Source organism: Lynx canadensis, chromosome C2 (genome assembly GCF_007474595.2).
Source record: "Lynx canadensis isolate LIC74 chromosome C2, mLynCan4.pri.v2, whole genome shotgun sequence".
Taxonomy (NCBI): domain Eukaryota; kingdom Metazoa; phylum Chordata; class Mammalia; order Carnivora; family Felidae; genus Lynx; species Lynx canadensis.
In genome coordinates, this window is record NC_044311.2 from 82,119,053 (window position 1) to 82,191,141 (window position 72,089).

Genomic DNA, 72,089 nt, shown 5'->3' on the forward strand with positions numbered 1-72,089 from the left:
TTCAAACATACAAGTATGATATTAGTACCAGTTTAGAATAGAGTTAAATCATATCTATTCTTTTGTATTTGAAGTGTTCTTGCTATTAAGTGATCAAATTGAGAGTTAATCTGAAACATATATTTGAATTACATGTAAGAAATTTAAAATTTTGCTTCAGGGTGTGGTAATAGTGTATACTCAATAAACTCAGTTCTAATGAGGAATATTGCTCCTTCAAATTACACCTCTAGAGTCTATAGGTTAAGGAATGGGATAATTATTTGTTTCTAAGTTACCTTTTTAGAAATTAAATAATTTTAACAATAATTTATGATTATTTTAATGCCCATAGAAGCTATCAAATTGATATGTCTTCCCAAAAGCATCAGGTACAGTTTGTGTCTTCTCTTTATTTTGATACTGGCCTTCAGCCCTCTTACAGAATTTTTCTAAGGAAACTCTCCAATAGATATGAATAGAAGTCTCGTTGTAAGTGAATTGCACTGTGATGTCACTCAATATGGCATTTAAAGTTGACATTTGTTTCTCTCCTTTTTTCCTCAGAGTTTTGAACTGATTCTTATATAATGAATCATGGGCAGTAGAGCAGCAGATCTGTTTATAGACCAGATTTGGGGGCCTCGAGATTATAATTTTAACTTCTTGTTCAAATACTTTCAATGATTTGAACCTTTGCTTAATAATATTAGATTAATTGAACTTGTCCCAAAGAAAAAGAACTCAAAGTAAGCAGTCCCAAAATATTGCCCCAACTCTGTCACTGTATAGCTTGTAACTTCAGACAAGCCTGGAGCACAGAGTAGGACTCCATTATATTCTGTTATTATGGAAAGAGACAAAAGGGCTGCAAGTGCCAGGGAGACTGAGTGGGAGAATGATCGAGGGAAGCTCCCACATCAGCCAGTTTTTCCTATAGTCAGGAATGAAGACTTGGGGTTAATCTTTACATGTCACCTCATTTAACCTTCTTGCTGATATTTCATCTACTGAGATCGCTACCTACAGGACACCTTTTGCTTAGTTACTATGGTGCCATCAGAGGAATAGGAGCTTTGGGGTCAGGAGACCAGACTTCTAATCCCAGTCCTGACTTCAGCATCTTTCACTCAGCCTTCCTGGGGCTTCATTCTTTCCTCAGTAAAACTAGAGTTTGGGAGGTTATAAAGATCGGGAGGTTATAAAAGATCCCAAGTTCCCTCCTAGCCCTGGATACCTCTCTATACAGGTCAACTCCCCTGTGTCTGAGATCTCTCTGATTAGAGCCTCTTGTAACTGAGCCCTCTCTCTTCTTTCTCCACATTGTTCTCAGGATACCTTTGTGGAGCAGTGGTTAGCATTACCTGCCAATAATTGCCTGGTGCCTTGGTTGGCTTGAACTGGTTATTGTCCAGCCTTTCCCTTACCAATGTTCCATGACATCAGGCCTCCGCATGAGGCTGCTTCCACAGGAACAGCTCCTCTGCCATGCCTTACCCTGAGCCCTCCTCTTCTTTGTCCATCTTAAATCTCTCCTTCATCTCCTCTCCCTTGGCCAAGTTCATTGTCTCTGAGCCTCACTCTCTCCATCTCTTGAGAGCATTAAATCCAACAGTTTCCAATGAGCATCCCCTCCCTTTCTAAAATTCTGTGTTCCTAATGATACATAAGGCTGTAACCATGTGAAAAATGCACTTTTAAAATGTCATCCAGGCCACCACTGGCAACTTGGGCACTGACCCACCAAGTCAGAGCTGTGGTTCCCGTGGGACAATTTTGGTGGTTGCATTTCCCTGCAAGCTCTGACTTGTCTGTCCATGCCAGGGCTGGTAGAGGCTTCTCCTCTTCCTGTACCTCCTTTGCAGTCCATTTCTTCTCAGTTGTTCCCATGCTTGTGGAAGGTCTAGTTCCAGTAACAAGATCCTTCATTCCCATCATGCCCGCAGTGTTTCTGCTTTTATGACATAGTCTGACTATGCTATACTGTCAGTATCACCAAAACCCTGTAAAAAATCATGATCCTAACAAGATAATTACAGATTTTTAAAAAGTCAATAAAGATATCTTATGAACTGTAAAACAAAAAGATGTATCATATAAAATTATATTAAAATTAAATTTAAAATTCACTTTTGTTAATATAATTAGAAATTGAATAATTATTTTTTGAGTATAATTTGGATTAATTCCCTTTCTTTTCTTCCCATTATAGGAAGAATATTCTGTTGTATGCTAATATTTTCATGGAAATATTTCATAGAAATATTGTTGCTGAAACTAATGGTAATGCATAATATGCTGTAACATCAAATGTTAGAGTGCTTGCCACGTCTAACTCTCTTCAGTAAAATTCCTTCCCTCACTCAATATTACCTTATTATAATTTATCTTCTACAACTTTGCCATAATTCTAGATTTCAGGTAACTTTGTCCCTTAAAATGAACAAGGGTAAAAAAGTATTTTTCATAACATAAAAAAGTACTAGGGCATATTTTGTGAAGTTGCCAGATTTAGAAGGCAATACAGGATAATGACAGCTATTACTTGCATAATTAACTTGCGCTAGTCACTTTTATTATTTGTAATCCTTATAATAAACCTATAAAGTAAATCTTTGCCCCACATTCCTGATGAAAATACAGAAACAGAGAGGCTAAGAAGCCAGCCCAGTCAGGAGTCACAACCACGTTGGTGTAACTTAAGGGCCAACCTCTTTCTATTGGTCGACTTCATTGTATTAGAAAGTATATGCACAGTCCCAGGCGTTAGGGCACCAGGATTCTAAAGTAACTCTGCTTGTCTCAGTACATCTATTTAAGAAAGCAAAATTATAATATTTTTCCTGTATCTAACGTGACTGATGTGATAATGAAAGGAAGTAAATTAATTTCAAAATAATAAAGTACAATGCAAATGTTTAAAAAATGGTTATTTGCAACCATTGCACTTGAAAGAAACGGAAGCATTAAGAGTCTAGTGTTGCAGGAGGAAGTCCCTGGGCAGGGCAAGTGGTTGAGGGGGGTCTCCAGGTTGACCAGGCTGTGAGCGACTGGAGGACAGGGAGAGTGTCTTACTCACATTTATATCTCCAGTGCTTGACATGTAATGTTTACCTAATAAATGCATCCTGTTGCATATTATAAAATTTATATTTTGGGCCTTTCATGTACATTTTAGACCGTATTTTTTCATTGATTATATTGGGTAGTTTAATGTAATTAAAATGTAAATTAATATTTTTATTAAATATATGTAAGTACAAAATGGGCTAAAGGTAAAAGTGGTGGTAATAGCCTACAATATCCTGAGGCTTATATGTATCATCTATAACTGCATTTATCCAACTTTATCTTTTGAAAGCCTTTTTACACCAGGTAAAAATTCCCCATGTATTAGATGAACAAGCAGCATGTTTATGTGCAACTCTGCCAGCTTTTTCCTATCCATAGTGTTAAAGATTCTTGTTTTTCTCATTATAAAGCATTGGAATTAAACAACAAATCCCCTTAGCAGAATTGTCTACAGTCATACCCTAAAGTTTTTTTCTATTTCTGGGTGACATCATTTTATATCAAGAAACTTGCATTAATTCAGGGATCCAAGCACAAATTAAGATTTGATAAGGAGAAATCTTAAACTCTGCTGGAATAATTATTAGATAATATTGATTCATGTTGCTTTCATTAGAATGAGAATCTGACTTGTGAAACGTTAATGGACTAACTGGGACTCTGGCATAAACTTCTTCATATTTACTGTGGTTGTACAACTTAGGCAAATTTCTACCCTTCTCTAAGCTTCAGTTTCCTGTCAATAAAGCCAGGATGTTAATATCTGCTCTGCATTCCTATTTACCTACCACATAAGACTGTTTCATTCATTTCATTCAGCACACCATGTTGACTCTACATACTTTGTTACAGATACATACCCCTGCTTTTAAATAATGCAATCTTCCTTTAAAGTATCTTTGTAGGTTTCCATAAATTTTTGCAACAGACTAGTAGTATGATTGGCAATTCCAAATAAGCAAAAAGAGAGAGATTTAACAACAAAATTTGAGATTTTCTAAAGTAGTAGTGTCTAAAAAAGAATGAAAATGGTGCCAAATAGAATAAAACCAATTAACACATGTATAGTGGGAAGTTATCATTCTTCCTGATTCATAGTATTCAGGAAAAGTCCTTTTAAAATTCAGGTGTCTGCCACATTAAGAACACCTCAGCTGTAAGCATTTTACTTTATAAGCAATTTGTTTGGGAGATGGGAAAATGTTTTATACTTTTACAAATAGGTTATACTTGAAGGAGCATGAAACTGAGAGTCTGAAAATGTAAGTTGTTTTTCTGGATCTTCTTCTAACTGGCTCTGTGATTTTAGAAAATGTACTTCTGCCGACTGAAGAGCAATGAGAAATGAGAGAGAACGTGTTTCTGATATTTTAATTAAAACAAAAAAAAAGGGGGAAATGTTAAAGCAGCCTCGATTTGCACCTTTCTGGCAGGATAATACTCAAAACATAGACCAAAATACTCATCACACAATTTACCGAAAATTACAACTTTCGCAGAGAATCTCAAGTAAAGTAACATGACTATGTTTCTTAGATGTATTTTTGTGACGACGATATAGATGATATATGTATTAGCTGACAGAAGCTATGATTTGTAATTCAGTTGCTTTTGGGGTGAAAATCCTCAGTGATTTTTAAGTCTCTTATTTATGAGGATGTGAAAGCAATTCTCTACTTCTAAAGTTCTAAATGCCCAGTCACACTCAGCATTCTTGTTTGTGGGGCCAAATTCATCAGAGGCAGTGGAATTGAAGCTCCAATAAGGAAGAGACTTGCAACTCACCTGATCTGAGTCTCTGCCTTGCAACAGGCAAGTGTCTCAAGCACATGATTATTTCACCCTTCAAAGAAAACTACTAGCAAACTTCTTTAACACTGTTCAAATATTGTCACTCACTGAAATATCAAGATTGTGTGCATGATGTCCAAGTGAAATAAATCCTCTTGATCATTTAAAATAAGTGTTGCAGGGGCGCCTGGGTGGCTCAGTCAGTTAAGCGGCTGACTTCAGCTCAGGTCATGATCTTGCAGTCTGTGAGTTCGAGCCCTGTGTCAGGCTCTGTGCTGACAGCTCAGACCCTGGAGCCTGCTTCGGATTCTGTGTCTCCCCTCTCTCTCTGCCCCTCCCCCCACTTGTGCTCTGTCTCTCAGAAATCAATAAAGATTAATTTTTTTTTCTTAAATAAAATAAAATAAGTGTTGCAGATTGCCTTTATGAATGGTCCCAAATTTTCAGTTCCTTGTCTGGTTGCTGAGTATAAACCTTATGTCCCCTGGAAGGATTTTGGCTTCAGCAAAATTATAATCCCTTTGATACCGTGTAGTTAATCTTTCCACATTATTTTGCAGTTCACGAAATGTTTTCATGTGCAGTTTAGAGTTCCCACTGAAAAGTTTTTAGCTATCATAAAATAAGAATAAAAATGATATGGTGTTTTTTCATAAATAATTACATATATTTATATATTTTTAGTAAATAACATTAAATGTAATATTAAACACACTTATTGCTCTTAATGGAAGCCCTAAACCAAATCCATAATGATTTATGCTATTTGTAAATTAATTTTAAAAATTTTAGTTAACTAAAATTAAAATTCTGTGAATTCATACAGTGAATTTCATTAGACAATTTTGACAATTTAGACATGTTATTCAAGGTCACCAGACCAAGAAATAGCACAGTAAGGATGCTTCTCCTATCCTTCAAATCTAATTCTGGGTTGTTTCTTCGCCATCACAGAAATATTTTTCTGATGTTGTTGAATACCTATTTATTGACTGAAAGTTATATTTTTTAAAATATTGAGCATACTGGCTTAAACATGATGAAAAAAAGAAAAAAAAACCCAAGTAAACACTTGAAAATACATAGATGTACCATATTTCATCCATTCTGATGCACTTTTAACATCTCTGCAATTAGAGTGAGTCTTACACTTGATAGCATGTCATAATTTAATTGGTAGCAATTTTCTTTCAAAATACATGTATAAAATGGGATCTCTTACCATAAATGACATCTTAAAATGAAAGATTTGGAAACCCTGTCTTTTCAGCTAGAAATACTTTAAATTCAATAGGAGTATGTTTATGTCAAAAGCTACATGCAATCTAGTGCATAGACTGGCTGACTTGAGGGACAGCAGAAAGGTTTTTCTAGCTAAACATGCACCACCTATTATCATTACCTACAATGTCTGCACTTGTACCAGAAAAGAGCCAGATTCACCAGCAGACTTTTAAAAAGCGGGAAGCAACATTAGAGGCCATTTAGACCAAACCCGTTTCACTCGGCCTAGAACGGAAAGGGTTTGCGCAAGCTATCTGGTCAAGCCAAGGCAGGGTCTGAGTGTCACAAGTCTCTTCATTACAGTGCGCCACACAGACTGTGTTAAGCATTGTCCCTGTTAGGCCCTCTTTTAAAATAAAAAATGATAGTCACTCTGTTATCTATTATTCCTGAAGCTTTTCTTTGTTATCAAAAGGGCTCAGTAGGTTAAGCATCGCACTCTTAGTCTCAGTGCAGGTCTTGTCAGGGTCATGAGTCAGTGCAGGTCTTGATCTCAGGGTCATGAGTTCAAGACCTGTTGTTGGGCTCTGTGCTGGGCATGGAGCTGACTTAAAAAAGAAAAAAAAGGATGTGGGTGACTATAACTTGTGGAGTAGGGTATAGGGTACACTTGATCTTACTCTGTTTAGGTTCACTTAGGGCCAAGCTGACTCACCAATTACCTGGAAGACCACCATTATTTTCCAAGAAGACTGTGGGTGATGCTGTAAGCAGGCACATGTGGCCATTTCATGGTGTCAGAACTAGGGACCCTTTTCAACAAGCCCTATTAAATCTTACTTAAATGCCTGTGTTAGGCCAGAGTGGGAAGACAGGGTAAAAGAGATAGTTTGTAAGTCCTTTATCCCTTATCTCTAAGCCCTTTATTTTTAGTGTTTGTTGAAGATAGCGGTGGGGTAAAGTCTATTTTTAATATTTCCAATCAAGTAAATTAGGGTAAATAAAAATTTCCAAAGTTATCAAGGCTCACCCCCAAACTCAGTACTCTTGAGACTTTCTAATAGATCTACTATCCATAAGTCAGACATTAATGACCAAGTCTCAGGTTGAAGAGAAATGTTCTTAATCACCTGAGTAGTCTGCTTCTTGTTGTTTCCAACACCAGCCCAGTTTAAAAGCTTTACCACAAAGCGCATTCCATCAGATATTGGCTCACGTAGTTTCTTCTTTCAGCTTAACCCTCTCATCCTAACACCTCCCCTCACTCTCATTTGCTTTCATTTTTTAGATCTATGCTTCTCAATCTTTCTTTGCTCCAGCCCACTTGAGAGACTTTTTTATCATAAAAGTTATTCATTATAGCATCAGTTCTCAGTAATGCAAACATCTGTCTTCATTTTAACAGAATTCTCATTTAATTCTAGCTTAAATACAATTACATAATTTCTTTGCTACTGCATTTTCAGAGTTTTTATTATGTCAGTATGCACTCCCAATGTTCCTGTAGGGAATATACAATATGTGTTGCTTCTCAAACTTACATGTGACAAAACTTCACACCTTGCCCTCTCCACTGCCACTCCAGATACTGTTTCGAGGATCCCTTTGGGATATATAAGAAATTCTTATGTGTTGGAAAGTCTTTGAAACATAGATTAAGATGTTACATGATGTAATGCTTGTTTATTCAGCAGTATTATTTAAAATGTGAGAATGCTGGACCCCTGGGTGGCTCAGTCAGTGAAGCATCTGACTCTTGATTTCAGCTCAGGTCATGATCTCATGGTAGTGAGATTGACCAGCATCAGGCTCTGCCCTAAGCATGAAGTCTACTTAAGATTCTCGTTCTCTTGGGGTATCTGGGTGGTTCTGTCGGTTAAGTGTCCAGCTCTTGATTTCGGCTCAGGTCATGATCTCACAGTTTGTGGGCTCTGCACTGACAGCATGGAGCCTGCTAGGGTTTCTCTCTCTCTCTCTCTCTCTCTCTCTCTCTCTGCTCCTCCTCTACTCTCTCTCTCTCTCTCTCAAAATAAAGAAACTTAAAAAAATTCATGTTAAAAGTTCTCTCTCAAAAAAAAATAGTTAAAATGTGAAAATGCACAAACATAGCAGACCAATTGGCTAAAAATGAATGAAGTACACACCTAATTTTATAAGGCAGATTCCATGCTCACTCTTTTGAAGCTCCTCCCTAGCCAGAGGAATATCATTCAAAAATTACTCAATAAAAATTACTGAAAAATTTGCAAACATCTCCACTCTGGTGTATTCATACAATGAACATCCTTGAGTGCTCTTTCTGTGATTTGGAGTGTATATGGGGCCAACTAGATGTTTAAATCATAGGCTATATTTATCCACTATCAACAAAATAGGGAAATGGAACTGAACCTACTCTTTTTCTTCCCTCCCTATAATTTCCTCTATTTCTAATTTTGTGGCAATCAAGTTTCAACTAGTTAATCAAATGTCTTCTGTGTGGCAGGTGCCAGGGTGTTTATTTTCATTAGTGTCCCAACTGCCATATTTAGGAACTTGGCCTTTTGGTTAACTGGCTACAAACATGGCTTTGAACCATTAAATGTGTGTATTTAAACTCAGCATTTATTTTTACATCTCCCTATCCAAATAATCAGGATGTGGTTATCTGTAAGATGATACAGTATGACTTTTTTCCTATATACACTCAAGCACAAAAATATATGCCTCACACATAGTCATCAATATTGTAAATGTCCATCATCCTGTGCCATTTATAATATTGCAGAGATGAAGAGAAACCTGGTTAGTAAAACATACATAAAAATAGTTAAAGGAAATCCACATGGAAAGGCTTATAAAATTGGGCAATTTCCCACTTTGTAACCTGTTTTTAACATGATAAAAAATGAGAAAGTAAAACATCACAATTGTAGTTTATCTTTGATTAAGAGAGCTATTTTTAAAAAATAAAGATATGCCAGAAATGTGAGGTCATTTTTAGAATACAGTTAAGGTTTTGATATGTCTTCCTCTATGTTGAGGAAGGTTAAAGAGACAACAGCATACTGACAAGTAAAAAAATATGATTTGGTGGCAAATTTTCTAAAGAATAGGGGATGCATTTTTTGTTGGTATTTTTATAACTGTTGCATTCTTTGTTATTTTTCTACTGTCTCAATTTAGAGACATAGACATGATTTATTGTTTTTTGATACTTATAAAAATACTCCGCTCAGATATCAATTTGTCAGAAAGAGAACACAGAATTTACTGCCCCCTTTCAGAAAGGATGGAATATAGAGAAGTAACTAGAGATTGACATTATAAGAGTCCAAAGTATTTATTGGTAACCTCCAGAAGAACTAGTTTAGACTACATAACATGAAAATTAAAATCATATTTGATAAAAGTTATCAACAACACTAAAATACTTTTATGCCCATATTAAATATTAATAGACATGGTTGATACACATGCTACTCTGTCTATATAAAACATTTATTTGTCTTTATTCTAGCAGATAATCTTCATTGCTAAAATCCACACTGAGGTTTCACAGTAATAGTACTATAAGGAAGTACTCTAAAAAACCTCCAGTCACTCTAAAGTGAATGTAGTTACTAAAGAAATACTTAGTGTTACCTCATAAGTGTTCTTTCTTACAAATTATAAATACTATATGGGACAAAGAAATTATACACGAATCAGTTCAATCCTCTCAAAGCTCTTTTGAAATGAGAATTACTCCTTGCTTCACAAATATGAAAACTAAAGTGCAAATAGATTAAATGATGCACATCCAAGGTCACTAATACTAAAGCCACAAGAAGACTCAAATCCAGTTCTTCAGATCCATCTAACCATCCTTTCTTTTTTGCTCCCAACAGCTTTCCAAATGATGTTTTCAGGGAAATAAGAGCTTTCTGAGAGTTCTCATTAAGGGTTGAATAGGATGAGGGTAGGGGGAATCTTTCCTGATGCCATGTACTAAGTGGTGAAATCATGCCCATTCTATTGTAGCCCACAGCCTGTGATCTTACCTAAATCAGACAACGCTTTCCCTTTACCAGAGGTCAAATTGGCAGCCAGCAGACCTGATATAGACCACAGATTAGCTTTAATTGCCTGTATAGGGTTTTTAATATAAAAAATTATAAATGCATGAATGACACATCTTTGTGCTTACTATACAGAATTAACAAATGTACTTTTTAGACATACTTGCTTTAAAAAAATATGTAGATTAAAACTAAGTCCCTATGTTTCTTCCATAATCCTATTTACTTCCCTCTCTCCACAGAGGCAATCATAGTTATGAATCAAGTTCCATTGGTTTATACTTTAATTATATATATAGATTCCAAAATACACAAAATTGCTTTGTGCATCCCCAATTTAGGTAAATGGTAGCATGCCATATATATTGTTCTAAAACTTCCCATATCCCCCCAAAAGGGCTTCTTTGCAATCCTTGCATATATATACACGTAAGATTTAAGTCATTTGTTTTAACAGTAGACACACATGTATTTAAGTCATTTGTTTTAAGTCCACAGTATGAATATACCTCAACTTATACACCCATTTCCTCTTGAGTAGAGCCCTTGGGTTGATTCTGGTTTTCTACCACTATAAACAGTGAGGCTATGAACTTTCAGATACAGGTCTCCATATAAACATGTAAGAGCTCCTTTGGACTATATACTAAGAAGTGAAATAAATGGGTTGTAGGTAGTACATGATCATTTTTAACTTTTCTAGATATATTTCAATTTTCTCCAAATGATTGGATTAATTTTCAACCGCACTAGCATCACTTATGTTTCTCTGTTTCCAAGCACCATTCTAATATGTGCAATGTTCACTTTGAATTTTTGCCAACTTGCTGTATGCCAAAGGGTATACCATTTCTCTCCCATTTTTTTGCATTAAAGAAGTTGCATGTATTTTTGGATGGTGTACTTTTGGATGTTTATTTTCCATTAGGCTATTTCCTTTTCTACAAAATGTCCATTCATAACTTTGGCCCATTTTTACTTAATTGTTAATTAAGTTTATTGTTATTTTTAAATTTTTATTTATCAGATTTGAATGGATAAAGAAGATGTGGTATATGTATACACTGAAATATTACTTGGCAATCAAAAAGAATCTTGCCATTTGCAACAGCGTGGATGGGACTAGAATGTATTATGCTAAGTGAAATAAATTAGAGAAAGATATATGATTTCACTCATATGTGGAATTTAAGATAACAAAACAGATGAACATAGGGGAAGGAAAAAAAAGAGGAAAGCAAACCATAAGAGAATCTTAAATACAGAGAACACACTAAGGGTTGCTGGAGGGGTGTTGGGTGGGGGGATGGGCTAGATGGGTGATGGACATTAAGGAGGGCACTTGGGATGAGCACTAGGTGTTATATGTAAGTGATGAATCACTAGAGTCTACTGAAACCATTTTCACACTATATGTTAACTAACTTGAATTATTTTTTTAAATAAGATTATAAAAAAATCATTTTTTAAATATTTCAAATGCCAGTTTTAATTTTTATATTATGTTGAAAATATACTCCACTTGGTACTTTGTCATTTTTTTTGGTTTATTGTATCTTACAATACGGAGTTTTTCAATTTTAATAGAATGAAATATGACAAGCATTTCTTTCCTATAAGATGTGCACCTTTTGAATATTACTTAAGAAATCCTTACACAGCACAATGACATAAATATATTCGCCTATTAGATATGTGGCATTTTTGAAATTATGAATTTAAATGCTTTCAGACACAGCACATTTTCTCAGGTGCACCACAGACCTCACTAGATCTTATTTTCTAAAACCTGACCAATTTCACACATTTCCCCTTAGGTATGCAAGGTTGTAATCCTTGGATTAGATACTCAAAGAATAAGATTACAAAAAACTAGATTTCTCAGACTTTAGTTAGTCTGAATTATGATTATAGCTATATAATCCCAGTCTAGGTTTCCATGGAAATGATGCCTTGATAGAATTCATTCCAGGAGACTGATAGCTTCTTTTAAGTATGATTCAAGTTTTGCAGAGATGCACTCCAGCACAGAGAAGCTGAATAATTCGGTTTATCACCTGCATCTAACAAGCTTTACAGGAGATTTTGTTTTCTATCGTTATATGCTAAACTAATAAATATTGACCATGTGTATGTGACCCTCAGATGCTGGACGGGAGACTGGCAAATGCACATTTTATTCTGGCTGTGACGTTGATGCTATGGAGTTCAGGAAAAGTACGCTCAGTGGATGTAGCAACAGAGGTAATGGAAACTAGCTTAAGGGACCATATATTTTTTATGATCATAAGCCATTTCTACTAATGTCAGAAGCAGATACTGCTGACAAATAGATGCCTTAATAACACAAAACTGATGAAAAAGATATTTTTTTCTACTGTCTTGACCTCACTGTAAATTCAGAGAAATCCAACTGAATGTCAAAAAAAAAAAAAAAAAAAACCTGGAAGTAATAAGTATTAGTATTCTTTGAAGAGAAAAAGCATAAAAGAAAATTCATAATCATTTCAGTCATATTTTTAACTAAACCAATTACATCAAGATGAAGTGCTTTTGTGTGAAATTTGAAGGTGTTACGTGTGAAAATCTGAGTAGCTTTGGCCAAACTTTGTATTACGGTACAAATGTTTTCTTGTTGCCATGACTAAAGCACAAATAAAAAGAAATGTGAGGACATCTCCACACAGAGAAACATTAATTTGGCTTATTTGATCTTATTAGAAAATAGTCCCTGTACTTCTTAAATAACAAATGAGAGCCTGAAATGCATTTTACCAAAGAACAAGTTTTATATGAGTTCTATGATTTTTTTTTTCCTGAGGATTAAGAACATCTTAAATTTTTTAATGTTTATTTTCGAGAGAGATAGAGAGACAGAGCATGAGCCAGGGAGGGCAGAGAGAGAGGGAGACACAGAATCTGAAGCAGGCTCCAGGTTTTGAGCTGTCAGCACAGAGCCTGACATGGGGCTCAAACTCACGAACAATGAGATTATGACCTGAGCTGAAGTCAGAGATGCTTGCTTAACTGGCTGAGCCATCCAGGCACCCCATGAATATCTTTAAAAAGGAAGAAAACTCTGTTTTGTATGGGTGTCAGTTGAAAGAATGATAACATTTTTTTTGGAGGATGCTTTGAGAGATAATAAAAGATTTCCTATCTTTGTCCTTTGAAAGTTTTGTCTCCTGCTCTTTAGAATTTCTTTCTCATAATAGCATCCTTCCCTTCCCCAGTGTCTATGTTGTCAAGCTTTTGTAGGGAAGTGGTAGATGTTGAGATTTTAAGAGGAGTTTAGAACACATTGTGGAGTTTGCAATGCAAATAACAAGAGGTATGAGATATTTCTTATTTTATTTCTACAAGATGGGAGTGTGTTTTGGAATAATTAACTTCATGGCAGTATTCAGATAGAATAGAAAAGGGAGAGTTAGAAAATAGAGAAGCAGGTTATAAGATGATTAACAATGTACACTAAGCAGTGAAGAGGAGCTGATATAAATCACTACTGATGAGAATACAACAGAGCAAGAGAGGGGTGCCTGGGTGGCTCAGTCCGTTAAGCGTCCAACTGTTGATTTAGGCTCACGTCATGACCTCACTGTCACTGCCATGACGTCACTGAGCCATTGTTGGGCTCTGCACTGGGCATGGAGGCCGCTTAAGATTCTCTCTCTCTGGGAGGGAGGAGGGAAGGAAGGTAGAAAGGGAAGGAAGGAGGGAGGGAGGGAGAGGTTTTTCAGGAAGAACTGTCCAGACTTAGTATAGATTTGGTTGGTTTAAGAAAGAAGAGGTTCAATAGATTGAGTGTCAGACTATATGTATTTCACAAGAAAGTTGCTGGGGCCAATGATGAAAAGGCTGGAAAATGCTACTCTTTCATTTTACTGGGGAAAATGAAGAACATAGAGAATGGAGGAAACAATCTAAGAAGAAAGGCAGAAAGTGAAGAAAAAGAATCTTGCCAAGAGAAAGAGTCTGGCACAAGGAGGAATGTGATTAACAGGGGGGCAGGGAGGAGGTCCTGGAGCTGATTTCTTCCCACAGGGGAATATTCTCACTTTCTTAGAAAAGAAGTAATATCCCCTGGACTCCACAATGACTAGAGACTATTAATAGGAACATTTTTTTAAATGCTGTGATTGGGCTTAGGAAAGGAAAAGACAGGCTTCATAAATGACACCCGCACTTCTATGACTTGAATGAAGTGTCAAGTGCCAATACGTGAAACAAACAAATAAGAAATTTCACATGAAAGGATAAAGTCATTGGGATATTTCTGACTCACTGTAGACGCTCATTAACAATGTGGTATTATTGCTTGTGAGAATGCAAAATGGTACAGCCACTTTGGAAGATAATTTAGTGGCTTCTTACAAAACTAAACATAGTCTTATCATATGATCCAGCAATTGTGCTCCTTGGTATTTACCTAAGGAGATAAAAACTTTCGTCCACACAAAAACTTGCACACAGATATTTATAGCAACTTATTCATAATTGCCAAAAGTTGGAAACAAACAAGATATTCTTCAGGAAGTGAATGGATAAATAAACTAAGATGCATCCAGACAATGGAATACTGTTCAGTGCTAAAAAAATAAAATAAAATGAGCTATTTAAAAAAAAACCCAATGTGGTAATAAATCACATGGAAAGCGATAGTAAGCTTCCTGAGAGCAGAGACTGGATTTTGTTCATTTTTGTGTCCCCCAGGTCTGATGCAGAAGCTGGTACATAGCAGATGCTTAATAGCTTGAATCAATAAGGTATGAATGAAAGGTAAAAAGAAAACAATGTGAGGTTTGTTTGTTTTTTTCAAATTTCATTCCATAAACATACAGAAATCTACTGAGTACAAACTATGAGCAAAACACTGACCTAAGCATTGAAGAGAGCAAATAAAAAACTAGTTTAGACACAGTTATTGCCCTCAGGTTATTCACAAGTTAATAAGCAATACAAATATATTGTAATCAATCTAACACAGGGAAAATGTCATGCGTACAATGATGAAAGAAGTATAGATAAAGCACTATGGGAATGATAAGGACGCAGTTGTTACTGGGAAAGAGTCTAAAAGAATGCTCAGTTAATATACTAAATTTTAGAGACAGACCTATAAATTTTTATTTATTTCCTGTGTGGGTGTGTGTTGTTGTTGTTGTTTTAATTGCTTTTGGACATACCTCATCTCTATGCATTTTTGTTCCCAAACGTCTTTCTCTCGGGAGCATAAATCCACAAGAAATCAAGTTTCATGGCAGGCATGTCAGCTAAAGGTAGCAAAAGCCAAAGGCAGATGGTTATACATATTTGAGGTTTCTTTTTCTGAATGAGTGGAATCACCCCCTCCTGCCCTACAGGCTTTTGATTCTGGAGTCATAGATGTGCAGTCACCGCCCACAGTCAGGGAAGAGAAATCAGCCACTAACCTGGCAGCAAAACTCTTGCTTCTTGATGAACTTGTGTCTCTGGAGAATGATGTAATTGAAACAAAGAAGAAAAGGAGCTTCTCTGGTTTTGGGTCTCCCCTGGACAGACTCTCGGCTGGCTCTGTCGATCATAAAGGTAAACAGAGGTAAGTGAACTCTTGAAGAAGGAACATTTTTATTTATTAATCCTGCCACTCTAACTCCAGAAACAGAATTCCACATAAGAAAAGATGATGAAAACCTTGTAGGTAAACATATTTGTAAACATTAAATGTTTACATTCAGTGTTTTAGCTAAACATTAGGTAAACATTAAATGTTTTAGCTAACTTGTTAGTTTAATAGCATAATTTGGGAAATAACTGTTGAGGAAGTAAAATGACTGCTACAGTATGTATGAATGTTTTTGTCATACTTTCCTAAGGAAGATTTCATTGCATGCACGTGTAAAGTAGTTATTATAAGACATTACAGGTTTAGGAGGTGAGGGGGGATCTCTGCTACCAGGGGCATCATTTAACACAAAAGTGTTTTGGTGAAATGTTCCCATTGCTTAAAAGATTAAAGAAAACTCCTCAGCAAACCCTGAAAAGAATTTCATCATCTGGCACCCCACTTTTTCATGCACTCATTTCCATGTCCTTTGCTCCTGTCTTACGTGCTTACTTGGAGTTTTAGGATTTGTCACATTTGTCCATGATTCCACGACTTTGCTGTGCTCCATGACTCAGCATACAGGATGCAATTTGCTGGACTTATGTTCTGAGAGTCTCAGAACTACATGAAGAAATAAAACCACCACTTAGGGGCTATAATTTATCCTACTGTACTTAGAAAATAATCCCTCACCTAGGTTTTGAAATCCAGACCCTATTTTAAATAAACAAATATAAATTAATTCAACTTATGTCCTAAGCATTGTGTTGGGTTCTGGTGGAAAAGAGGAGGGAAGTATAGTCTTTTCCCTCAGAGAAATCATATACTAATAAGAAATATGAAAATACTTACAATGAATTACAATGCAAAACAAGAAGAGATATGTTTAGAGACCAATGTATGAAGAAGGCCATGGAAATCCAAGGAATAAGTGAAATTTTAGAGGAGAATATTTTGTGCCTCTTAATAAATGTTATTTTTTTGATTTCTGGATCTTGCAACATAGTCTAGTAAATAATTGAAAAATCAATATATAGATGTTATATGTAAATATTTAAATATAAATTTATAATAGCATAAACACCATATATACTAAACACATATTGCATCAACACCATAAATACATATAATCCATTTTGAGGCTTCATCCTAACAATATCTTTAGGAAGTATTATAAGAGGAGACTATATTGGGAGATATAATCTATCTAACACAGCTCAGCTTGCAAGAAATAAAGGGAGATTGGCAAGTATTTAATACCCATTTGAACAGATTTTCACATATAAAGGCTACAAATAAACTATTATAAACGTTTAAAAAATTAGGGAATATTGTTTCCATGAGCACTTCTTGGAGAAGGATACTAAGTGAGTTTCTTTGGACATCTGGAATGACTGGAGAGATATCATGATAAGAATTGGTGGGACCATAACTGTATAATTTAAGAGAAATGAGGGTTGCAAGGAAAAGAGTGCCATGTGCTATGATTATAGTATGACAATATAGATTCATCAAATATCTAACAATTCAGGAACAGTAGTGAGAGCATATTCAATTCAGAATGAATTTTGATTATTTCATGGCTATTAATTGAGAATCAAAGTGATCACTACAAATAGTTACTTGGAAACATGGAGAAGAAGGGGAAAAAAAGATTACAAACTAAGTTTAATGAATATTTTACTGAAGAATAAAAGAAAACAACTGAAGAGAGCAAGGACCAAGATTTTCATATTAAAAAATAAGAAAGATGGGGCGCCTGGGTGGCGCAGTCGGTTAAGCATCCGACTTCAGCCAGGTCACGATCTCGCGGTCCGTGAGTTCGAGCCCGGCGTCAGGCTCTGGGCTGATGGCTCAGAGCCTGGAGCCTGTTTCCGATTCTGTGTCTCCCTCTCTCTGCCCCTCCCCCGTTCATGCTCTGTCTCTCTCTGTCCCAAAAATAAATAAACGTTGAAAAAAAAATTTATAAAAAAAAATAAATAAAAAAAGAAAGAAATTAAAACTTTCTTATAAAAAAAAGAGAGCATAAAAAATAAGGAGTATTGAAAAACTCTATGTAAAATATTGGCATATATAAATACAACATTTAAATATGATAGATTCAAAAAATACTGATTATGTCAATAAATGTCAATAGATGTAACTTTTCTATTAAAATGTGAATGTTTTGGGGGTGCCTGAGCGGCTCAGTCAGTTAAGTGTCCAACTCTTGATTTTGGCTCAGGTCATGATCTCACAGTTCATGAGATCCAGCCCCACCTGGTACTCTGTGCTTGCAGTGTGGAGCCTGCTTGAGATTCTCTCTCTCCCTCTCTCTATGCCCCTCCCATACTCCCACTTGCTAGCATGCACACACTCTCTCTCTCAAAATAAATAAATAAGCATTAAAAATAATTAAACAAATAAGTAAAATGCAAGTATTTTCAGATTGGCTGATAAAGGGAAATCCAACCCTTTTCTGTATTTAAGATACACAACTAAAAATAAAGATATTTAGAAAGGTTGGCAATAAGAGAATGGAGAAGTTATACCAGGAAAAATTACATTAAAATAAACTAAAATAAAAGAAATAAAAACATAAATAAAGAAATAGATAAAAATTTAAAAAGAGTGTACCAATGTTTATCAAAGATAAACCACAGGGAATGCCAGGAAATAGAAAGAAACATATTAAGAATAGGAGACTTTAATTCATTTCTTAAAATCCAAGGCCGATTATATATTTAAAATTTATAGACGACATATACAATATAATCCATAAAATGGAATTTGTAGATCTATTTGGAACTCTGAACTTCAATAGAAAATATAGCATCTTCTGAAGTGCATATGGAGTATTCAAAAAATTTACCGTATCTGAGGTGACAAACAAACCCTCTAGGAATTCTAAAAAACAGTATATTAAAAAAAATTCACTGACTGAAACACAATGTGACTAGAACTTAATAACAAAACTAGAAAACAAGAAGTCATTTTTACCTAAAAGTATAAACCATGTCATTAAATAACTATTGGGCCAAAGAGGAATACAAAATAAAATTATACGCTTTGTTCAAGATAATAATAATGAAAATGCAATATTAGGGGCACATAAAGCAAATATCAGATAAAAATCATCATTATACCAATAAAAATTAAAAGTAGAAGTAAAGCAAAATGACACACAAAAACATCTAGAAAGAACAGCAAAGTAAGTCAAGAAAAGCCATGAGAAAAAAAAGCAGAAGGTAAGAATAACAACAAAAGCTGAAATCAATGTTTGTAAAGCAAACCATAGTGTATAAAAAATAAATGTAAAACTGTGTTTCTTGAGAAAAATACAAGCCACTAGTTAGCCTAAGCTAATTAAGAAAAAAGTAGAAAGTAAATTCACAAAATTAGAAGTGACAAGATGGAAACACCAAAACAGAGAATCTTTAAAAAGAGAACTACTTTGCTCAACTGAATACAAATAAACTGAAGACCTGGAAAATGGATAAAATTTTGGAAAAATATGATTTACAAACATTGACCCCAAAAGACACAAGTAATTCAATTACCATGGAGTTTTTTTTTTTTAATTTTAAAAGAGCTTGCCAAGAGAAAGTAGATCTAGATATTTTCATATGAGAATTTTACCAAATCCTAAGGTATCAGATAATCCCAAGGTTATCTTACCTTTTCAGATCATAATAAAGTAAACTTTCTAAGTTCATTTCCTGATACAAATATAATATTGATCCTCAAATAATAAACATTACATTCTTAAAAGGAAATTTTAGATTCATGTCATCTATAAATATCAGTACAAAAACCAGAGATATGAAGTTAATAAGTAGAATCCAAAACTTTAAAAATATAATACATCTAAACCAATTGGGCTTATTCCGGGAAAGTGTCACTCAATATTAGGAATTCTTTTAATGTAATCCATCATATAAATAGAGCAATGGAGAAAAAGCATATGATTATATCCTTAGATGGCAGAAAAGGCATTTGACAAAATCTAGCATTTACTATATTTTTTAAAGTACAACAAAATGAGAACTGACAGATATTTCCTTAACATGGTGTGTGCATATGTGTGTGTGTATATGTGAGTATTTATGTATACACCTCAGCCCAAAGCCTCTATCTTACCTAATGGTGACATATATGGGAAGTTTTACTAAAGCGAGGAATAGGAAAACCACACCCATCATTTCTACTATAATTTAGAAATGCCTTTAGACAAGAGAAAACATTTAGAGACATAAGAATTGGAAAGAAAAAAGTAAAATTATTTTTATTTACAAATGAGAAACTGGAAAACAAAGATAATCAATGGAAAAACTACTACAACAAAACCCTTTTGATTAAAATGCAAAGTGCATAAATACAGAAAGCTAATAGTACTTCTATATTACCAGCAGAGGTCAGATAGAAGATAGACCTCATTTATAATTGCATTAAAATAGGAATGTACTTAGGCATACAGTTAGCAAAGAAAGCTCCTTCCTCAGCCATAAAAAAAGAATGAAATCTTGCCATTCGCAATTATGTGGATGGAGCTAGAGAGTATTATGCTGAGCAAAATAAATCAGTCAGAGAAAGATAAATACCATTTGATATCACCCATATGTGGAATTTAAGAAACAAAACAAATGAATGTAGGGGGAAAAAGAGAGAGAGAGAGAAACCAAGAAACAGACTCTTGACTGTAGAGAACAGATTGGTGGTTACCAGGGAGGGGGAAAGCAGTGGGGGGATGGGTGAAATAGGTGATGGGGATGAAGGAGTATACTTGTTTTGATAAGAAACCGGTGTTGTATGGAAGTGCTGAATCACTATATTGTACGCTTGAGACTAATAGTCCCCTATATTTCCACTAACTGGAATTTAAATAAAAATTTTAAAAATGTTCATATACGAGCATATATGAGGAAACCTCTGAGAATAATGCTGAAATGCAAACAGTGGATTGAACAAATGGAGGCTCACACTGTGTTCCTGGCATCAAAAGACTCAAAAGCAGAAAAGATGGCAGCTCTTCTTAAGTTAAATTGCAAACTTAACCTAACTGCAATAAAAAATACCATCAGGGTTCTTTTTGGATCTAAAGAAATTGATTACAAAATTAATTAGAAAAAAATTAGAAACTAGCATAGACAGAAAAATCCCAAAGAAAGAGGAAAGAAGAGCCCTTCTAAATATTTTAATATTTTCCTTTCTTTACAGTAGTATAATAATAGCCCATGGATAGACCAAAGATAAAACCACCACCAAAACAACAAAAACAGAACAGAAATTCAAGAAATAGACACTAACTTTATTTAAAAAGCAGCCTCACATATTACTGAGTGAAAGGATAGATTCTGAATAAATGACTTGGAGATATGGAAAAAAGAGATAAAACTGATCCCTTCTCAAACCATACATTATGATAAATTCTAAAGGAATCAGAAATTTAAGTGGGAAAACAGATGAATCCATATAAGTACTGGAAGCAAACATTGGTGAGTTCTGTTCAGAGATAAAGTGTTCCAAATTCTGATGCAAAATCCAGAAAATCTCAGGAAAAAAATAAGGAAAAACTAGATACATTCGATGTTTACATTTTTTTAAGTTTCCATGGCTACAGGTATCATAAAGCAAAGTAAAAAGAAAAATAATAAATTAGAGAAATGCTTATAAGTTACATCAAAGTGTTAGCAATTTTATTATATATAAAGAACTTTTAAAAATTGAGAGGAAAAAGAACAATGCTCAAGAATGAGGTAAAAATAGTTCCTGAAAAAACAGATGTAAATGATGCAAATCACATGAAAAGATGCCACCCATTATAATAAGAAAAAGGCATATTAAAACTTTACTGATATACTCTTCTTGTGCGTATTAAATTGGCAAAAATCCACTGAATAGACAGAATAGTTTTGCTTCTAGATCCTCCTAGTAGGTAGATTTTCAGGAAATATGAAAGACAGAGGAATCACTTCAGACACACAACAGGGATGAAAACAGCAAAAGTCAGATTATAGGAAACTGCAAGACAATCCAGTTTCTCTGGTAAATAAATTACATGGTTTTGAAGAAAAAAAAAAGAGACAGAGGTGAAAGAGGATCCTAAAGATTAAAGCAGAATAAGGCATTTATTAACCAGTCTCAATTTGGGGGAGTACTGATTCAAATAAATGATTTGTTTAAAAAATAATTTATGTGAGAAACAATTGTGAATGTGAGCAGGCACTACTTGATGATTTTAAGTAATTATTGCATACTTTTCAATATGAAAATGGTACTGCAGTTACATTAAAAGTGAGAGAGATTCTCATTTAAAAATTTGATTGAAAGTATTTATCTTAGAATCACTAAATTCTACTCCTGAAACCAATATTACACTATAAAAAAAAGTACTTATTTTGGATTTGCTTCAAAATAGTACAGGAATGAGAACCGAACAGATGAAACGAGATTTGCCTAATTGCTGATTGTTGATTTAGACTGAGAGATACTTGGGAACTTACTATACTATTCTATTTGGCCAATGTCTAAAATATCCCATGATAAATTGAAGGAAAAAAGACTACACAGTGCAAGAAATAGCAGATTATATCTGGCAAAAGAATAAATAAATTCATCGTATGAGAAGACTGAGGAAATGACTTCAGAATGTCAAAAGAGATAGATAACAGAATGAGAAATTGTAACCTATAAATTAACCTAATGGGAGTGTAGGGGGACAAAATAGAACAGAAACAATTACTATTTAAGGAGACGGTGGGTGTTTTTCAAGAATTGTCCAGAAATGCTAAAAAAAAAGATTTTTCATATTTAGCAATAATAACAAACTTTGACTGAAATAACTAGTACTGCTGTTGAAAGATTAAGTGGATTAAGAACAATTATTCTGTTAAGAGAGACTCATGTACGATATGGTTTACAGGCTTGAACATTCAGAGCATGTTCTTGGGAAGGCTCAATAGCATGGTGTGGGCTCAATATCAGATAGAGATAAGGAAGAGGATAGGAAATGAAATTGGGAAAGAGATTTGGGGCTACTCAGGGATGCTGTGTTCAAAATGTAATGCAAAACCCATATAAACTTATAAGGTATCTCTGAAGCTAGATTGTGAAGGTCTTATCCACTGAAAGCCAGAAAGGATTTTAGCAACTGATGATCTTACGTGGTCAAAAATCATAATTATCTATTTTCTTTTTTTCTACCTTTCTCTTCACTTCTAACTACTTCCAGATGTTGGAAATGGGTTAAGTAGAACTAATACATTTGCACGAGAGTTTCCCCATGAACTTGAAAAGTTGAGGATCTCCCTTAATCTAGACATTTTACCTTGTTTCATATCTGGAATTAAAATCAGAGACAAGACTTTTCTCTACTCTATAGCATAGCAACAAAGGTGACCTTCAATGTCAGGAGTGTTTTATGTAGAATTTATTTAGGGGATGCCTGGGTGGCTCAGTCGGTTAAGTGTCCGTCTGACTTCCGCTCAAGTCATGACCTCCTAGTTCACAAGTTCAAGTTCCACATCGGGCTCTGTACTGACAGCTTGGATCCTGGAGCCTGCTTCAGATTCTGTGTCTCCCTCTCTCTCTACCCCACCCCCACTCATGCTCTCTTTCTCTCTCTCAAAAATAAACATTAGAAAATTTTAAAAAATTATTTAGAATGACCTATACACATTAACAATTTTCCTATAGATGTAATTTATTTATGCATTTTATAATTTTTTTCAATAGTTGATGTCTTAGTCTTTCAAATGAAATTCAAAAGGCACATCTTGTGAGGTTTTTTCAGGATTTATTTTTTTAGTAGGAATTCCTGCTCTTAGTCTCAAAGTAAATATTAAATTTGTCTTATATATTAGAACGGTGGAAAATAATGGGAAATAAGTAATAGCTTGCGCATAAAATATTTATCTACACCTTCTTAAATTTTAAAAGAAAAATAATTTTAGATTTTTTCAAAGTGTAATGATAACTGAAGATTAAAGATTAAAATTTGCAATCATCTGGGGTGCCTGGGTGGTTCAGTCAGTTAAGTGTCTAACTTTTGCTCAGGTCGTGATCTCACGCTTGGTTCATGAGTTCAAGACCCACGTGGGGCTCTCTGCTGTCAGCACAGCACTACTTGAAATGATTGTTTCCCTCTCTTTTGCCCCTCCTCTGCTCGTGCTCTCACTTTCGAAAATAAATAAGCATTTAAAAAGTAAAATAAAATAAATTTTTCAATCATCCATTACAAAAATCATTGTTATCATTGAAATATGTATAATAAAGTGACAGGGAAAAATGAATATTTTCACATATTTAGTATAAAAAGACACAGTTCAGAGTTTTGCAACTATTTTATAAAAAGAAAATCCATAAAAATTATAGTAATTTTGCTTGGGAGGCCACATATAAGGTTAATTGCTGGTCTTTTGTTGTGTTTGCTACAATAGCTTTGGTCGATTAATCCAAGTAGCTTTAACCACTTCCTTATTTATTTTTGAAGCTTTCACAAAATTGTGAATTAGCATATTATTTTAACACACTTTCTTGTTGCATATAAACCCCTCTGGTTTTCATGTGTATGTATCAAGATTCTTTCCTCTCAAGCATGCATTCTCTACCTTCTCATGTTCACCCAGAGAAGGACATAGGTATGAGATCTATTTTCATACGGTAGCCCCAAGATTTCATTCATTACTTAATCCAGAGATTCATAAACTTTTTTGGGTGATGGGCCACTTTGGTAGTTTGGTGAAACCTATGGACTCCTTCTCAGAATATTGTTTTTAAGTGGATAGTATTTGTAAGAGTTCAAAGGTTACCATACATAGAAATAGAATTACTAGAAAAATGTAAAAGTAATTAGTAATATAACAACATATAGGCTTATTTGTTAACATATAAAATAAGTTGCTTTAGAGACAAGTCTAAAAAACAACAATCATTTCAAGTAGTGCTGAACATAAAAGCAATTTCAAAGTTTCTACAATGGCTGAAGTATGATCTGAATGTATCTGTGATTTCTATTTGTGACAAAGGTCTAGGTATTGTGATTTGTTCCCTGCATTCTTATTCATATTTTAACAAGAGGGTAATGAAACTGAAGATGTAACATTTTCCAACATCTATGGATCCCCAAATTATATTGGTGTATGACTCCATATTTAAAAACTGACTTTCAGGCATATGACATGTATTACTTTATTCTCAATTATTGTAAAATATTTATGAAAGAACAGTTTTAAATTCTGCTTATGAAAAACTTCATAAGAGATGGAAATGGAAGGATAAATGAATGATTGGGGGGAAACAAAAACAATCAGGAAAAGTCAAACAGAACAATGTCTATGTCAGATCATATTAAAATGAAGCAAAGAAACTATTGGTTCTATTTTGTGTAATGCTTAACTTTTTTTCCACCTCAACTTGACACCAACTTCATTTTCAGATGGATGTGCAAATTACTTTAATTCTCAGGGCAAAGTTAATTATGCTTTGAAGACCAAAGTATTTTCCTAATTCAGTTCATTTGTTTAAAGCCTGAAGTTAATGAATGGTTTTCTCATTTATGCAAGTAAAACAAAGCAGCTATGATTATATCCCTGGCAAAATAGCATCTACTGTCTGACCCTTTAATAGAAGATATACTAAAATTGGCCTGGAATTTCTCTAAATTCCTCACTCCTTCACACAATGCTGAGAATACCTTGTGGGAAAAAAAAGCAATACTAATACTCTGCATTTACTTATTATAAACATTTTTACAACTGTTATTGCTTGCATTCTCTCATTAATATTTTGAGGTCAGCAAAGCAAATAATGTTATTGGGTCAGTCAGGGTTTCTGGAGGAAACAGGCAGCATATGTAAAGTAGGAAAATTGAAGAAGGGTTTGCTCACAACACTTTTTACAAAAGACTGAGTATAGGGGAATCATAATGGATTTATACACTGGTCTGAAGACCATACAGATGGGTTGAAAGAATCAGTGACCTTCAGTCAGAGGGAAGTGACCTTGCAAGGCAGGGGAAATTATCCTGACCTCACTTCCAGTCTCTTTACAACACTACCCATTGCCTACCCCAAACCAAACCCAGAGAGCAAAGGAATTTTTATGTGATCCAAAGAGGTTAACCTCCCAGACTGGATGTCAAATGAGACAAGGCAGAGATTGACTCTGGCAAGCAGACAGAAGATAACCCAGCATAATTATACACATTGTACAGATCCAGGTCAATAAACTTTGCTCCAGTACACTGCTATTATAACCACTTAATTCAAAGAGAAGGACTCCATGGGACAAACTCAGAAAAAACATTTTCATTCCCACCCACATGCACCCACCACCCATTCAGTAGGGGTTGTTTCGTACCACTTGGATAAAAACAAAGGCAGTGCTACAACTCTACTGGTCCCAATGAAATAATAAAACCCCCCCTGGTTACTTTTATTAGAAAAACAACCATATTTCAGTCATTTAAATAACTATTCTTATGTCTTAGCCTGAATTATAAATATGATTGAAGTTTCTCCTGTCCCCAGCTTAGGCCCCATTCATGCTGTAAAGCTGCAGTGGGAAGGGGGTTGCTCGTCATCAGTTTATCCTCACCCCTTCCCCTACTACAGTGGACTGCCTTCTGCCTCCCCAGTCTTAGGGATGGCAATGCAGAGAGATAAAGAAAAATCTGATGTGACTGATACTATCATGACCTGGCTTTATTACTCTCTGGCCTCGGTAAATGCTCAAAGTTGATTTTTGTTAAGTCATCACTTAACTCCCTCTGGGAACATTGATATAGACACCCTTGCTTCCTGCAATGTCTCTCCCCAGGCAGGTCAGTTTGCCCCTCATCCTCATCGTCCTTTTTCAGCCTCTTCATTTAACACCACCACCAGCCTCCTACTGAGGTTGCCTGACCCATCACCTCTGGCAGCAAGCCCCTCAGGGAAGATGCCTCTTATAATTAACCTTGGCCAACTCTACCCACTACTTTCTCTGCATCTCCACCACAGAAAACCCATGCCCTTGATTCCGGTCACTGAAACTGAAGCTGTCCTTATAGAACCATCTCTTCATTTCTGCCTAGAGCAAATTGTCACAGAGTCTTGCTCTTTAGATTTCACTGACATCGTTCTCTCAGGCCTGCCTGCTTCCACGGGCTTATGTCAAGCTGTCTAAATTGCTTTCTTGAAGCCTTCCCTCTATAAGAGGAGGGAAAAAAACACTGTTCTCCAATAACTCACTCCACAGAAATTCTCCTTCCTCACCTGTTCTATCTCAGTCCTTTTATTGGATTCAAGTTGGGAAAATCAGTTTGTAGGAAACCCCTTTACAAATACTGCATGAGTCTAGCATTTCACTTTGGAATGCAAGAGGAAATACTTGCCACCTACTTCTGTTTTTCCCTCAGCTTTTTGAGGCCACTGCTGAAACTGAGATAGAAAAAAAAATTAACATTCTGGTATATGTTGGGTTTTTTTCCAACCCCTATAATACCCTAAGAAGATATTATTATCTCCATTTTCTTTGCATATTTTCAGGGAGACAAAATGATTTTCCTGAGATTACCAGCTGGAACACTAGATTGTTTAACTCCAAGTCTAATGAATTTCTAGGTAAGCAGCAGCTTCTGATGAAGAAATTGAATTTCTGCATGAAAAAGGCACATTTCCAAGGCCCAGAACAGCAAGGTTCACTTACAATGTACATATTAAATAAATAGTTTTAGAAAAATTTTGCCAATGATATATGAGTTTCTATCCTGAGCCAGACATAAAATCAGACTATGGTTGAGAATAGCAACTGTGGTTTCATTTTGTCAGATACAGTTGCCTTTCTTGATGATAGTCCCAAAGATTAAAGATAAAAATCCTAACACTTCATTTTCCTTCCTAATTAATTGCAAAACAGTACTACAGACCTAGGCCAGCCTGGATCTCATAATTTTTGCTATTTCTTTCCAGCTCTTATTTGGTGATGCCCAAAGAAGGTAATTCAATATGGGCTCCATTTCAGAGTGAGAAACACAGGAAAATGATGCAGAGTATGGTGCCCTATTTGCATGTTTCCTTCCTCCTAATTGAAAAGCCTGGCTATACAATAGGAAATGCTCTTATCAAAATGATCTGGGGCCATTTTCCTCATAACTGTTATATCACTGCAGCTCAACACCACAGATTGAGACAGTCCCTTTGGCCTTTGCTCCCTAGTCTAACTCATATATTTAAAATATTTTCGGGGCGCCTGGGTGGCGCAGTCGGTTAAGCGTCCGACTTCAGCCAGGTCACGATCTCGCGGTCCGTGAGTTCGAGCCCCGCGTCAGGCTCCGGGCTGATGGCTCGGAGCCTGGAGCCTGTTTCCGATTCTGTGTCTCCCTCTCACTCTGCCCCTCCCCCGTTCATGCTCTGTCTCTCTCTGTCCCAAAAATAAATAAACATTGAAAAAAAATTTAAAAAAATAAATAAATAAATAAAATAAAATATTTTCTCCAAAGTGCCAATAATTGATTCTATGTATAGATTTCGATATGTATATCACCCACTCTCCCCAAGAAAGAGAATCCTAGAACACATTTTTGTGTAAACCTATTTGCTGGGTTGAAGTTCCAAAAGCTTCATTAGACCCTCAAAGAGGTTCGTTAGCCAAGCAAATGAAGGTCCTCTCTGCCTTGGCCTAGTACTTTACAGCAGTTTCCAAATCAAGCATGCCTGTGTTACTTTACAGTGACTTCAGTCTTATTTATTCCAGTGCTCATGGTGTGTTTCCGAACACCTCTTCATACACCCATTCCCTGGGATAATACTTCGAAGGTGACATTATGTGTAGTCAGTGCCATCATCATAAATTTAATGGAATCCATTTAAAATTGAATTACCACTTTGAAATAGAATTCCAAAAGTCATACATCAACTTTCTGCTAAGCAAAGTAGCACCTTCTTCCATCCTCCTAAACATATCCCATTTATTAAGCCTCAGATTTCCATGTACAGGACTCTAGTTAAGGAAACACTGGCTTCTTGTCCCCCCCCTCCCCTTGATCCACTGCTTCCAGAAGAGAAAGTAACCATTTACCTAATAGGCCAATTTTTGAGGAGGAATTGAGAATGTTCAGTTAATCCCCTTTCTTCCTGTTGTAACTAGATAACCATGACTAGTTATATAAATCTGTCGGATCCAAGGAGGAAATAAATATAAAGAAGCCCTTTCACAAGCAGGTATAAAGGCACATCCTATATTCAGCTTGATCACTGGTACAAATGACATTTTGAAATCCATGCATTGATCATATCTTATTTCTCTATTATTTCTGAATGTGGACTCCGGATGTTATGTATTAGCCCCTAAAAGCTACATCATCATTCACTGGTTGTGGTCCTTCATCCTAATATTCTGTAATCTGAATTTAAAAGACCAATTGCCTGTTTTAAACATGACTCTGTGGACGTTGATGATTTCCCTTTTCATTCTTTACAAGGCTTTGCCGAGTCCTTCATTTCAATCTGTCCTCCCACATCAGGCCTTCCAAGTTTGTATAGTTATATATGTCCCCCTATAATCATTTCTATTTACGTATGTACATATGTAATTTCTAACCCCAATGTAGGGCTCAGACTCATGACCTTGAGATCAAGAGTGGCATGCTTTTCTGACTAAGTCAGCCAGGCACCCCCTCCTATAGTAATTTATTAATCCTATACCTTAATTTTAAATTGTGATAGCCAAGATTGCAGAATTCAGGGGCCACCGTTTGTTTATTGCTTCCACGTGCTCTGTAAATTGTCCTGGAACCCCTAAATTGAATGTGATCTCTTGTAGAATGCCAGAGCACTTCGAATCTCACTGTAAGATTTCTGTTGCTATGCAGACAAGTTGCCCAAAACATAGCAGCTTAAGACATTCATAAACATTTATGTTCTTGCATAGTTTCTGTGCATCAGAAATCTAGAAAAATTTGCCTGAATGCATCTGGTTCAAGGTCTCTCCAAAGGTTACAGTGAAGAAGTTGGCCAGGGCTGCAGTCATCTGAAGGCTATACCACAGCTGGATTATCCATTTCCAAAAGGACCCACTCAACATGGCTGGTGGCAGGAAGTCTTAGTTCCTCACTGGTGGTTGGCAGTAGGCTTTAGTTCATTGCCACATAAACCTTTCTATAGGGCTGTCTGAGTGTCCTTAGGAAATGGCAGATGACTTCCCTAGTGTGAGAGCCAACAAAGCAGGGCAGAAGCTATAATATTTTTATGATGTAGCTTTGGATGTCACACATTAATCACAATATGCTGTTGGTTACAGAAGTCAACCCTTCTCAGTATGGAAGGAGATGGCATTATGGTAGTATTATTGGGGTTCATGTTGGAGCTTGGCTACTATATTCATCTAAACTTTATAATGTAGTAATTTCATTCTATGTTTTACTAATCTAAATTACTGAACTATTTAAAAGAACATCCCCTGATAGCCATTACTATATCCTTCCTTTTTGCATATTACTCAAAGTTGCTGGAGTGGCATGTACTTCTTTATAGGGCCTAGCATTTTGTTTTGCTTTTAAGATGTACCAGTTAATCAGGGGCACCTGGGTGGCTCAGTCAGTTAAGCATCCAACTTCAGGTCAGGTCATGATCTTGCAGTTAGTGAGTTTGAGCTCTGCGTTGGGCTCTGTGGTGACAACTCACATCCTGGAGCCTGCTTCAGCTTCTTTGTCTCCCTCTCCCTCTCTCTCCCTCTCTCCCTGTCTCTCTTTCTTTCTGCCCCTTCCCCTCTCACATTCTGTCTCTGTCTCTCTCTCTCTCTCTCTCTCTCTCACTCTCTCACAAATAAACATATAAAAAATAAAAAAAATAAATAAAAAGATATATCAGCAAATCAGACTGTTGTTTTTAGGGATCATTCTCCACACTCTGATTCTTGTTTCTTTTCTTGAGACTCAAAATCATAAGCAGGATCAGTAAATGCTGTCAACAATTGGGGGAAAATGTTTAAGTTCACATGAAACAACTATTAAAGTCAATGAAGTTCCAGTTCACAAAATAAGCCTTAAAATTTTAAGGCCTTGGTTATCAAATGGAACACATTTTCCTACCATGATGTAATTAAATAACAATAGGATAACCAAAAATGAAGGTGCAAACCTGTTGCTATGAGAATAGCCTTATCTGATCACCAATTTCATGAGAATAGCAGTATCTGATCACCAATACAGATATGGAGAGAACAAGAAAAAATTATAGGACAACCTCATTAATGACTGTAGATACAAATTTCTACCAAAAGATTCAGCGAAACAATCCCAGTAATGTATTAAAAAGACAATACAGCATTGTCATGTTGGGTTCATCATAAAAATACAATGTAAGGTTGATTTGCTTTGGAAAGACAATTAACACAGTTAATAGGGGTGCCTTGGTGGCTCAGTTCAGCTACTGGCTCTTGATTTCAGCTCAGGTCATGATCCTGGAGCCATGGGATCAAGCCCCATGTTGGGTTCCACACTGAGCATGGAACCTTCTTAAGATTCATTCTCTCTTTCTCTCTCTCTCTCTCTCTCTCTCTCTCAAAACAAACAAACAAAGAAACAAACAAAAAATAGTTAACAGATTGAAGAGGGAAAGCCACATCACCCAATAGGTGCATGAAAACACTTAATGAAAGTAAACATCTATTCATGATCAAAATCACTGGTAAACTGATAATAGAAATAGAAGGAAACTTTTTAACCAAGTAAGGGACACCTGTTGAAAAACCTACAGCACATATTTTTATATGGTGTCACAACAACAATTCCAAAAAACATGAAACGTCTTTATGGAGAAAATTAAAAAATTATTGAGAAGGCATGAAAGATAACCTTAGTAAAAGATTTTAGAAAGATTCAATATCATAAAAATTTTAATTCTCTCCAAACTTATTTATACCTTAGATGCAATAAAATTCTAGGTAAAACTGCAAAAGAAATTTCCATGAAACTTAAGCTGAATCTAACACTTATAAATAATTGGTCATGAATAAAAAAAAATGACCTTTGTCTCCTTCCATAAATAAAAAATAATTTCAAAAGCATTAAAAACATGAATGTGAAAGAACTACAAAAAGATTGTAGGATGAAATAGGAGAATACCTTCATAACATTAGAGTGGAGTCATTAATAAAAAGTAAAAATCTTGATAAATTTAAAAACAACATTAAAGATTTTCATAAAAGACACAATAAAGACTAACCACAATTGAGAAAGGATATTTGCATCTGACAAAATCTAATATTCTGAGTAGTTGTAACCCTCCTACAAATCAGTATTTAAAAGAAAAACTAACCAATAGGAAACAGGCAACAGACTTGAACAGACACTTCCAAGAGAAGATATCCAAATAGCCAATAAACAAATGAAAAGGCAAGAAACTTATTCAAAGGAAGCAAATTAAAACCACAATGAGATATAATTACAAATACATCAGAATGGCAAAACTAAAAGTCTGACAATGCAAGGGTTGGCCTAGATTTGAAACAATAGGAACTGTCATACATGGCTCTTAGGTATGTAAATTGCTATAACAACTTTGGAACAGTCTGGTACTATGTAATATAATTAAGTACAGGCACAGCTGACAATTCTACTTCTAAAAATATACTTAGAGAAATCCTTAAGTGTACATTAAAGTCATCTATAAGAAAATTTTCAGCTGACTAGTACATAATGACAAAAAAGAACATAACTCAATTTTCTATGATAGAATATCTAAATAAACTGTTGTATATATTAATTAGTATAATAAAATATTATACAATAGTGAAAATAAACTGCATGTATCAACATGGACAAATATTAAAACACAAAATATTTGCTGAAAGAAGAAGAATTCATATGTTATTTCTTTAAATAAAATTTTAGGGGCGCCTGGGTGGCGCAGTCGGTTAAGCGTCCGACTTCAGCCAGGTCACGATCTCGCGGTCCGTGAGTTCGAGCCCCGTGTCGGGCTCTGGGCTGATGGCTCGGAGCCTGGAGCCTGTTTCCGATTCTGCGTCTCCCTCTCTCTCTGCCCCTCCCCCGTTCATGCTCTGTCTCTCTCTGTCCCAAAAATAAATAAAAACGTTGAAAAAAAAAATTTTAGAACCATCCTCACTAAACAAGAGAGTTTTGAACAATACATACAGATTATAAGGAAAAGTAAGAGAATTATTAGACCAAAATTCAGTCTATAGATTACCTCTGGGACTGAACCGTGAAAGATATTCCGTGTGGAAGCAGGAACACTGGGGAATTCAAGGGCCGGTTATATTGTTTCTTAATTTGGTGCCAACAGGAATGTTCATTTTATTTTTCTTTAAACTGAACGTAAATAAATTTATAGACTATTTTGTATGTGTGAAGTGATTCACAATAAAAAGTTTAAATACAAGTTTTCTAACTGCTATTTTAGAATGTAAAAAAATTTTCAGAAAGTGAATTATCAAAGAATGTAAATGTTTAACAAATCCTATTTTATACAGGAAGTATATTTCAATGTGAAGTTTAGGTTGTATTTAAAATGACCAATCCATTCTCTTTGTATTAGTTTGGCAGGTATTTTGTATCCTTAAACTATTTCAGAATCTTCTAGAATGGAAAAGGGTAGATTAGATAAACCATGTCATACCATTATTTTGTCACAAGAGGGACTAGGTAGTCAGAAAGTACAGTTTTCCCTTTGGTCTTAAGAACACTTATTTCACTATCTTACTATTTATGTTTTATACACTGTTCCTGTAAGTGTATGTGTCATAGAGTGTAGTACTTGGACATATTTTTCTTATCAGCAAAAATGTTAAGATAAATACTAGCTTGCCATTTTACTTCTAAATGGATGGAGACTGTGTAGAAATTACTTAACTTACTGAGCTACGATCATGTTGGTTTATCTGCTTTATGGGAATAATTGTTTTCATTTGTATTATTGCTAAAAACTGTAAATACTGCATGGTTTTTCATATATATTTCTTTTATTTATTTTTCTTATTTGATTTCAAGGTACATGTGAGCATTTGAAACGTATCCCAAATTTTAGAAAATGAATCAAAGTAATTACAGATCTATGGCTAGAACAAAAACATTCTTATACTCTTGGCCAGGGGTTTTCAAACTCTGCTCTAAGCAGCCTTATGTGGTTCTGGAAGCTCTTTCAGGGGCCACCATATATGGAGAAGGGGCACTTCTTTACTGAGAGTGTTCTTCACTTAACATTCTAGGCATTGATCTCTTTTATAAAGTTTTTATTTGTAGAAATGGTAAACTACAAATTGTTTGAAAACCAGCGGGCAGGACTTATAGGAAAGAATAGTAGAATCACTTAAAATGTGTAAAATGATTTCAGGTGTGTTACCTCATTAGCTTTTTTCAAGTAAAATGTGAGCTTTAACAGCTAATGCATGTCATATTCACCACTCTATCCCCAGTGCAGAGAACAAATACATATGGTTGTGCATAAATCAATAAAATATTACTTAACAAATAAATATGTTAAATAAATAACCAGGCTGGGAAGATAGACAGCAAGAAGTATCTAAATTTTATCAAAAAGGAAAGACAAGCTCAGAATGACAACAGTCTTACAAATGCTCACACCATCAATAAGTAGAAGAATCAAATAGAATCTGAGTCTTTCGTGTCCTGGTTGCTAATCAAATCTTGGGAAAAGGATGGAAGGAAAGCATATGGAATGAGGAAAGAAGGAAGGAAAAAAAAATATTTTGCTTTCCACCATTCTACAGCTGCCTCCTATTTGCTTGAGCAGAAAAAGATCAACTGTGGTAAAGAAAGAAAAAAAATCCTCTTTACATTTATTGGACCTTTATTTTTGAAAAAAAATGCCTTGGTACTATGAACCAATAAATGTTCTGTTCTAATTTATAATGATGCATAGATTGTCATGTTGTCTTTTAAAAAAGCAGAAGCAGGGGCGCCTGGGTGGCTCAGTCGGTTAAGCTTCCAGACCTTGATTTCCACTCAGGTCATGATCTCACTCTTCGTAAGATAGAGCCCCACAATGGACTCCTCTCCCTGCTCATGCGCGACTCTCTCTCTCTTTCAAAATAAATAAATTTTTAAAAATAAATTAAAAAATTAAAAAGCAGAAGTGTTACTTTTCCTGCCACCATCCATCCCACAGGTGCTCTGGGAGGTCAGTTCACATGTGTGGCACTACTCTTTTTCCCAGCTGTCGTTTCCTTCCCCTTCTCAACCAGTCCTTTAAACACCTGGAAGGGGTTGGTTTCTCACTTCCTCTTCTTATTTGTCTGGGACTTCTGAGCACTCTCCTTGACCCTGAGATGGCTTCTCTCTTACCCTTTTCCTGGAGTTATGGTGGGGTAGTCAGTAAAAGAACTGAAGGGTTCAAAGAGTAAAACTTGCATCAGTCTAATTGTTTTATATATATATATATATATATATATATATATATATAAACAAATTGCCCTTAGACATAACTCTAAATCAGACAAACATATTCCTATTTTATTGCTATGGTAATGACTTACCTTAAACTTCTGGACTTAAAACAACACAAATTTATTATCTTATAATTCTATAGGTCAGAAGTCCTATACAACAGTCCCCATATGTCATTCTATACCACTTTTCTCTGTCTCCTTTTCAGTTAAGTGTAGCCATATGATTGATTGCTAGCCACTGTGTAGCCTCTCAATCTCTCCCTGATAGCTGCTCTGTGCTCTCTTTTGCCCAATCTGCCAGCTGGATACAGAAGTCAAGAGGTCAGCAGTCCACACTCCTTGGAGACGATAGTGGAGAATTCATTTCCTGCTTATTCAGGTTGTTGGCAGAATTCAGTTCATTTTGGTTGTAGGACTGAGGTTCTCATTTTCTTCTGAGAACTTCTAAAGGTCACAGCATTCCTTGATTCTTGATCCTTTCCTTCATCATCAATGCCAGGAGTGGTGGGTTAAGTCCTTCTCAGTTTGCAGCCCTCTGACCCACTCTTCTTCAATCATCTTCCACTTTTAAGGAGGCTAGACCACATTGGGCCTACCCAGAAAATCCAGAATAATTCTCTCATCTCAAGGTCCTTATTAATCATATCTGCAAAGTCTCTGTTGCTATGTAAGGTGACATAGATTCTGTGGGTTATGGTGTGAACATCTTTGAGGAGGTCTTGTTCTTACTACCACAAGGAAAATAATTGCTTAAAATAAAAGTCTATAAATTTACTTATATGAATAAAACAAAATAAAAAAGAGACATTTTCTATTTTCAACAGTAATTATTTATAATTACATCAGAATACCTAAAGTACAGCTGATCTACATAATTTCCCTATGATGCTTTATCATTAATTTTATGCTAATTTGACAGATAACATGTTTCCTCATTGATTATCAAGTCAAAAAATACGTAGCCAATGTAGTGTCAAGAAATCCAGAAGTACAAATGATAGACACCTCTTAAGAAGGTATGTTTAAAAATATTTTTTAACGTTTATTATTTTTGAGAGAGAGAATGAGTGGGGAGGAGGCAGAGGGAGGGAGACACAGAATCTGAAGCAGGCTCCAGGCTCTGAGCTGCCAGCACAGATCCTGACATGGGGTTGGAACTCACTAACTGTGAGATCATAACGTGATCTGAAGTCAAACACTAAACCAACTGAGCCACCCAGAAGTCCCTTAAGAAGGTATGTTTTTTAGAAATCTGAAGAATAGAGGCAGAGGTGTGTCTAGGTTAAGGATAAGCACTACACATGTTTTTTTCAGCTTTCTCCCCACTGAGCAAACTGTTGTCTAGCAGACAGCCTTATAAAGATCATACAAACAATGCTACCTGCATTGACTAGCAAAACTAAGGGCCAACTTGGAAATGAAGATGAATGTTAATCAACAGAAAAGAAGGCTGAATTAGGTAAAAACAAAACAAAACAAAAACCATAACATGGCGTCATTCTTACAATATCATTTGAGAATAGATCCATATCAGGTTCAATGTCCATTTTTATCATCTTTGTCTACACAGTACAAAGCATAGTACCTGGCTTCTACAAAGCATTAGGTAAATATTAATTACCACCAAATTTATTGTTTTAATTACAATCAAGCAGTGTTTATACAATGTTCTATATGTAAGACACAGCAATAAAAATCCCCTGTGTTTCCATTATTCTCTATACTTTTCAGAGTTTTTAAATAAATTATTTACCTAATAGTGATATGAGGAATGCTGATAAGGTAAAAATTTGGCATCAATAAAAATGAGAGATTTTTCTTCTTATTTTTATTAAATCATTACCCATCTGTGAGTACTTAGTTATAGGTTTTCGAAAGCAAAGGCTGTGTCTGATTTATCAATCCCAAGACAGCCACAAAAATAACCTTATATATAGTAGTTACATGATCAATGATAATAGGAAAAAATAATAGATATTGAAATTTTCATTAATTTTTGGTGTTTAAATTGTGTAGTATATATTGACAATATAATGCAAATAATTAGAATAGAAGCTGTTCAAAATGTTCTGAACAAATCTTTTTAACTCTTTAAGCTGTTGAAAATTGGTTAAGTTGTCTCTATCTTCATTAGGAAGACTCAAAACTTCTCACAGCTCCATGGCCAGTGAAAGTCATGTACTGAGCATTCTGAGACCTCCCCATTAGGATTTTGATTTGATAGAATTAAGCATGGCAATAACAAATCAAATTAAGATGTTTCTTCTTTCTAAAGAGAGAATTGATAGAACGTACAAGCTAGAAGGTCTCTTGTAGGATTTTTAAACTTTATTTTAAATTTTTTATCTATTTATTTATTTATATTAATATGTATTTTTGGAGAGACAGAGTGTGAGTGGGGAAGGGACAGAGAGAGGGAGAGGGAGACACAGAATCTGAAACAGGCTCCAGGCTCTGAGCTGTCAGCACAGAGCCCGATACAGGGCTCAAACTCGGGAACGGCAAGATCATGCCCTAGGCTGAAGTCGGACACTTAAGCAACTGAGCCACCCAGGTGCCCCTAAACTTTATTGTAATAATGAAGCTTTTTTTTTTCAAACAGTATTTGGCACAGAGACTATGTAACAGACATAGACCATTGTGTACCAAGTGTGTCTGGGTAAAATCTGAGGGAAGACAAGAGAGATGCACTTCACATTCAATGTTGGCATCAGCACTTTTTCCTCTCCCACTACCATTTTTCCCTTGAAGAACCATTTTGAGGCAGAGATTGGGGAAAACCACTGACAGACTTCAATCTTCTTCTATTATCAAACGAATACACCAAGATTTGAAGAGAGGAAGGGACTTACCCAAGCTAAACACCTAGCAAATTGATATGCTAATAAGACCCAACTCTCAACTGCACTGTTTGGTTTGGATAAGTCATTTAATTTCTCTAAGCTTCTGATTCCTCAGATGTGACATGGAGGTAGGTATACCCACTTTAACAGATGTTGAAAGGATAAGAGATAGTGTCTGGCATATAGTGGGCACTGATGAAAGGTAACTATCATATGTGTGCCCACTCCCAAAGACAGTGCCCAGATCTGCAAGAAATAAAGGAGCAAAAGTCATTAATTAATAACTTGGACTTCAGCTTAGAAATGTTCTACGTGGTTTATTACAGGAAAGTAGTAGATCATCCAAAAAGGCGCTTTGGTATCCCTGTGGATCGGATTGGTGGAAACCGTCTCTCAAATTCCAGAGGCTAATTGATTCCAACTGTGAGTACCATTTGACAAAGTAACAATATATGCAGGCTTCTGATTAATGTTTTGCCATGGGCTAATTGATTCAGTTGATTTATAAATTGCCCTTTGATTTCCTAGGTTATAAAATAACTTTTTCAACATTTCTGTACTCAATAATATATTGATGCTAAATAACTTAAATGACATTAAAGAAGCAAAAGAATGTCCGAGATATATTTCACCATAAAAAAGATTCAGTTATTCTCCCAGATTCTTATATAACTATTGAGTATTAATATGTGAACAATGGTTAAAATTCTAATTGATGTAATAAATCACCTTCACATGTACATAACTGTGTGCTAATCCCTCTATTATGAAGAAGACACATTTCAGTGACACACACCATTTTGTTGCCAATAACTACATTCCCAGAATTATGATAACATGGAACATAGGAGAGCAAATGATGTAGCAGAAAGAGTATAGGCACGGAATCAGAGCACCTAATCAAAATCCTGGTTCTGTCATCATTCATTATCTTGTTTCCATGAAGATACCTTATTTCTCTATGTCTTGTACACTTAGATAATAACACGGTGATTGTACTGTGATACATAGTGTGGTGTTGTGAATATTAAATTAGATGCATATAGTAGTCTAGAATGTATTGGACACATAGTACATGCAAGTGATAACACCTTAGATTATAGTTCTGAAAATTTACTCTGCACTAGACCCTATACTTAGTGCTGTCCACACATAGCTTCATTTAATCACTTCCATAAAGTAGGTCCTATTACTCTCTCCAGTGCCTTGAGAAACAGTACAGTATAAGGGGTAAAACTGCCAGCTAGAGAGGTCAGTTTTGTAGTCAAATCCTAATTCATCTATCTGTTAGCTGTGGGATCTTGTTGAAATTCTGAAATCCCCCTCCGTAAAATGAGGATAATAATAAGTTCTATCACATTATATTGTGCAGAGGACTAAATCTGATATACAATATACATTTAGAATAACGTCTGACATGTAGTAGTCAATAATAATAATTGTTATTATTATTATTTTATTATACAAATAAGTAAAAAGCTTAGATATATTAATTAATTCACAATGCCGTATAGCTAGTAAGTGATGTAAGTAGAATTCAAATCCAGAAAACTTAAATTCTAAGCTTACATTTTAATAAGTATATTTAGTCATACATATTATATGTTTTAAACAGTAAATGTTAAACATAAAATCTAGGCAATATGTTTTTTCCCAGGAAAGGCTACAGAGAATGCATCCTCTCTCCCAAGCAGGTAAGACAACCTGGAACTGTTTGACAATTTCAAGCTACAGAAGAGAAAACTCTGCTTTTTATTTCTCTCAAGATGATGCTTAAACCAAATCTGCAAAGTCCCAAGAGCATCACATTAGCCCTGAACCTATCAACTTGAATCATGCCTGTTTTTTTCTCTTTGTCAACTGCTCTAAACCACAATGAGAAGTCAATATTTTACTTCAACTTTCTTATTCTCAGAATGACTTAGTTAAAAGAATCTTTTTTCGTCCACAGAGCTCTTGATCAATGAAGTTATGAAGTTACTGAATGTCCACAAATACTGGGGGGAGGGGGGGATGCTTAATGAATACTGTGACGAACAGTGCGTTTTGAGCAGTAGCATCTTCAAAACATAGATCAGACTTTCTTTACATCTAGAGATATACCAAGTATGGTCACTCTTTAAGATTGTTAAAAATCACCACCTTATATCTGAGAAAGATCTAACTAATTGCTATTACAAACCAAGTAACTCCTTGAAATCAGGATCACAATCCTCCAGTTTCTTGATGTATTGATAACATTATGACACTGAGATTAAAACTTTGATCAGTTTCCACCTGTTTTCTATCACCTTGGACATCCCATTTGGTATCTCTGAATTAAGCCAAAACAGGTTATGATAAGAAAAAAATCATTCAGGAAACTCATTTCCATATAATTTCATATGAAGTTTTAGACCATATAAACTCCAGAGAGCTACTAAACTATCAAAAGGTAGTTGAATTAATATAATGTCTCCCGAATCACTATGGGTGAAATCCAAATTAATATATTATGTCCTTCATTTAATAGGCTTTGTTGAGTATCATGAAAATCACTGTCCTTGTTGTTAAAGTTTCATGATGGTATATCACAGAAGAATAGGTTTAGAATAAAACTTAACATCATATATTTTCTTTTTCTCTTTTGTCAATCATTGCAAGTGCACCTGCTCAACCATTAGGTTTCTATTTATTATTTCCTGCCACGATCACCAGGATTTCTCAGATGCTTTTTTACTTCCTCATGTGAAGTTTTATGTTTTATGGCTTATGAATAATAAAAAACATAAAAATAGATTTCTAATTTCCATTTAACTTTTCAAAACAATTTTTGGTATATTATTTCTTATTGGTACAATATTTTTTGGATTAAGTACTAAGAGATTCAAGAATATAAGGTCTATTTTAATCCAATCCTTTTGTTTTGTTTTGTTTTTAACAAATGAGGACATTGGGTCTGTGAGAGGAAATTGATTTGCTCAAAATTGTACAGGCTTTCAGACAGAGCAAGGTCCAGGACTCAGGTCTCTAGACTTCTAGACCAAAGTTCTCTTCATCACCTGTAAGGTCCTCAGGGTATAATTGTCATTGTTGGATGCCAATTTCTCTGGTTATACATTTCTAAAACAAACAGAAACAGTATGTCTGACTGTGAAAATCTTTGTTCCGCTTCTGTAGGAGTTAATGTAGGCTCTTTTAGACCAGGTTTATTTGTGGGTTTTCACCTTCTGGGTTTCACTGTAAGTGTTCACACTAAAAGTGAAACTGGTTCTAATTGTGGAAGTTTTGCTTATTATTTTGAGTTTAGGTCTAGATACAGCTGCTTTATGTTACCTAGTTTGCAGAACAAATGCTAACCTCTTCTCTGCTATATTTTGGAAAGGAAGATAATCTGGTATTTGCACAATGTCTTCCTCAAGTCATTAACATATTGGACCAAAATTTTGAGTTTTGAGTTTTTTATAGCCTTCTGCTCTACACAACTTAAATTCAGAGAGGTGTTTTCTCTAAATGCAGTTAGCAAGTTCTAGGCCATTGAAATCAGGATGCCTTCCTGATCAAATTTGGTAGAAATAGGACTATTGATTATGATACCCCTTGCTGCCATATGCACTAAGACTTTTAAGAATGTAAGGCACATGTTGCTTTATTATACTGACAATTTTTTTTATTTTAAAACAATTTTGACACACTATCATTCAAATATACTGACAGAACTCTCAAAGAGCAGAAATGCCATGTTTAAATTCTAGTATTATGATTGTTCCCCTTTGAGCAAAATATACAACAATTATCAATATGTTATCATAGCAATAAACAGGAAGTAGTAGTCAGATTTTCTTTATCTTTCTTATATATGTCATGGCAACATCCTTGAACCAAGATTGAAAATGGAAAAGATGGGGCGCCTGGGTGGCGCAGTCGGTTAAGCGTCCGACTTCAGCCAGGTCACGATCTCGCGGTCCGTGAGTTCGAGCCCCGCGTCGGGCTCTGGGCTGATGGCTCAGAGCCTGGAGCCTGTTTCGGATTCTGTGTCTCCCTCTCTCTCTGCCCCTCCCCCGTTCATGCTCTGTCTCTCTCTGTCCCAAAAATAAATAAACATTGAAAAAAAATTTAAAAAAAAAAAAAAGAAAAAAAAAAGAAAATGGAAAAGAAATAGAATAGAGCAGGTACCCAAAGACAGGAACTGTGGCTTGAGAATAAGCACCTAGTTTATACGTTGAAGATATTCTTCTTAATGCATTTTGATCTAATTTTGTGTTATTGTCTTTGCAATAAAAATATGTCCTAGAAATAAAAGGTATAATGAAACATCATGTAGTTTTAGTTCTTCTCAAGCGAAGTTGATGGTATTCCCCTTATCTATGGAGTTCTCGTAGCTTTAACAATTTCAACTTCTGTTTTTGCAGACACAACTTCCCTGGGTGAAATCACAGAAACATGGAAGATGCTCCAGTGAAGTTCTTTACACTCCTTAATGATTAACCTTTTAAGGAACTGATCTTCTGCAAATCCTTTCCACAGTTTGAACTTCAGTCCATCACATCACAGTATTGTTACAGCTTTAATTAAATTATGCAGACCACTTCAATGTATGGATATTTTTTAAATATACATTTTAGCTAACGGGAATGGTTACCTAGCCCCAAATTTTACTTTTCTAAGAAACAATGAAAAAACACAATACAGTGAAATACTTTCTATATTCCCACTTACATTTATCCAGTTGAAGAATAATAACTGAAGACTGATTTGTTTCTGTAAAACTTAGGTAGGATCTATTTGTTCATTATTGAGGAACATGGAAAGACAATATTGTATATGTTCTGTTAAATATTTTTTCTTCTCTTTTATCCTTTTCCTGGGAGCCTCTTTGGAAATGATAATGAGATTAGGCTTCTCTTAATGTATTCAAATGACAGTCAGGTTCAACCAAATAAAGCACAGCCTCAGTTCCAGAAATAAAAGAAGATGTGTAAGCAAGGAAAAAAAAAAAAAAACAAACAGTAATTAAGCCCATCAATTTTATTATTCCAAAGAACTGAAAAAAAAAAATACTTGCAGGTCAGGGCATATTGTCAGAATTAGGAAGTGAAGGATATTAATCATTTATCAGGTTTGGACATCTCATGGTGCCTAACCACTTTCTCTAAATTACAACTGGTAGGAGGCGCCTGGGTGGCTCAGTCGGTTAAGCGTCAGACTTTGGCTCAGGTCATGGTCTCGCGGTCTGGGAGGTCATGATCTCATGGTCTGTGAGTTCTAGCCCCACACTGGGCTCTGTGCTGATAGCTCAGAGCCTGGAGCCTGCTGTGGATTCTGTGTCTCCCTCTCTCTCTTCCCAACCCCACTCATGCTCTCTATATTTCTCAAAAATAAATAAACATTAAAAAACTGTTTAGTTACAACTGGTAGTTAATTAAGAGTAGCAGTGGCTGATTATGAGGAGAACAACCACACAGGAGTAACAGAGGAAAGTATGGAAGAAGACTAGGAATCATCAAAAAGTAAACCACTGGACCAGTCTGGGGCTTATTAAGTACACATAATTTTAACACAGTACAATAAACAATCTTTTTGATGCTACTGACTTGCCTAAGAAACTGTTTGACTGGTTTCATATACTGTGTTTAAAAAGGCATTGAAAAGTATAATGTGTTTAAGAATGATTTCTTTAAATGATTCAAATTATTTTTAATTGATCTATTGAAGTATAAAGTTTGATACTCTGGAACGCTCAGTTCTCAACAATAACTACAATATTACTACAACTTAGGTACATAAGCCAATGGTACATTGGGTATGCTTTTAAAACACAAAGACAACTTATTTCTTGAACCAGAGAGTAGCAGAAGTTTGTAAAACCTCTGGAAAACTTCTTTAAACCCTAGCAATCACTGTAAGATGGACCTGATATATGGGAGGAGAAAAGTTTGATGAATAGGGCAGAGTTTTATTTTAGAATATAAAGGAAGAATGTTATGAGGAGGTATATTCATATTACAAGAGGTGAGAAATGGATAGCTGTTAATTTTAACTAAAATTGAATAAACGTATGATCCAAAGAATACAATCAAAGACACACAGAAATGAACATATGCACTTAGAACATGGATGGCTTTGTATTCTTAGTTTAGGGAAAATTTCTTCAACTGCTGAAAGTCTTCAAATTTTAGAAAAAAACAGTAAATGAATGATTTTGTTAATTGTGATAGATGGGCTATAGCAAGGAGAAATGAATTTTGAGAGAGCTAACCGATTCTGTTTTCAGAAGCTTGCATTAGAAAGTTAGCAGTGGTACACGGAAAATATCCTGTAGGACTTTCTATTTGAAATAATTATTGAAGAAGAAGTTAAAATGTTTCTTGCCAGCTTTCTTCAACCTTCTGTTCAATTTTAGGAATGTGTTCTATTCCTTGGAGGTTCTTTCTTCCCTTTTTCTCCCATTTGGTTATCTGTAAGCTTCTAATCCACTTGGATGCTGCTGCTGCTTCATGCATTGACAAAAGGTATTAAAGCCTACTTTAGCCTAAAATGTTCTCATGGTGAAGGTTTAAAGTCGAAGTAAACAAATTGATTTCCTATCACCTATATTTTTTAATGCAAAGTTATGCTTATGGCATTCCATTTAATTAAAGTCAGAGGTCACGATGTATGGATTTATAATCTATTCTGATGTGTAATAATGCATTTATCTCATAATATAATATATATACAAGACTTTAATGAACAAAAAGAGAAAAATGTTTTCTCCACTTATAACTATTTTATTTCATGTTATTTCCACCACTACTTTATACAAAGTAGAAAATAAATCAACAGTACACCAGTTCGAAATAGGGCATTCTTTTAACATAGCAGGAAATTAAAACATGATTTCTATTCAGAATATGATGAGTCATCTCATTCACTTGTGAAGCTTCATAGAGCAAACTGTGAATATGGATTTCTGTGTTCTGTCATCAATTACATAAACGATTTTTATGAGGGATGTTTTATGATGCCGCATCATCTTAAAATTTACTCACGCTACAGAAAATCTAACAAATTCTACCTTTAATCTACAGATAGCTTTAGGGATTAAATTTCTTAAAGCAAATTATTAAAATATAACTTAATGGATTCTCCTAAAAGGAAGAAGTAGCAAAAAACCTTTCTGTGTGACCTTACTCCTAAAGATTCAAACTGCCTGCATATTGTTTAACTGTTCCAAAGGTAATAAACATGAGATGATGAAAGCGGGAATTTTTGTCTTTCTTCATAACAATATTATGTTTCTGTTTACTACTGGTGTAAATATGTAGGAATAATCAGGCATGATTGAACAACTAATATTTATGTACATTTGAGTGGTTCCTAACAAGTATATACATGGCACTTTAGATATGTCACTCAACTTGGTTTGTTTTATGGTTTTTTCAACTTAAGCAATATTGTTCATACTTTGCAATAATTTTCTCTTAAAGCACCACAAAATTGATATCATGTAGGTAAACTGCATTTCCCCCATATTGTGAAGTAAGGGAATGTGAGCAGGCTGGCCTTGCCATCTAGTCTAGTCCTTAATGTTATTTTAAGTTATGTTGACAATGTTTTGGGGCTAGAACAGGTGACACACAATATTGAAGTTGAATTCCCAGCCTTGAATTGACTAAGTAAATAAGCTTGTTCATATGTAAGCAAGAGCAAGTTTGATATATGGATGTGAAAAGGAAAAAAAAAAAGAATCAAGAGAAATCCAATGAGTTCTTTTGTTCTGTTTATTTTTTTGGCACAACGAAGCTAATCTCTTATAGACATTCTGAGTCTCAAATAGTTCGTGATGCTATGGAGGAGGCATAGATGAGAATTAAGAAACCAACAGGCAAATTGTTTTATAAGAAAGTTTTCTATCTCTGAGACATCTAATATTACTTTCTTCCAGAGTCTAATAAACCATATATTTCTGCTCCCAGTAATGTATTCATTTGGTTGTAGTAATTTCAGTGACAATTGTCCAAATGAACGGAAAAGAGATAGTAGTTAGCACAATCATAAGAAAGAGAAAGGACAATGATGCATATTTTTTCCATAAGTTGATACAATTAAATTTATTTTAATTTCCAAGATGATTTTTAAAATACTTTTTTTTTAAATTTTTTAATGTTTATTTAATTTTGAGAGAGAGACACAGAGCGTGAGAGGGGAGAGGCAGAGAGAGAGAAAGGCAAAAAACCTGAAGCAAGTTCCAGGCTCTGAGTTATCAGCACAGAGCCCAATGTGGGGCTTGAACTCAGGAACCCTGAAATCATAACCTCAACTGAAGTTGGATGTTTAACTAAGCCACCCAGGCACCCTTAAAATATTTTATTTTTTTATCTTAATGTTTATTTATTTTTGAGATAGCACGAGCGGGGTAGGGGTAGAGAGAGAGGGAGACAGAGGATCTGAAGCAGGCTCCATGCTGACAGTCCTGACAGCAGTGAGCCCCAAACAGAGCTAGAACTCACGAACCGTGAGTGAGATCATGACCTGAGCTGAAGTCGGAGGCTCAACCGACTGAGCCACCTGGGTGCCCCGCTTTTTAAAATATTTTAATTGATAGCTCAGAATCAGAGTCATCACCAGACAAAATTATATGTAGAAAATGAATCTACAGAAAGCATACAATAGATACAGCACTGTAAATTTTAGCACTACAAGGCCATTTGATAACCCATGCCATGCAAAAGTGCAACTGATTTGTCATCATTCACAACTTAAACCTTAAGCATACAGTATGCAGAATAAACGCCATCCTTTCTTTATGCTCAAATAGCTAGAATCTTTAAGTAGTGGTGAGTAGATGTGTATCTTTTTCTAATGTTCTTATCTTTTTGTATCCAGAGAAAAACCTTCAGACACAGTATTTCCAAAAGCAGGCTAAAAAAGAAAGCAAAACAAATTCTTTATTAGGAGGATATTTGATGAAATATTACATTTGAATAAAATAGTTTATGTGTGCCAGTATGAGAGAGTTTTGTGAAAGGAATGTTCAGTATGGAGTTCTTAGCCTCATGTGCATCTATAAATTAATTAAAATTAATGGGTGATGGGCCTTAAGGAGGGCATTTGTTGAGATGAGCACTGGCTGTTATATGTTAGTGATAAATCACTAAATTCTACTCCTGAAACCATTATTACACTATGTTAACTAACTTGGACTTAAATAAAATTAGAAAACCAAAACAAAAAACAAAACAGAAAAGAAAAGAAAATTCAGCTTCTTCATCCCACTAGCCACATTTCTAGTGCTCAGTAATGAGTTGTATCTAGTGACTACCATAATGGGCGATGCATTAGAGAACACTCACATCATCACAGAAAGTTCTATTGGACAGCACTGTTCTACATTATAATGTATATAATACTATAAAGAGAATATAGTAGGTCATCCTATTAGATATACCCCTTTGTTTTATATTTGGGGTAACTGAAATCCCAAAGAGGAAGTAACATAAGCAAAAAGTATGATAAATATGTTTCTATTTGCTGCGGGGAAATGAAGGAAGAGAGTTTAAGGCTCACTTTGAAAACCATCAAATGTTATTTAAGTAATTTAATTATCACATCGAGTCTTCACATTCTGATCATTAAAATTATGCTTCAGAAAAATCAAACCAATTCTGTCAGTTTTTTAATCTTCAAATGCACAAATGAGTCCTTTTAAATGTTCTGTAGGCTGTTCCCAATCAATCATCAGGCTTGTAGTAGCTTCATAGAACACATTATAAATTTCTTTAATTTCCTTCCATCTAAGTGGTTTCTAAAATTATGACCCCAAGAAAATGGATCTTTGATTCTCTATTGATTAATGGGGAGCACAATGAAAAATGTTTTAAAAAAACTCAGTACTGTTAAGATACTCTTTGAAATAAATGCTAAGTATATCTACTCTCCAAGTTTCCCTCCCTCTCTTCTCACTGTGTAAACTGTAATCCTCAAGCTCATTACCATCTACACACACAGTGTTATGATAGCACTGAGTCTACTTTTCATTTCTACAAGAGTCACATCCTCCTTTAAATGAAACTACATTCAAATCCTATGAAAGAAGTTTATTTTCCATTCGCATCTTCTTTTTATAGTGTGCTTCAGAAAGTTATCATCACTGCCCTTTCCGGCCCTTCAGATATCACTGAATATCTCAGTCTTCCAGGAAATAAATCTACATATATCCAAAAATTACATCACATGAGTGGCTCGATGAAGTATGCAATGGAGCATAGTTGGAAAATTTTGGACCCGAGTTAAAGGAAGTGTCATAAAAGATATTCCCCGTAGAGCAGCCAAACTCCTTAGTGTTTATCCATCATTTACCATCTAGGTGAAGAAAAACTCTAGCCAGTATTCTGGTGTTTCTTGATCTCTGTCCGGTTCACTCTTGTAATCCCTGTTTTTAGGAGGATATTATGTGCTAGGCAGCTATATATTTATTTTTCATCTCCCAACCTCAGGTTTCTTCAAATGTGCTGCTTCTATCCTACTTCAGTTTATGCACCCACAAAGCTCAAGTTATTAGGAGTGCAACTAAGTGAATAGATTGGAGTGAAAGCTAAGGAGAGTTTTTTTCTTCTCTTTTTTTTATTTGATAAATTTCACAGTACAGTTTTTAAATTTAAGGTGTATAATGTGTTACTTTGATAAATTTATATATTGTAAATATGATTGCCATTGAAGTAGTATTTGTCATATTACATCATTATAGTGCAATATTATCGTCCACACTCATTACATGTGCATTAGATTTCTGTGGTTTATTTCTACACGGTAGAAGTTTATATACTTAAACACCATCAACCTTAACCAATCCCTTTCCCTCTATAATCTCCTGGTTGCCACTATTTTACTTGCTACTTTCTTCCACAGGTTTGACTTTAGATTCTACATATGAGTGATATCATACAACACCTGTCTTTCTTTGACTTATTTGCTTAGCAAAATGTGCTCAGTGTTCACCCATGTCATTATAAATGGCAGGATATCTTCCTTTCTCGTGGCTGAATAATATTCCATTGTGTATATGTACCCCATTTTCTTTTTTATCCACTCATCTGTTGTGATACACCCAGAAGTTGAATTGCTGGATCATGCGGTAAATCTGTTTTTAATTTTTTGAAGACTTTCCATATTGTTTGCCATAGTGGTTGCACTAATTTACATTCCTACCAACAGTGTATGAGTTCCCTTTCACCACATCCTCACCAGCACTTGCTGTCTCTTGTCATCTTAATGATAGCCATTCTAACAAGTGTAAGGTGATATTTCATTGTGGTTTTGATTTGCATTTTCCTGCTAATTAGTGAAGCTGAGCATCTTTTGTGTGCCCATTGGCTTTTTTGATGTCCTCTTTGAGAAAAAAAAAATATATTTAGTTCTTCTGCCCATGTTTTAAGTCAGATACTCTTGGGGGTTTTGTTGTTATTAAGTGCTATCTTTTATGGTTTTTTTTGATATTAACCTCTTGTCCAACATATGCTTTGCAAAAATTTTATTCCATTTTGTTAGTTGTTTCTTTTTCTGTGAAGAATTTTTTAAATTTGATGTGGTCCCACTTGTTAATTTTTGCTTTTGTTGCTTGTGCTTTTGGTGTCATGTCCGAAGAGTCATTACCAAGACCAGTATTGATAAGCTACTACCCTATATTTTCTTGTAGGTGTTTTATGTTATCTGGTCTAATGTGTAAGTCTTTCATCCATTTCAAGTGAATTTCTGTTTGTGGTGTGACATAAAGGTCCAATTTCATGTATTCAATTCTGCATGTATTCTTCCAGTTTTCCCAGCATCATTTGTTGAAGAGACTATCCTTTCCCTGCCGGGTGTTCTTGGCCCTGTGTTGAATATTAGTTGACTCTATATGCCAGCATTTAATCCTGGGTTTTCTGTTTTATTGGTCTAAATGTCTATTTTTGTGCCAGTACTATACTGTTTTCTCTACTATGGTTTTGAAATCTAGTTTAAAATAAGGTGTTGTTCTTTTATCCTCAAGGTATCTTTGGCTATTTGGGGTCTTTTGTGGTACCATATACATTTTAAGATTATTTCTTTTATTTATGTGAAACATAAATTTGTGTGGTTTCTTTGAAATAGTGTTTTCTGTGTAATAATATTTTGACATTGCACTGAATCTGTAGATAGCTATGCAGAATACAGCCGTTTAACAATACTTATTGTTCCAATCCATAAACACACATTTCTTTCCATCTGTTTGTGTCTTCTTTTTGATTTCTTTCAGAAAAGACTTATAGTTTTCATTGTGCAGATTTTTCACTTCCTTGGTTAAATTTATTCCTAAGTAAATGAGTAAAAGACCTGAGTAAACATTTCTCCAAAGACATACAAGTGGCCAACAGACACATTAAAGGATGCTAAATATCACAAATGATCAGATAAATGCAAATCAAACCACAATGAGCTATCACGCCATACCTGTAAGAATGGCTATTAAATAAATAAATAAATAAATAAATAAATAAATAAAGCAAGCAAGCAAGCAAGCAAGAATGGGCAAAGATGTGAAGAAAAGGGAACCCGCATGCATTTTGGGTGGGAAGGCAAAATGGTGCAGCCACTATGGAAAACAGTACAGAGGTTCCTCAAAAATTAAATACAAAACTACCAAATAATACAGCAGTTCTACTTCTGGATATTTAGCTGCAGAAAATGAAAGCTGTAATTTGAAAAGATACATGTGTCCCTATGTTCATTGCAGCATTATCTACAATAGCCAAGATATAGAAACAACCTAAGTGTCCATCATTAGATGAATGGATAAAGAAGATTGATTATACACACACACACACACACACACACACACACACACACGCACACACACAATGGAATATCCATTTAAAAATTAAATTTTGCCATTTGTGACAACATGGATGGACCCAGAGGGTATTATGCTAAATAAAATAAGACGAAGACTATATGTAGTCTTTCACTTATATGTAGAATCTAAAAAATAAATGAACAAACAAAACAGAAACAGACTCTTAGATACAGAGAATAATCTGGCAGTTGCCAGAGGAGAGGGTGTAAAATAGGGGAAGGGGATTAAAAGGTACAGGCTTCCAGATATAAAATAAATCAGACATGGGAATTCAGTGTACAGCATAGGGAATATAGTTAATAATATTGAAAAACTTTATATGGTAACAGATGGTGGCTAGATTTATCCTGGTGATCACTTTCTATTGTGTCACTATGCTGTATACCTGAAACTAACATAATATTTTACATCAAATACAATTCAATAAAAAAATTATTCCTAAGTATTTTATTATTTTTTATGCTATTGTGATGGGATAGTTTTTTCTTCTTATGCTTCATCATTAGTATAAAGGAATGCCACTGATTTCTGTAAGCTGATTTTTTAATCTGCCACCTACTGAAATCACCAACTAATTTCAACAGTTTTTTACTAACTCTTTGAGATTGTGTATATATAAGATTATATCATCAGCAAAAAGTGAGTTTTACATCTTCCTTCCTTATTTGGATGCCTTTTATTTCTTTGTCTTTCCTAATTGCATAGCTAGGAATTCTAGCACTATATTTAATAGAAGTGATGTTCCCAATCTCAGAGAAATCTCTTTCAATTTTTCTCCATTGAATATGATATTACCTGTGGGCTTGTTATATATGGCCTTTATTGGGTTGAAGTATGTTCCTTCTATACCCAATCTGTTAAGGATTTTTATAAATGGAAAGATGTTGTATTTTATCATATTTTATCACAAATTCTGAATGAAGTTAGCAGGTGTCTATCAACTATAAAATAAATTATTAAAGCAAACTATAATATTTCCCAGTAAGCATAAGTTACTATTGCATTAGCTGGATCTCTAGGTCCATTTTACTTTCATGTAATGTTATTCATACTTTTGCAATAGAACCACACTTTAAGTATAATGTGGGTTGTTTTTGTCACCTAACCTGGGCATCTAATTCATATGTTTTACTTTGTTCCTACTACATACAAATATGTTTTAATATCTACTTGCATAAATACAAATAAAAAGTTTCTTTGACACTCCCCCAAAATGTTCTAGCTAATACCCCAATTTTTCTACCCTTTAAAACAAAATTTTTCAAAAGTGATGTGTATTGTCAGTGTTTCCTGATAAATGATAAAAATATTGTTTTATCATTTTCTCCTTCAACAGAAGTCCACCAAACAATTCTTGGCCAAGCCATTAATAATCTTTCTATTGCTGCTCAGAAGGAAAGTTGGAGTTATCCAACTTCAAATATAGTTTCACTACTTCTTCCTGGAAGGAGTGGGACATTCTTTGTCACTTCCTTCCTTGGTAGCTGCTCCTACCCAGCCTCCTTTGCTGATTCTCTCATCTGCCCCATCTCTAACCTTGCAATCACTTAGGCTTCAGGCCTGGCTGTCTTCTCTTTAATATCTAGAGTCATTCCTTAGATGGTTTCATCACAATGCCAAGCAATATTGATATGTTGATAACTGTCAAATGAATAACTCCAATATGAGCTGTTTCCCTAAACCTCAAATTTATATATTCAATGGTCTACTCAGATCACTACAGGAAGTCCCCCCTTATCTGTGTGGGATGTGTTCCAAGACCATCAGTGGATGCCTGAAACTGCAGATAGTTCTGAATGCTATAAATACATGTTTTTCCTATACATACATACTGATGATAAAGTTTAGTTTATAAATTAGGCACAGAAAGAAATTAACAACAATAAATAATAAACTAGAACAATTATAACCATATACTACAATACAAGTTATGTGAATGTGGCTTCTTCACAATGTCTTATTATACTATAATCACCCTTCTTATGATGATGATGTAAGATGATAAAATGCCTATATGAGGACATGAAATGAGGTGAATGACGTAGGCCCTGTGATGTAGCATGAAGGTACTATTGACTTTCTGATGGTATGTCAGAAGGAAGATCATTTGCTTCTGGACTATGGTTGACCACAAGTAACTGAAACCCAAAAATGTACATAAGAAGGCCTGCTATACTGGGATGTTATTGCTATGCATACCATAAGCCCAAAACATCTGTGGTAGGGATGTGACTGTCCAAATATTCCTTGTGCTTTTTTTACATTTCCAAGGTGCTTCCCCGACCCCAGTAAGTTAGGTTAAGATCATGAGTCTAATTTTGGCAGATAAGAATGTGTTTACCTCCATTTCTTTCCTGTCCCACTACAGGGACACATAGTGTGGATACAGAGTAAAGGAAAGTGACCAACATACACAAGGCTTCGTGTAAATAAAAAAATAAATATTAAAGCAAGTTACGTCACTGAGATAGTAAGGTTACTTTGCTAGTGTAGTTTGCTTAATTCATCCCCAAATGCAATGTGACAGCAAATACAAAGGGAATAAAGAGTTCAGAAATACAAGCTCTCAAAATGTTGAAAGGGTTAACTTCCTCTAGATCCAAAACACTATAAAATGAGATTTAAAATTACTCCAAGTGACAGAGGCTCCATAAATAACAATTTGAATAAAGAAGTCAGAGTGAGTGCTTAGTCTTTAAGGCATGTTCCAGATACTTGCTTTTTTTTTTTTTATTTTAATGTTTATTTATTTTTGAGAGAGAGAAAGACAGACCAGGAGTGGGCGAAGGCAGAGAGAAAGGGAGACACAGAATCCGAAGCAGCCCCTAGGCTCTGAGCTGTCAGCACAGAGCCTGCACGAGGCTTGAACCCACGAACCATGAGATCATGACCTGAGCCCAAGTCGGATGCTTAACTGACTGAGCCACCCAGGTGCCCATGTTCCACATACTTTCAAGACAACTGCTACTAAATTGGGGGTGAGAAGGCAGAATAATTAAAATTGTTTCTTCAAAAGCATTTGCATGTAGCAAGCAGATGAGAAGCTTTCTAAATTTTTGAAAGGACATCATAAACCCTAAAATAAAAATATCTTTGATATTTTAAGACAAAATAAACCTCAGACCTCCAACTTTGCAAGAGTGGGATGAGACCCAAGAAAACTGTACCATCCTAGAGAAGAGAATATTCCCCAAGGAACACATAAGATGTATCCAGGGATGAAAATGAAAAAGCAAAAATCTCAGACAGTGTAGCCACCAGAAATGTTACAATAGGCAAATGACTCCTCCTAGATACTAAAGGCTCCAATCAAGACACCTTTTTCCATCCCCAGGGTAGGAGACCTTTATAATATTTGCCCAGTGGGGCTTCAGAATTCCTGGAGGGTAGCATTCTGTGTATCTCTTGTTTGTTTCCTTTATGGATGGATTTCTGATTGTGGTTATCCTGTCCCTGTTCCTCTGCCAATTATTGGAATTGTCCTTTTAGCCAACAGGTCTGTGAATGAAGAGGAAGAAGCCACACTGTATCTAATGAAGACTAGTAAGTATCTCCTGGAAAGCCTGTTCTTTGTTCTGGGTTCAGTCAGTGAAAGAGATCTGGGATTGTCTCTAATGGGAATGGGATAAATATAGTCTATGTGGTTAAGAAGAGATGAAAGGACTGACTGTAGTAGAGGCAGTGGTCCCCAGGTATTATATGTACTTCCTAAAATTTATCAGCCTATCTTGCCAGTATTTTGGTGGCAGCCCACATGACTAATTCTAGCCAGTGGACTTCAGAAGTGACACTTCTCACTGAACCAAGTTCTGAACTGAGGCAGTTTAGACCTGGGATGTGTCCTCTATTCCTTTCCTATGTCTTGGCAATATTAGAGGCAGTCAAGCTATAACAACCTTTCAAATGATATAGTCAGAAAATCAAAGAGGGTTATACTACATATATTGGACTTTATTATATGATAGTCCTCTGAGATTTGGATTAAAACTGGTAACACATCATAGCCTAAGCTACGCTAATTATGAGAAGGCCCAACAAATCTCTATTTCAACCCTCTACACTACCAAACTTTCTCCTCTTCCAGCTATCTCTGGTTCAATAAGTAGAATTTGCCCTCTTTTTCCTAGTTGCTTGGAACAAAATCTTTGGAGTCACTCTTGACACCTTCCGTCATTTTTTAATACAACCTATGTGTAATCCTACAAGAAATTTTGTTGGCTTTTTTGTTGAAAATATAGCCAAAGAATAAGACCCCTCCTTATCAATTCACTATTGCCAAACCGAATCCAAGCTGCTACCACTAAATTATTTTTATTAAAGTTTTCTCTGCTTCTACCTTTGCCCATCTTTTGCAGTGTGTTCTCCACAAAGCATCAAGAGTGGTTGTACTAAAAATTATCTCGTATCACTCTTGAGCTCAAACTTTCCAGTGATGTCCCACATGATACCTAGTAAAAGCCAAAGTCCTTAAAACTCCGGAAGGTTCTACTACCATCTCCTTCAGGTTCACTGGCTGAGTCACTTAGCAGGGGGGTTATTTTCAGCATATAATTTAATGCCTCTGAGATGTAATTTCCTCATCTATAAAATAGGCATAGTAATAGCTACCTGATGTTTATGAAGAGAATTAAATAATAATCATAGCATTGATCAAAACCATAAAAAACAAGTTAAGTTTACATAGTACTTACTATTTGCTAGGCATTATTCTAAATTCCTTTCATATATTACTCATCAAGTCCTCCCAACAATCTCATAAAGATACTTAGGATTATAATTTGCATTTGGGGGCAAAGAAAATAAGCACAGGAAGTTAGATAATTGCACAAGTTCAAGCAGGTAGAAAATGTCAATATTAACTTGAACCCAGGCAGTGTAGCTCTAGTGCTTATGTATTAACCACAATATTTTGAGATATGAAAATATAAAATATAATATGCTAAGTGTTTAAATAATACCAGTGTCTCCTTTTCCCCCTTAGTAGCAATTGTGACATAGGTTTATGTACAAGTTAAAGACAAATCTGGGAAGAGAGACAAGTGTAAATAAAACAAGTTTTAGGAAGGCTCACATCACTCTATGAATGGAAAAACATACATACAAGTTTTTCAAATATAAGAACTAATTCAGCAAGAAACAAGAATTTCCCAAGAAATATTATAAATAGTAAGAGGGCTCCAAAAGACAAATCCTCCTAAAATTAAATGTTATGAATCAAGCCTTGAACCAAACATTAGAGCAATGACTTGAATAAAGATGTTCCAAAATTCTGGATTAACTTGAAACTTGATTGTTCCCTTTTGTGATTCTCCTATCTCCAGTGTTTAAGCAAAACAGCAAAGGTAAGTCACAATTTTAAACAATAAGGGCCTATTTTACTTAAACCTAGAACATATGACACACTGCTATAAACACCACAGAACTCAGATACATTCATATGGGAACGTTTTCACTGGAATCTTTTTTAAAAAATATGAGCCTCGGAGGTGCCTGGGTGGCTCAGTAGGAGAAGTGTCTGACTTCGGCTTAGGTCATGATCTCATCGTCTGTGAGTTTGAGCCCCATATCAGGCTCTGCACTGCTAGTGCTGAGAATCCAGATTTTATCTCAAGATCATTTCAGCTTTAGTTTTGGTTTGGTTTTCTTTTCTTTCTTGGTTTTTTTTTTTTTTTTTCCCAAGTGGAATTTGACTATTTGGGATTCTCACTCTCTCCTCTCTCTCTTCCCATCCCCTACTCTTGCTTTGCCTCTCTCAAAATAAATAAACTTAAAAAATAAAATAAAATAAAATAAAATAAAATAAAATAAAATAGGGGCGCCTGGGTGTCTCAGTTAGTTAAGAACCCAACTTCAGCTCAGGTCATGATCTACAGTTCATGGGTTCAAGTTCTGTGTAGGACTCTGTCCTGACAGCTCAGAACCTGGAGCCTGCTTTAGAGTCTGTGTCTCCCTCTCTCTCGGCCCCTTCCCCCACTCCTGTTCTCTCTCTCTCTCTCTCCCTCTCTCAAAAATAAATAAACATTAAATTTGTTTAAAAAATGAATAAAATAAAAAATAAAGATATGAGCCTTGATCTTGAGCACCACCATAGGATTAAGAAATATCAAGTTACTCTCTTTCTTCTTAGTAATAATTGCAAAACTAATCTTTCAGATGTCAATTTTAAAAATTTGAAATGAAAATTTACCTCGCTTATTGGGATAGGAAGAAGATAGACCACCTATAGCATAGGATATCTCCGAATCTTTGGCCTCTGCGAGCTGCTTTTTTAGATTTTCCAGCTGTTAAAAATCAAACATAAAAATTATTCATCTTTAATTAGAATGATGCTATTTTCTGTTGAAGAAGAGAAAGTATTTGAATAAAACAGGGAAAAAAGTAGGAGAAACAGAAGAAAGGGGGAAAGGAGAAACAAGGAATTGAAAAGGAGAAAAAGTAATGAAGAAAGTAAACAAAAAGAAACAGGAAAAGTACAAGGAAACTAGTATTTAGAGACTGACTGAGAAAGGTACATGACTCAACAGGACATGAGGAAAAAACAGGTTTATGGTTAAGGAAGTCCACTCTGGGTGTTAATTAATGGGGAGCCTGGAAACACAGCCTGTGTTCCTGGACTCGATTTCATGTCACCTATAATGAGCAGTGCTTTTCAAGGAGCTCCACAGAGTTATGTAAATGTTTGGATTTCCTGAAATATTTTTCCTTTCCAGCAGGAAGGGATAAGTATTTTGAGGCCTTAGGGTTTTTACCCAGAATTCAACCCATGTTCATTTTTAGCAAGCTTTCTGATTGTCTACACCCTGAAGATCTAACTCTACCAAAGTAGAGTTCAGCCTGGCTACTGAGGGTGTCCATGTCTGACCCGCCTAGAATGATGGGACACAATTCTCTCTCCCAAAGAGCCACATGGTTTGCATAATAATGGATTTGCATGCATGTTTGTGAAAAAGTTTTGAAATCATTGAATCTGGTGATTTTCACATTTTCTTTACAGCATGTCAAGGAGTTGGGGCAAAGGCTGCTAAGGGTCTCTCTCCCTCTCAGGAGGCTGAGAGCGGGTTCAAAGAGGTGACCCTTCAGGCGCCCAACCAGGTGCTTTAAACAGAACAGCTCCACCTTCGTATGCAACCGAATGAATTGGATATGAGACCGTATCCAATTTATTTGGGAAAAAATATTTCCACTTTTAAAAATAATAATACATTTTGAAAATCACCAATCTAGGTATAGCCTCCTATTTTATAGATGAGGATATTTAGATCCAGAGAATTTTAATTTGTTTCTGGTCTCATAACAATTGGAAAGCTGGGACGAGAATCCAGATTTTATCTCAAGATCATTTCAGCTTTAGTTTTGTTTTGGTTTTCTTTTCTTTCTTGTTTTTTTTTCCCCCAAGTGGAATTTGACTATTTTTTTTCCTAATGAATTACTTTACTTTTTCTCTAGCAGGAATAAAAAAATTTTACGGTATCATACCAATAATTTTTCAAACTGTGCCCAAAGATAAATGCCTTCTAATTATTATTAAAATTGAAACGTAAGTATTTCACACTCTCACCTGGTTAAGTTCTTCCAATTTGCCAGTCAGTTCTGTATCTGCAAGACACATTCGTTACATGAAAACTTTCATGGCAAATAACAGATTCATCCCGATTCACACATTCGGGATCTTATGTGGAAGGCAAAGGTCTTTTCCATAAGATTTGAGACCACCCACCATCCCTAATATAAGACCCAAATATTTTCTCAATGCCTGACATATTGAATTGCAACCAGTTATGTCATGAGAAAATACCTGATTTCTTGTAATAAGCACAAAGCTTTCTAAAACAGACCATAGTTCTAACAAGGACTATTATTTAGAAGTAAATTATTCTACTAACATGAGGAAATTTTATGAAACAATAGTAAGTGAAAAAAGGTGGGACACAAACATCTATACAATTCATTCATGAAAGAAATTCCCAGAATATTGATATTAGCTCTCTCTGGGTTTTACAGTTTGAGTATGAATTTTTCTTTTTTATAATTTCATACATTTTCTTCAATGAGAATATCTTATTTCTAATTTTAAAACCCTGTATTTTTAAAGTATTCATTAAGATGTTGTTATAGTCAGCACATTGTCCCATGACTAGATTTTTTTTTTTTTTTTTTAGAGGATCAGATGTTTTTGGAGAGTGTAACACATTGACATATTCTCACATTTTCTCTTAGGCTAGACTTGCTAAGTTTCTGACAGTATTTGTCATTTCTTGGAGAAAACTCTAATGCATAATTGTAAATTAGATTCTGCTGATCTTCAAAGAAAAAAATGTCAGTCGGTGTGCCTAAATTTCCCAGTGGTCTCTACTCCAATTGTTTCCCACATGGAGAGAATTTCATTGCAAATGTGCTAACTTAACTGCCATTAAAATGCAGTTAATTTGTGAAATTTCTAATGAAAACCTGGGAACAGATTTGAAGCATTTAGTAAAAGAAAATATTAACTGTATGAGTGAGGAGTTGCAGAGATGAGAATATGACTAAAGATAACTATTTTGTAAATAGATGGTTACTGATCCCATTAGGACCCTCTAATTGAAGAAAATAGGATTTTAATATTTTTTAATAATTCCATTGCTTTATCATGAATATGAAATAATAAGACACACTTAAGCTGTCAGTGCAGCATGAAAAGGAGTAGTTATCACTTTACTACAAATTAACATTGAGAAAGAACAGGTCAGAAGACAGAATAAATTCCTAACTTACCAATGCTAGAAGGTCTTTGGAAATCAAAATTTTTATTCAGTAGAGCCAGCAATAGTTCTTCGTGGTTTGCATCTTCTTTATCTGGAAACAATTCATTTCCTGTAATAATCATCCCAATGTAATGAAGCCTCCATTTTCGATCTGTGTCACCGAAAGCACTTTTAATTAAATACATTTTATAGCTAACTATCAATGCATATACTCACCAAAAAAAGCACTGTGGACAAAGGTGTGTAACCCAAAAAGAGGGGCTGTTTCAAAAATCATTGAATGTATAGGAGCAAAGAGAGATTATGAGAGAGGGAGAGAGAAGAGGAGAGACAGTATTTCTAAAAGGTGACACCCTAAAATTTACCTGCTAAATTTGGGTAGTAGGTAAATTTGGGTAGTAGAATCGCAGGTAAATTTCTTATTTTTTATCTGTGTTGTTGAAATTTTCTACTCTTATGTTTAATATGAAAAATATAAAAGTTATTTTTTTAAGTTTATTTATTTATTTTGAGAGAAAGAGGAAGAAAGAGAGGGCAGGGGAGGGGCAGAGAGAGACAGAAAGAGAATCCCAAGCAGGCTCCATGCTGTCAGTGCAGAGTCTGATGGGGGCTTGAACTCACAAACCGTGAGATCATGACCTGAGCTGAGATCACGAGTTGGATCCTTAACCAACTGAGCCACCCAGGTGCCCCAAAATTTTTTTAAAGAAAAAAATAAACAATATTTTATTTTAAGATTCTATGTGCTATGCACATTTAAATATGAGCCATTTTGTGTTCTGGAGATTGCCTTTAAGCCAGTCAAGGAAATCTTACGGGAAAGGTGATATGAAGTGTCCTTTCTCCATATTGACATCTTTCCATCTTTGCCAATTTACCTCCCAGCCCATTCATTGATCAGATGCTCAACTCTTTCAACACCTTAAAAGCAAAATATCACCCAATTTTTTGTAAATATTTTTATTCTGGAGTAGAAATCAGGATAATAACCTTTACTCAAGCTATAAGACATGAAGACTCAACAAGATATCTACCAACAAGTAATGCAATTGAAGTAACAACTAGTATATTACAAACAAAATGAACTCTTGTGATGTGGCCTGAAAAGCCAAACTTCTATCCAGAACTTCTGTGGGATCATGCTCCCCATTTGCTAGCTCCTCATTCTAGCTGACAGCTTGAACAGAAGCTAGATTCATTGAGTCTGAAGTTTAGAAGTGAGAATATTGTGGTTTTAGCTACAGAAATGGCCCGTAATTTAACTCTATTATTCTGTTTAATCATCTGTCTTTCTTGTGTGTACAAAATGTTAATTGATTAACTCAAACAATTAAGAGGTTAATAAAACGAATGAGAGAGACTTGATGAGGAAGCAAACGGATGACGTGAGACAGGTGACAGCATCATTTCTACACTGACCAAACATAGTTTATGGATGCTCAGCTCTTCAATTTCCTTTACTTCATAAACATAGAAATTATCTGTACATTTTTTTTCTACTGATTAATTAAAACATTAATACAGTATCAGTGGAAATTTGTTTAACATCAATTATATGAAGACCCTCAGAGATAGTTTAGTTTAAGATGTGACCATGCAATAACGTCATTGTTATTACAGTTGTTCATCAAAATGTTAAATTACAATCTACAATCTTTAAAATAGTTTTCTTAGAAAAAGAAATAGGGTACATATTATAGCCAGATGACAATGACTACTTATTTTAGAACTGTGCTAAGAGAAACCAATTCATTGCCTTAAACTTAGAGAATGTATAAAACCAGGAGGAGGTAACAAGGAAAGTGTAGAGCTGAAGCTTTTAGGAACTTAATTACTAATCCACTTCTGCATATTTAAGTGGGACATTTTTCACAAAAGAAATTGAATCAATTTGCCTCTCTTTACTACTTTTGTTTCCAGTGGTTACACTTGCATAACTCTCCTCAGAAATTCTTGTCAGTACCTTTAAAGACAACCATGGTTTACAGGAATCCCTGAAGAAAAAGTTTTTTCAAGAAATTTTTTTAAAAATATTTTTTATATTTCTAAAGTTAAGATATTGTCTTAGAAATATAATTGAAAATAAGTCTTTTTTCTTTTTTTCATTTTTAGTTTTAAAACAGATACAGCTTTAAAAGAAAACAATTACACATACTTTTAATATGCTTTTGTCTTTGAACTAAAAGTTAGTATGACAAGGGAAATGCTTGAATAAAAAATACCTGAGTGTAGGTGAACCCTTAGCACAAAGGATGACAAAGTTATCCAGACATGACAGAGTGAAGGCTTTTGCAAATACACAGATAATACTGGTTCACTGCTACTTAAGATACTGAATTTTTTTTAATTTTTTTAATATTTATTCATTTTTGAGAGACAGAGAGAGAGCATGAGCGGGGGAACGGCAAAGAGAGAGGGAGACACAGAATCCAAAAATGGCTCCAGGCTCAGAGCTGTCAGCACAGAGCCCAATGCGGGGCTGGAACTCATGAACCATGAGATCAAGACCTGACCCGAAGTTGGGTGCTTCAACGACTGAGCCACCCAGGCACCCTTTAAAGATACTGAATCTTAAAGGTTTCATTGTCTCCTCACTTTTCACTCAAATTTGAAGCTTCTCACTACATATAGACAAGAAATTTTACCAGAAAGAAATCTGGAAATCCCCAAAATGATAAAATACAAAACAATTAATAAATTTTCCAGTATTCTTGGTCTTGATATTCACTCTTCATCATTTTGTGGTAGGTAGTTTGCCCCATGTCAGATTTATCCATTGAACCATGCATTTCTATAGCTCCAACCAAATGACAGCTGGCAGATTGTGTCATTTGTCTTGGACATTGTCTAACACAGAAAGAGCGGGATGGTAACCCCCCAAAATGCTTATTTGAACAATGTGTTCAAGGACATAAGTCAAACCTTTGGCTGCTTTGAAATACGTGTATATGGAGAGAGACTCTAATCATAGACAATTTAGATCAGAAAATAACCCTACTAGTAACGTAATCTTCTCTGTTTATATACAATAAAATAAATCCAAGGGAATACCAGAGAGAAAAACCTTTCCAATATGCTGCCAGTGATATATGCATATCACTGTGTGGTATTCTGGGGTCAGAGGTGTTATTTAACTTTAACCTAGCAAAATACTTTCGAGTTTGATTTTTCTGTATTCCACATCCACATGAAATCAGAAGTTACATTTACCACCAACATCCTAATTTTGCAAAGTCCTCAGTGAATGGTCTCATTTTTCCTCATTTACATTGTGTTAAGAACATTGAAAATACCATCATTTCACAGGAAGAACAAAGGATGCCTATCATGTGCAATGATTTTGATTGGCCAAAGACTAAATGTGAGCTATGGATAAAATCCAGACTCTTTTGATTCCCAACCTTATATCTAGGTCTCTAAGACAACTTATTTTTCATGGGAAAATCCCAATAACTAAATAACAAGGATTTATGCAATTTTATTTTCACTGCCAAAAGAACTGCTCTCTCATTGACTTTTAAAACCACATTGGAAGCAACATGGTCTAGTAAAATTGAATTTGATCCCAAAGGGAGAAACTTGATCCCTCTTCTCAACCAAGTATCATGTAAATAAAATGTATTCTATCCTGTTTTGGTTCCCCTATGTAAGACAAAGTTAAAGGCTCTTTCCTTCCCAGCAAGGAGTTCAGTTAGACGATAGATAACCTCAAAATTTCAAGCTGGAAGGAAAATTAGAGAGCACTATTTTAAATTACTATTTTCCAAACATAAAGAAATATATAAAAGTTTCAAGGAGGTTGTTTGCCTAATAAATCAGCATTACATTTAGCCCTACTGATTCTCAGATGAAGAGCTATTTCCAGTACAAAATGCATTGAAAATTTTAAAGAAAGGTCAATACAAGTTACAATATTACAAGAGCAAAAATTTATTTTCTCCAACTTTCTCATGGTACAAATTTTAGATGTCATAGATTAAATTATTTCATTTAATGTAAGTACTCTATGTTAGAAATCTGATAAATACAGTCAATGCATAATGTGGATTTAGCATCGTCTTCCTGAAAATACTATGTAGATTTCCCCATGCATTATTATTTCCAAATCTCTGCAAACACAAATTTCCATCCTAATGTGTTTTTATCTAAGTCATTCTCCTTTCATTAGTAACTTACTTATAATCTCATAGGTTAAAAATATTATTTTGCTTTCCCCAGATACACTTTAAAATATGCACATATTAAAAAAGAAAATAAAATATGTACATATTAGGTAATTGATTGTATTACTACTTACACATTCACTATCTTTGGTCATAGAACAGAAGTGAGAAAAAAGGTGCCCCATGATTAGATAAAAAATTAGGTGTAGTCAAAATAAATTTAGTACAATGTTGGTTAAAATTAATTTACTTGAGAAGAACAGCATCACGGATTACATGTAATTTAAAACAGCAACTTCTGAAAAGATGTTTGATGATTAATAATACTAATGCCTTAACATATTATTTTGATAATGGCAGAGAAATCAAGGCAATGCAAACAGAAAGATAAGGATTATTTACCCATCTGTAGGATTTTAGATTCATGTGTACATACCTTGGGTAAGATATGGCCGTCCATGCACCAATTCGAAAAATATCATTACAGATAACAAAGTTAGGAGCCCAAAGCAAAGAGTGGTTGAAAGGATCTTGTTCATGTTAAAAAATCTTCTTTGTGCTAGCAGAGAAACTGACTATCCAGGTCAAGATGAATACTTCAGTGGCTCTGGAATGCTGCAGAGATCACTTTTAAAAGGTGGCAAGTGTGCTTCAACTACAGATGATCTGGACAAAGAAAAAAACTTATAAAATGTAATGCATTCTGTCAACATGATTCACTACTTGGAGAAGTGACAGGTTTGCTACTCAGTCAATGACAGGAAGAACCCAATCGATATATCTCATACCTGCCCATTTCACTAAAAGCAGGCATTCCTATGCATGCCCACGCACTTCAGACACAGGCACAAGCATAGAGCGAAAATTGGCAATTGAACCTGTTGGTTCAATTTTCATAACAATCAAATGGGAACAATGCCTTTCATTTGACCAAATTAGAGCCCCCCTACCCCTCCTTCCCCACCCCCACCCCAGGTCTCCCTGATAGCCCATGTTATTTGCAACCATCACTTCATTTTTAACCAACCAAATAGATTTGAGTTGGGAAGAGCTCAAATTGGAAATGAATCATAATGGGAACATTAATGTCTTACTGCACTAAAGAAGGATGGTTTCATTTTGCTGCAACCAGCACTTCTAAAGATTAAAGCTAAATCTAATTAATTCAAAGTTGGCAAATGTCCCGTCAATTACACTCTTTAATACTTGCCTTAATTGTAATGGTTTTCTTTTTAAGTCGATGGCTTTCAGTACATCCACAATTCCAGTTTTATGGCTCCAAAGATGTGCTAATGACCTCTGGCCTTGACACTTACTTCTTCTGTCAGGAGAACTCTAGATGCATTAGCTCTAAAACTGACTCTGTTCCCTGTGCACAAATGGCAGCATGAGATGATGTGAAAGAAGGGCAATGGCCCATCTTTTCACTAACCCATTGCCTTAATAAATTCCCTAAATAAAGTCTCAACTACTTAGTTTGATATTCAGCCTTGTTTTTCTTTCACAGGCTCATTTCCACTATATGTCTGGGCACCAGTCACAGTAAGTTTTCAATCCCTGAACACACCTGGCACTTCCTCACTTCAGAGTTTGTTGACAAATTTCTATCTACCTGCACTCCTTCATTCCACTGCCATTTTACCTGTTCATTCCTTAAGTATCCGATCAAATGCCACCAGCTCTATTCAGTCTTTTGGGTCTGTCTCTCTCTTTTGCTTTCAGACATAGATTCGGGTTTTTTTTTGTTTTGTTTTGTTTTGTTTTTACCTCCTTTGGACTTTCATAAGACTGCTTAGATATCTATCATCACTCCAAATCCATTCTTCATTTCATTACAGTTACGTGTTTTGTGTCTGCCTCCACTATTAAATTGTGACTACTTTGAGAGCAGTTATGGTCATAGATGTTTCTGTCCTGATTTGCAAATATTGGAGTGATTCAAAGGAAAAATAAGTGAAAACATATTTCATTTGTGAGTAAAGAGCAACTGAAATATATGGAGATTTAAAGGCAAAATTGGATAATGCTCTTAAACTTTATATCTAGGTATAAAGCTAACTGACAGAATACAATACTTGCAGCTCCTTAAGTTTCTATTCTCTCTTTAGCCTAAAAATTCAAGAACAATGTCTTTGAAACTTGATCCTTAAAGTTTTTCATACCATAGTGTTTCAAAACCTGTCATTCAAATATACCTTGATGCCATTTACCATTATTTATTTACTAGGTTATTTGGATTAGCTTTTTAAGCTCTAATTTAAAAAAAAAGTACATCAGTATAGAAAACATAAAATCAGTATTACTTAATGGACAAAAAAATATGCAACTATGATGAAAAATAGTGTAATTGCAAGAAATTATTACAGAAAAGAATAAAGAGGCACCTGCAAGGCTCAGTCAGTTAAGCATCCGACTCTTGGTTTCAGTTCAGGTCATGATCTCATGGTTCATGGGTTCAAGCCCATCAAGCTCTGTGCTGACAGTGTGGAGCCTGCTTGGGATTCTCTGTTTCCTTCTCTCCCTGCCTCTCTCTCTCTCTCTCTCTCTCTCTCTCTCTCTCCAAAAATAAATAAATAAATATTTTTTTAAAAAGAAAAGAGTAAAAAAATATACAATATACTGATAATAAACCTGATCATTCCTATATAATATATTGATAATAAATTTCATAATCCAAAATGAAGACCTGACAATAAATAACAAATGAAATGGCAAGTTAAATATGAGTCAATATTAAAGACATGTTCAGTTCATGGTTCCTTAATTTAAAAAAATGTTTTTAAATGTAAATAAAATATTTGGATTTTTAAAAATTTTGATGTTAAACAGCAGGTCAAGGAACCCCAATTCCTATGGGGTTTGCCTACTTAAAAGAGGCAAATTAACTGCCTTCTCTGATAAGGTTAGGTACTGATGACTCATTTCTAAACAAAATGTTATACATTACTTTTGTTCTACAAACATTTGTTTCGGGAAATCCAAGGCAATCTCCTGAATCTTCTGTCATATTTTAGCTGATGTTGGCAAAGTGATGAAAAATAAGTGCCTTATCCATGACCCTTCCATCTACTTTGGGGAAAAAGCTCACAAAGACCAAAATATTTTACTAAATTATTTTCTTGATTATATATATATATATGTATGTATATATATATATATATAGTGTATAATCTAATTAATTGTTCAAATAAAAACAAATTTTCACTAGTGATTGTATTAAACAAATAAATGAAGTTAGATTATTTGTTTCTGGAGCTGTTAGTATATACACAATAATAATACATAACAAGGTTATTGTTGCCACTTACTGAGTAATCACCCCATGACAGGCCCTATTCTAAACATTTCACATATAGTATCTTATTTAATTCCTTATATCAGTCCCTCAAAAATTATAAAGTTGTTTTGATTTTTCATCTTTTACAACAAAGGAAAAGTTATGGAGCCAAAAGGAAACCTAAATCCACTGCAGAGCCCCACTCTTAACCCACATTGTCTCTTGTCCTCAATTAGGAAAACAGAAATGTAAAATGATCGGTTGTTCCAATAAGAGAGATCCCAATTTTAAGGGACACTTACAGCATTTTGCTTCAAATTTTCAAGAGCAATTTTATTTTGATCAATTAGTCTGTATTTCAGTTATAGCTTCTAAATAACATTTCAATTCTGTCAGTGAAGACATTGTCGAATTATATTATAATTTATAGATAACTCTAAGAATCATTTACATCTTAACTATTTCTCATAATGAGTGACAGGAAAAGCACAGATAATCAAGGTCCATATGGTGACTCAAACACATTTGAATAATTACTTTCTGACTCTATTAAACAATTGGGCTTTTTTTTTCCAGTAAGTAAAAACTTTAAGCAATTTTATTTAGACTTCCCTCTGACCCTGTGATTTCTTAGTAGAATTTTTTTAATGTTTTCTTTTTTTTTAACTTTTATTTATTTTGGAGAAACAGAGAGAGACAGAGCTCAAGCAAGGGAGGGGCAGAGAGTGAGGGAGACACAGAATCTGAAGAAGGCTCCAGGCTCCGAGCTGTCAGCACAGAGGCTGACACAGAACTTGAACCCATGAACTGTAGATCATGACCTGAGCCAAAGTCATATGCTTAACCGACTATGCCACCCAGGAGCCCCTCTTAGTAGAATTTTTAACACGAAGTTAAATGAGTGGAAAAAAAGCAGCAGACAAAAAGGAGAAGGCAAAAGTAGAGGCTCTGGCATTCTGGCAAGAGTGTGCATGGATTTTTTTTTCATTTAAAGAGTTCAGAAAGTCTTTATTTTTTCAGAATAAAGTAGAAATGTTTATTCAAATACCTTGGCAACTTTTAAAATTGGGTTGTCTTTTTATTACAATATTATTATTAACTTATTACCATTATTAATATATTATTCTTATTATAATAAATTATTTAGGATTATATAGTAAGAGTTCTTTATGTTGTGGATGTCAGTCCCTTATCCAATATATAATTTGCAAATATATTTCCTCTTTCTGTGGATTGTTTTTTCACTTTCTTGATAATGTCCTTTGAAGCACAGTTTTTATTTGGATAAAGCCCAGTTTGTTTATTTTTTCTGTGTGCATGTGTGTGTGTGTGTGTGTGCACGTGTGTGTATTTTTAGTATATTTAAGAAAATGTGGCCTAATCCAAAGTCATGAAGACTCATGCCCATGTTTTCTTTTAGAGTTTTATGGTTTTAGCTCTAAAATGTAGGCCTTTGGGGCGCCTGGGTGGCGCAGTCGGTTAAGCGTCCAACTTCAGCCAGGTCACGATCTCGCGGTCTGAGTTCGAGCCCGGCGTCGGGCTCTGGGCTGATGGCTCGGAGCCTGGAGCCTGTTTCCGATTCTGTGTCTCCCTCTCTCTCTGCCCCTCCCCCATTCATGCTCTGTCTCTCTCTGTCCCAAAAATAAATAAAAAACGTTGAAAAAAAAATTTTTAAATGTAGGCCTTTGACCCCATTTTGCTTTAAATTTTGTATATGGTATGAGGTAGGGGTTCAACTTTATTCTTTTATATATAGATACCTAGTTGTCCCAGCACCATTTGTTGATATGTGGTTTTATTTATCGTCTCTCAATTCTATTCTATTGATCGGTTTTTCTAACCTTAAATCACCACCATACTATCTTTTTTTTTGGTTAGATTTTATTTTTAAATAATCTCTACACCCAACGTGGGGCTCAAACTTACAACCCTGAGATCAAGAGTTGCATGCTTTAACCAACTGAGTCAGCCGGGTGCCCCCACATATTAGCTTGTTTAATGTAGCTTTGTAGTAAGTTTCGAAATGAAGAAGTGTGAGATTTCCAACTGTGTCCTTTTTCTGGACCTCTTTCATTTTCACATAAATTTTAGAATTAGCTTGCCAATTTCTGTAAAAAGGGCAATTGGGATTTTGATAAGAATTACATTGAATTGGTGGATCAATTTGAGAAATTTCACCATTTTTTAAAATATTAAGTCTTCCTTATGGTCTCTCTGTTGAGGTCTTTCATGTCTTTCAAAGCTGTCTTGTAGTTTTCAGGGAACACGTCTTACAGTAATTTTGTTCAATTTACTCCTAAATGTTTTCTCTTCTTGATGCTATAATAAATGGAATTGTTTTCTTAATTTGACTTTCACATTGTTCATTGCCAGGGTATGAAAATACAATTGATTTTTGTACGTTGATCTTGTTTCTTGAAACCTTCCTGACTTCATTTATTAGCTCTAACCTTTTGTTTGTTTTTGTTTTTGTTTTTTTTAAGATTCCTTAGCATTTTCTATACAGAAGATCATGTCATCCATAAATATAGTTTTATTCTCTCCTGTCCACTCTAGGTTGCTTTTATTTCTTTTTTGTGTCAATTATTCTGGCTATAGCCTCCAGAGCAATGTTTAGTAGTAATGGTGAGAGTAGACCTACTTACCTTGTTCCTGATCTGAGGGAGGATGCAAGATTAAGGAAATTCCTTCAATTCCTAGCTTGTTGAATATTTTTATTATAAAAGGGTATTGGATTTTGTCAATTTTTTTTCCTCATTTATTGAGATGATCATGTGATTTTGTCCTTTATGCATGATGTATTGCACTGATTGACTTATAAGTTAAATAAACCTTGTATTTCTGGGATAAATCCCATTTGGTGTATGATCCTTAGTAAATGTTACTAGATTCAGTTTGCTAGTATTTTATTGAAAGCTTTTGCATCTGTATTTATATTTTTCTGTAATTTTCTTGTTATTTCATTGTCTAGCTTTGGTATCAGGATAATACTGGCATCATAGAATGAACTGATTCTCTCCTCTTTTATTTTTTGAAGAGTTTGTAAGGATTGGTATTTATTCTCCTTTAAATGTTTTGTAGAATTTAACAGCGAAATCATTTGGTTTTTGCCTTTTATTTGTGGGAAGTTATTGAAGTACTAATTCAATCTTATTTGTATAGGTCTATTCTACTTCTTGATTTTATTTTGGTAATTTGTGTCTTCCTAGGAATTTGTCCATTTCATGTAGATAATCTAATTTTTGGCATATAATTGTTCATAGTATTCCTTTATACACCTTTAAAAATTTTTTTTAATGTTTATTATTTATTTTTGAGAGAGATAGAAAGACAGAGTACAAGCAGGAGAGGGGCAGAGAGAGAAGGAGACACAGAATCTAAAGCAGGTTCCAGGCTCCGAGCTGCCAGCACAGAGCCCAACGTGGGGCTCAAACCCATGAGCCATGAGATCATGACCTGAGCCAAAGTCAGACGCCCAACTGACTGAACCCCTCAGGCGCCCCATATACACCATTTTATTTCCATAGGTTTGCAGTAATATCCCCAAGCTGTTAAATGTGATTATTTATCTTTTAATATAGAAATAAAACATTGAGATTTTGTCACTTCTTTATTAAGAAGAACCATGAGATATAGAGACATCTCTGGCAGAATCCAGGGGAAAGTAATAGTAATAAAACATACACACCTAACATTGAACACCAGCAAGAAGTAACATCCAGAAAGGGCTTTAAACCAATAGACAGGCAAGGCAGCAGAAATTTCCAGACATAGATACACTGTGATATGGGAGCTTAATGTTTTTAAGTAGCACTTTTGATAACTGTTGAAAAGCATGGAAGGTGTCTGAGTAGAAGTAAATAGGGGACTAGATTCTGGTCAGACTGAGGACTTAAAATCAAGGGTCAAATATATGGTTCTTTCCTTGTAGCACATGATGCAAAACAAAACATCATTCAAAAATGTAAGTGAGATAAATCACTGGGCAAGAAATCATATAAAACACAGTCTATGGAAATAGAAAGAGAAAAAACTGGATTAAAAAATCCAGTGTAAGAAAAAAGATTCTCTAAGCCTATAAATGAAAGCAGTAGGAAACCAGACTCTTAGAATTGAGACCAGAGGAAGCAACCATCAAGAAAAGGGTTTGGGCCTCAGTTTAAAAGGTAGACTCCTTGGCCATCAGGGGTCCTGGGCTATGACAAACATCTCTAACCTCACCTTCTTCCTTCAGCTACCATGGAGATGGTAGTTGTAAAGATGGTTTATCAGTTGTAAAGTGGTCCATTGGCCACTATCATTTAAACAAACCTTTCTCTCTCTTATCTTAACAACAAATAAACTTTACTAGACTATTCACAACTTCCAACTACTTCCCTAGTAATCCCTAGTGTCTCTCTCCATCAAGGCCAAACTTCTGGAAATAATTTCCTTCCTCTGGTTCTTTCCCACATATTTACTTCAGCCTGTTTCAATCTTGCTTCTACCTTCCTGTTCCCAGCTCCACGAAATCGCCCTTTCCAAGAACATCATTGCTGCCAAACCCAAGAGCCGTTTCTGGATCTCCTCTCCCTATGTATCTTTTTCAGAATCTTCTTGGTTGACCACAGCCTTCTCATTGAAAAACTCCCTGGTTTTCTCCTACTTTGCTAGTCATTCCTTTTCAGTTTCTTTTAACATTTCCTCCTCCTGTGACTTTTGAAAGATGAACTTTGTCAGGGTTTTGTTCTAGATTCTCTTTCCTTATCATGCTTCAATCTCTTCTATGAAATGCATAACTTTAATCACTACCTACATGCCCGTGACTCCAAAATGTATACCTCTCTCCTTACCTCTCTTTTGAGTACCATACCTGGATTTTTTACAAGGTTCTCAACCATGTCCAAAAGCAAACCCCTCATTTTCACTCCAACGTTTCATGTCTCTTCTAATGTTCACTAACTAAGCAGCATGGCATTTACCCAGTTATTCATTCAAGAACCCCATTGCTCTCCCTTCCTCCCCATCTTTTTCAGCAAATTGCAAAGTTCTGTCATTAAACCACTTAAGTATTTTTCATATCTTTCCATATCTGTCTTTATTGGCACCTCCCTAGACTAGGAAGCTATCATCTCATTCCTACACTACTAAAATACCATTAATACTAAGTAT

The 72,089-nt window shown here is 35.0% G+C and overlaps 2 protein-coding genes across 2 annotated transcripts; one reads left to right on the forward strand and one right to left on the reverse strand.

The window, feature by feature from the left end:
* The first annotated feature begins 12,251 nt into the window (after positions 1–12,251).
* OSTN (osteocrin) lies at positions 12,252–43,104 on the forward strand. Its single transcript, XM_032594602.1, has 5 exons — positions 12,252–12,350; positions 15,470–15,684; positions 38,249–38,345; positions 39,580–39,616; positions 42,314–43,104. The coding sequence occupies exons 1-3, from the start codon at positions 12,252–12,254 to the stop codon at positions 38,331–38,333; spliced, it is 399 nt and encodes a 132-aa protein (XP_032450493.1). The 3' UTR covers positions 38,334–38,345; positions 39,580–39,616; positions 42,314–43,104.
* An 11,092-nt stretch (positions 43,105–54,196) lies between these two features.
* UTS2B (urotensin 2B) lies at positions 54,197–64,200 on the reverse strand. The gene is made up of 5 exons (XM_030328446.1): positions 64,098–64,200; positions 59,509–59,607; positions 58,313–58,350; positions 56,942–57,035; positions 54,197–54,252 (listed from the first exon to the last, which is right to left on the reverse strand). The coding sequence occupies exons 1-5, from the start codon at positions 64,198–64,200 to the stop codon at positions 54,197–54,199; spliced, it is 390 nt and encodes a 129-aa protein (XP_030184306.1).
* Between the last annotated feature and the right edge of the window lie 7,889 nt (positions 64,201–72,089).

Coding starts and splice junctions, on each gene's coding strand:
- OSTN (XM_032594602.1), top strand. CDS start 12,252: ATGCTGGACGGGAGACTGGCAAATGCACATTTTATTCTGGCTGTGACG. Junction 12,351..15,469: donor CAGTGGATGTAGCAACAGAG/GTAATGGAAACT, acceptor CCTGCCCTACAG/GCTTTTGATTCTGGAGTCAT. Junction 15,685..38,248: donor GATCATAAAGGTAAACAGAG/GTAAGTGAACTC, acceptor GGTTTATTACAG/GAAAGTAGTAGATCATCCAA.
- UTS2B (XM_030328446.1), bottom strand. CDS start 64,200: ATGAACAAGATCCTTTCAACCACTCTTTGCTTTGGGCTCCTAACTTTG. Junction 59,608..64,097: donor ACGGCCATATCTTACCCAAG/GTATGTACACAT, acceptor TGATTATTACAG/GAAATGAATTGTTTCCAGAT. Junction 54,253..56,941: donor TTCCTATCCCAATAAGCGAG/GTAAATTTTCAT, acceptor CTTCATTCACAG/ACCTGTTGGCTAAAAGGACA.